General features: G+C 38.6%; 2 protein-coding genes, 3 long non-coding RNA genes and 1 pseudogene across 10 annotated transcripts; 4 read left to right on the top strand and 2 right to left on the bottom strand.

Moving 5' to 3' along the window:
• The first annotated feature begins 3524 nt into the window (after positions 1–3524).
• On the top strand, positions 3525–7260 carry LOC133737872 (fumarylacetoacetase-like). Its single transcript, XM_062165351.1, has 14 exons — positions 3525–3960; positions 4038–4116; positions 4202–4260; positions 4361–4488; positions 4576–4692; positions 5027–5090; positions 5179–5278; positions 5362–5421; positions 5552–5622; positions 5739–5801; positions 5917–5981; positions 6192–6288; positions 6381–6500; positions 6947–7260. The coding sequence occupies exons 1-14, from the start codon at positions 3595–3597 to the stop codon at positions 7004–7006; spliced, it is 1449 nt and encodes a 482-aa protein (XP_062021335.1). The 5' UTR covers positions 3525–3594; the 3' UTR covers positions 7007–7260.
• An 11464-nt stretch (positions 7261–18724) lies between these two features.
• LOC133737862 (uncharacterized) lies at positions 18725–22627 on the top strand. 2 transcript variants are annotated; one of them, XM_062165342.1, is made up of 5 exons: positions 18725–19172; positions 20200–20417; positions 20631–20759; positions 22086–22217; positions 22331–22627. In XM_062165342.1, exons 1-5 carry the CDS (start codon positions 18845–18847, stop codon positions 22442–22444), a joined length of 921 nt encoding a protein of 306 aa, XP_062021326.1. In that variant the 5' UTR covers positions 18725–18844; the 3' UTR covers positions 22445–22627. The 2 variants fall into 2 exon arrangements, with proteins under 2 accessions (XP_062021326.1, XP_062021329.1); XM_062165345.1 differs by having other exon boundaries at positions 18977–19172; positions 20217–20417.
• Positions 22628–27569: 4942 nt separating this feature from the next.
• LOC133728413 (protein SRG1-like) lies at positions 27570–36110 on the top strand (annotated as a pseudogene).
• Positions 30550–31393, top strand: LOC133719425 (uncharacterized). The gene is made up of 3 exons (XR_009851147.1): positions 30550–30646; positions 30728–30885; positions 31025–31393. It is a non-coding gene; the product is annotated as an uncharacterized LOC133719425 (long non-coding RNA).
• On the bottom strand, positions 32417–34672 carry LOC133737855 (uncharacterized). The gene is made up of 3 exons (XR_009859898.1): positions 34305–34672; positions 33554–33632; positions 32417–32591 (listed from the first exon to the last, which is right to left on the bottom strand). It is a non-coding gene; the product is annotated as an uncharacterized LOC133737855 (long non-coding RNA).
• Positions 36111–41518: 5408 nt separating the features above from the next.
• LOC133737844 (uncharacterized) lies at positions 41519–49243 on the bottom strand. 5 transcript variants are annotated; one of them, XR_009859896.1, is made up of 7 exons: positions 48786–49243; positions 48501–48582; positions 44984–45055; positions 44434–44549; positions 42904–42989; positions 42497–42562; positions 41519–41865 (listed from the first exon to the last, which is right to left on the bottom strand). It is a non-coding gene; the product is annotated as an uncharacterized LOC133737844 (long non-coding RNA). The 5 variants fall into 5 exon arrangements; XR_009859893.1 differs by lacking the exon at positions 44984–45055 and adding an exon at positions 42040–42135; XR_009859894.1 differs by having other exon boundaries at positions 44434–45055.
• Positions 49244–63688: the final 14445 nt, after the last annotated feature.

The raw sequence follows: 63688 nt of genomic DNA, 5'->3' as shown, positions 1-63688 counted from the left end.
CAAATACAAGGGTGCATGCATGCATCTACTGGGGAGGACATGAGCTTGTGTGGAAAATTCCTTTTCATCTATACATTATATGATTGCATATGGTTTGAATAATGTTGGCAGAACTGAGGGGGGAGGACTTCACACATGCCAATCCATCTTTGCCTGGCAAGAGTTCTTGAACTTCCTTTATCTAATTGGTCCCTTCAATTGCATAAGATACCACTAGTTTGTCTCTATTTCTCTATCTTTTCCTAATTCTAATTATTAGTTATCTTAGATTATAAATGGTTAAATAACGGGAATAGTTTCTTGAGAACCCCTTTGCTCCTGTATTGTCCCCAAAGCCATCATCATTTTATATTTGGTGAATTTTTTTTTTTTTTTGGCTCAAAAAGAGGGATAAGAGAGGCAAAGAAACCTCCTTACCACCCCATGTTAATAAAGAAAAAAAAGATACAAAAAGAGGGGGACGAAGCCAAGACCTCCATAGCAGAACACACCAAACATTAAAGAACAACTAGCTAATGAAAACGAAATTGTGGAAGACCTAAACAGTCACTATTGCAAGTCGAAACAATGAATGAAGGAGTCATGTCCCACCAAACTAAGCTTGTTAAAGTAGTACCATGATTTGCCAAGATGTCAGCAACTCTATTACCTTCACGAAAGATATGTGAGGACCGGAAATGCATCTGAGAAATGCGGTGCAAGCAATTCATCCACTCTACTCTAAGTTGCCATGACACCAAAAGAGGAGAGCGAAGAAAATTAAGAATAATGGAAGAATCCACTTCTAGCCATATATGCTTCCAATCACGGACCCATGCTAACTCAATGGCCTTAATAACTGCCATGACCTCAGCTGCAACCGAGCTAGGGAAATTTAAAATCCATATATATTTCCCCATAGAAGAAGCAATAGAGTGGCGTGGACGATACCCTAGAAAGGATAAACCCTAGTAGAGCCCAATCATATTTGGTGAATTTAAAATCCATATATATTTTTCTAATCCTGCTCATTTCATTTTACTAATTTTGCATGAAGTGACTCTTTGGAAGTATCCACAAAAGCTATGTCATCTACAAACAGCTATGTCATCAAATATATAACTAATGTTGTCCCTTTGAACACCCAATCCTAACCGCTCCACCAATAAACAACATGTACTTCAAGCCATAACTATTGTTGTATGGAGTATGGAACAGGACCCGAATATACCATTTCTGTTTTCAGATTGTTTTTCCTACCTTACACAGCCTTCACAACTACAGCATTCTTACCTTCCACTAGTGTAATGCAGGAGCCACAACTTGGTTAGAAAACAAATACCCTCTTTGAAATCCTAACACTAAGCCGGCCCTTTTTAGTCCAAAATAAAGTCTCCATGATAGTCTAAGGGTCTGATTCAGTTAAATTATAATACATAAATAAACCAAGATTCATTTTCAGTTTTATGAAGAGTATTTATATGAGTCTGGTGCTTTCAAGAGCCTATTTAAGTCTCAGGGTGAGTACGGTCTCTGTTTTTAATGAGTCTTCTGGTATTCTAGGAGTCTAAGAGCTAGTGATATATTTTAAGCCTGTAAATATAGACCTATTGTAAATTTGTAATCACAAATCAGTTTGGAATTAATAAAAGTTGAGTTTTAGTAGTGCCTCAGTTCTCTCCCCTAACCTCCTTTCCCTTCTGCAGCCTTAAAATCTCTCTTTCTTCTAAAACTCTTCTGTTTTCTTAATCTTCTACATTCCCTAGCCCACCCTAACCAAATTCTCACCTGCCCTTATTAACAAAATCATAAATTATGTATATTTATCAGAAAGGCAATAAGTAACCCAGAACGAGCCCTTGACAACAATAGCAGTTCAGAACTTTGGGTAAGCATATGTGACTCCAAACTTACAAAATGGGAAAACAAAAAGCAATAGCAACTTATTTAAGGGGAAAAAACAGTTTAAACAATCTGTTAGGCAAAGAAATATGCATGCAACCAGATAATAAAGGAACTGATCCACCAACCACTCTTGAAGAAATACCTAGCGCTCTTTTGGAAGTATCATACCTAGCGCTCCTCTTCAAGCTCCCTCCTGAAAAAATCATCACCATGTTTCAGTGACAATCAGCTGTAAATGCTACCAATCACAGTAACTAAAGTTTGCATTTTACCACAAAATGTTAATTTCATATAATTTTGAATCCCAAAATTGGTGTCCCTATTTATCAAGTTGATTCATTTAGTTCCACTCAGCATAGTGTCCATACAATCAAAACAATGCTTAGGCATTTTGGACCTTCCAACTAACAATGTATGCTACACAAGCAACTTTTTAAATAATGGTACAAAAAGACATATATGTCAAGTCAAATATTGAATCATAATGGTAAGTATAGTGTTGTGCTATCTCCTCAGTTTGTATACAGATATCAACTTATAATTACTAATATCAAAGTAAGCTTATTCTAAATTCAACAACCTAACAATCGGCATGGCCGTTTACGTACAGCAGCATTGAGAAGAAAACATACGAGTGGAAATGGAACTGATAAATGATATGGAACTGCGATGGTTGAATAGGAAAGTAAAAGTAAAGAGAACTAGCGAATTGCATGTCTGCTAGGATTTCATGATGAAGAACAGACTGAATCCTTGATGCTTATTTACTTTCCATGTTTCTAAGTCTTTTATTTTGGTATACGGTAAGTTAGGTAATATCATTAGTAAATCACGTGCGCAACAAGCTACCTAAAGACTCATGTTAGTTGTCTAGCTGGTTTACTTTCACAGTGTCACAGTCTCGCATATTCACACTTCACCGACATTGTTTAACAATGAAATCCCCAACCATCCTACATTACCCAAAGGCAGATCGATTAACCAACGCAAGGCCTACGAGGCTACTAGGACGACACTATAACTAAATTGGTCAGGATCTGTCTTCCATACAATTAAATGTAGCATCAAATAAAAGCTTATAGAGAGCAATGGATGTAAAAGCTACTACAACCAGAGCAACGAAGCTAGTTACCGGGCAGTGATAAGAGACGAATCGTCGGCGGATATATGTCCAGCACTGGAGATGTCCCACAAGCCGGCCCAAGAATCCTTGAAGTCAGCACGTTTCTGGATAAGCAGTTCTTGCGTGCTTTCGGCGAAAATCCAGACATGAACAGCTCGATGGTAATCCCCGTCTCGATGAACATCTCCCCTACACGAGCAGCAATAACATTCATCAAACAAAACAAGAGCATCAAACTTTTTCAATCAAATTTACCGTTTACATGTCCTCTTAAGAGAGAAGGAAACTCGTAGAAACAATTCTGCATAGTGAAATCCACACTCATCCTCAGGCGATCAAACTCAGTAGAATTACTTTGCCTAGAGAGAGAGAGAGAGAGAGAGGTTTGCCTGGGCTTGGAAACTTGCTCATCCTGCTCCCATTTCCCGAAATGTGCTCATTTGCCACTTTCGGGGGACGCACATTCTCCCATATCGAAAGCGGGTAAATCTCCAATCCCAAAGTAGGCTATATAAGACGCCTCCTCCTCCATATCAAGTGACTACTATCTCTCCCCCCTAAACCCTAAATATATAAGCCTCTTAAAAATGAAGCGCCCTCGAAGCCTTGCACAACCGAGCAACAACTTGTACGGCCTTTTTCGTTCCTTCCGAGAAAACAACCCGATTGATCACATCCCCTTACCGAACCTCCCCAGCTCTAACTTCGTTCATGGAAGTCGTCGACATCGGAAAAACGCCGCGTCCGACGCAGCTCTCACTTCCTTCATCGAAGTCGACCCGAGCTCTCACTTCCCCATACAGAACCTCCCGTTCGGAGTGTTCAAGCCAAAACCGGCTTCAAAGGCTCGACCGGGCGTGGCCATCGGCGATTATGTGTTGGACTTGTCAGCAATCGCCGCCGCCGGTCTCTTCAACGGTCCGATCCTCAGAAACTCCGATTGCTTTTTTCAGGTCCGTTGGTTCAGTAATCATGATTATTATATGCTGATTAATCCTGTAAAATTGATTGCTCTGTTTTTGCTTCTTAGCCTAATTTGAACAAGTTCTTGGCCTTGGGACGACCTGCTTGGAAGGAAGCACGTGCTACACTTCAGAAGCTACTTTCATGTATGTATGCTGCAATCTTATCCTCGCTTAAGTTTGACCTCACTAAATTGATGATTAAGTTTAGTTTGGTTGACTAATGATGCAGCTACTGAGCCAACATTGCGTGACAATCAAAGTTTAAAGCAGGAATCACTTATTCCATTGGTATGAGAAATCTATAATCCAGAAAATTATTACCATATGTTTATTGCAACTTCCGCGTTTTGAATGCTACTTTTCTGTGTGTGTCCTTATGAATATGTAGAGCGAGGTGGAAATGCTGCTTCCTGTGGCGATTGGGGACTTCACAGACTTCTATTCATCGATGGATCACGTACACGACTGCAGGGCCAAGATTAGTTATAAGGCAGGTCAGGCAATTCCACTGAACTGGTACGTGGGTTTAGGTTCTCACAACACAGAAATTTATTCCTGTATCTTTGATCGTTTACAAATTGAACAAGTTTTATTTCGTGTTAGGTTGGACCTACCAATTGCATATCATGGACGAGCTTCGTCGATTGTTATCTCTGGAACTGACATTACTCGACCCAGGTCAATCAGAGAGGTGTCTCTTGAGACATTTTTACGTCCAAGGTGGGGTGTTGAACATTGCTCACTTGGTGGTAATGGTTCATTTCTGAAGAATTGGTAGTATATTAGTATTTTGACGCTATATTTCTTGTGTACGATATTTGGTTTATAAGGAGGGTGATGGGAAAGTTAATTGTAAAGCTTAACGATCGGTTGTGCCTCCAATCACCTGTCGCATTTTTTAAATAACTTTTGAGTTTGGTGCTCACTCTTTTCCTGAAAGAGTGTGTATTTGAACCATGATTAGGCTGGACTTCCCATCCATGTAGAAATTTCGTTCTGTCATCACTTACGAGTATTTTAGTCTTATATTTTACTCTTTCATGTGTTTTATCAGAAAACCTCCAGGCGGTTTGCTATATTTTGGTCCTGCAACGAAACTAGATTTTGAGCTTAAAATGGTTAGCCTTATGCTATTACATTACTCTTTGATGCTGTCGAACTCATAAATTTGGTTATTCTCATCGTTCATTATCATGTTGCTTGTAGGCTGCTGTAGTTGGTCCTGGAAATGAATTAGGGAATCCGGTGGATGTGAATGAGGCAGCAGATCACATTTTTGGACTTGTCTTGATGAATGGCTGGATTGGTATGCTTGCTTCATGTTTCTTTCAGTTCTTGTCCTTCATGTTCTGCAGTTGGTTGTATTTGATAAGAAGTTGGTTTTCACAGCTAGAGATATCCAGGCAAAGGAATTTATTCCCAGTGTGCCTTTCCTTGGAAAAAGTTTTGGTAAGCACTGAAAACTATCACGCTCCATTCTTAAATTCCATTGATAAAGATACACTACGTGATTGGAGCACTGTGCTCAATCAAATGATTGCATGACTTTAATTTTATGTGTAAATTTGTGAATATTTAGGAACTACAATATCCCCTTGGATAGTGACACTTGACGCTCTAGAACCATTTTCCTGTGATCCTCCCAAAAAGGTACGTGTTTCTCATATCTATTTGTTTTGGTGCATATCACCCTAATTTTGGTTTTGTGTTGTAATTATTGAAGCTGTATTTCATGGTTCTTATATGATGTGTGCTCTGAAGTGCAGCACCCCCATCTATTGCCCTATGTCGCTGAAAATATCTCCGAAAGCTATGACATAACATTAGAGGTACCCTCCCTGCCTATTTCTTTCAGTCTTGGGAAGTACGTTCGCAGTTTCTACTTTGCTTTTCCTATGCCATTGCATTGTTGAGATGATGATCAAACTGCCTTTTAACTGCAAGGTTCGAATTAAACCAGCTGGAGAGAGGCGCTCATCTGTGGTCACAAAGAGTAATTTCAACCACTTGTAAGGATTTCCTCTCTATTTACATCTTCAATAGTGTTTAGTCTTACATGATACAAATCGTACAACTCCTCTGGAGTAGTTTTGTTACTCATGTACAAGTGTAGGGTATTTTCACTATTTTGTACGCACTACCAATCTTTCGGCCATCATAACACTTAGAACGGTGTTCCTTTTGTAAATATATGTTAATTATCTGCAACTCATCTACAGAATTTGGACATTGCCTCAGCAGCTAGCACACCTTACTATCAATGGTTGCAACTTAAGGCCTGGAGATCTCTTTGGAACTGGGACCATCAGTGGACCTGTATGATTTCAGTTCATTTTCTGATATTATGAATTTAACATATCCCTATATTGCTTGAGTGAAGTTAATATTTATCTTGTATCTGCTAATAGGAACCAGAATCTTATGGAAGCTTGCTAGAGCTGACATGGGATAAGCCGTTGTCATTAAACGGCGTTACTCGTGAATTTCTTGAAGATGGAGATGAAGTCATCATTACTGGTTTTAGCAAGGTTCTTGACCTTACATGCCCTTTTATTACCCTTGATATTTCTAATCGTCTTCAATATTAATAAAACGAAGGATGATATTTTAGAAAAAACAAAAGTAAAATGAACATTAGTGAAGTTATTAATATGTTCGAAAACATTTTTGAAACCTGTTTTGCTCTTTAAACTTCTTATCCTGCTATAATGATTGTTTTTGCTCTTCATAATTTTTTTTCAAAAGGCACTTGATTTTCAGCACGTTTCTAATCTTTCTATCATGATTCATTGAGCTATATATGATGTTGTAGTATTTGCTTTTGTTCTCCTGAAGCAATTTATATTTCACATAATTACCGACTATCCTACTAGGTTAAGGAACATTCTGATACTAGTAGAGTAGTAGGTCTAGAGCTGCTAATACTAGTTGCAAAGATCCAACTATTGACATCTAATTATTGTTATCCTTGCAGGGAAATGGCTACAAAGTTGGGTTCGGGAAATGCTCCGGAAAGATTTTACCCCCTCCTTGAGCACTTTCTTCATCGATCTTTGAATGGCAAGATCAAATATAAACTTCATTGGAGCTCTCGCGCCCATTCATTGCACGCTGTATTTCCTTCCTATGCATAATTCCTTTCTCATTGTTGTCTAAAATTGTACTATTTACTTTCTTGCACTCCATAATTCCCTTGTCATTTTTAAGTAGTTCTACTCATACTCTTGCTGAATGCTTATGCTGTTTAGTAAACAGTACATTTCATGATGGAATCTAAAGATCTTCTAAAAATGATTTCCATGACCATACTGAAATTTGTTTTGGGCACAAATATAGGCTTTTCCCCCAAAACAAATATAGGCTTTTGATTTCCTGCTTTGTATGTGGGTCACCTAAATTAACAATCATGGAAAGACGGTGATTATGAGTCGTGACGCCACCCAGGCTGCGGTTCGAGTAATGAGGAGTTGGAAGGCGTTGTGCAACAGTTCAGCGGGTTAAGAGATGAGCTTGACCGTCTTGTCATTCGACTCGCCGAGTATCAAATCATGGTTGGCCGCTTGACTCCCTTGGCGAGTGAATTGGAGGCCGAGGTGCATTGGCTCGACCTCTCAGTGTCAATCACTTGAGGGGCGTCGAGGTTGAGTGACTTAGCGCAGGGTTGGCGAGTACGAGGGCGCAATTGAAGGACTCGGAGAAGAATAGGCAAAACCCTGTTCTACAGTTGCATGGAGCTGAGGAGAGAGCGTACTCTAGACAATAATGTGTTGCTTCGTGTCAGGAGGGAGGGTGGGGATCGATGGGCGAGTAACATATGAACGAGGTCCTGCCTCTGCTGCGAAGATGAAGCAGGCCTTTTGATCGAGGGTGTACGCATTGGACCAAGGTGGCTATCGCGAGGGGGTGGGTGGACAAAGAGAAGATAACTCAGGACCTGCGAGCAGACCTAGCTGCTGAGGGTGAGGCCAAGGCTCATGAGGAGGCCGCGGGTCGCGAAGCTGTAACACGACTTGGTGAATCCGCCCCCTCGCAGGGTTGCCGCTCAGATGGTTAGGGGCCAAGGGCAATAGTGTCGAGGGTACCAAGGTGGAGGCAAGCGATCCCGGGGGTCATGGTCCTAGTGCCGGGCAACGAGGGATTCGCTCTTTGAGATGTTTAGGGGATGTGTAGTTTTATTTATTTTCTTATTTGTGGTCTGTGTTGCTGATGTGGATGTTGCTTGAGACGATCCGTTCTTGATATGTGAATTTATTTTGGAGATTTGGAGTTGTTGTGGTATCCTTGTAACTGCCTGCCCCTTTTACCTTGTTTTTGTTGTGCTTTTAATGCGCTTTGAATATTTTCAAGTCTTCAAAAAACGCGTGTGTTTTTATGGCAATAAGTGTCGCTCTACTCGAGCCAATGGGTGACGACCTAGTTGGTGGGATTTACCCTATAAATAGAAGTACCGGGGTGAGGGGGAGTATCACAAACGTCTGTGGCTTTGCTTTTCCTCGTATACCTTTTGCTTCTGAAATCTGGGCTTTTAGTGATAGGCAATGATAATGGTGTTCTGAGTCTGGTGGCAAAATCTCAAGCCTGGATTGAGTCTGATGACGAAATCTCAGGCACCCTCATCTTCAGTATCCCACTAGGGTTGGGCCCATGGCGCTTATGGGTTGAAGTTCTTGAGCTGTACTACAAAAGGTGGAGCTGAAGAGGGTCCAATTGCGAGCATGGTTCCCCAGTACCGCTGCGATGGCGCGATGGTGTTTGGTGGTTATAGCGGAGGTGGTGACGCACGTTACCATCATTTTGGGCGATGTGTATATGTCTTTGTCCTCCGCGGTGGTGTTAAAGGCAGAATGGTACCAACCTGGCAACCTTCCTGTCAGGGCCGGTCCTAAGTTTTTCAAGGCCCTGGGCGAAAAATATATATATACATACATCAATAAAATGAAATGAAAAAAAGAAGTCTTCAATAATTGAGATCTTTAAAGAGAAGCCAAACATTAGTCTACTAAACTTTGAATATAAATACTTGAGCATAGAACAATAAAACGTGGAATCAACTTTGCTCCTTCTTGTTTTTCCTTTTCTGCTCGAGATCGACTTGGAACTCCACCTTCCAATTGCACCTAATATTGAAAATTGAAAATGAATTAGCAATCAATAGAACCCAGAAATCAAGTAACCCAAAATCAAAATTGAAAAACACCTAATACGTATTTTGATTTGTACCTCAGCCTATATTGATGGAAACCCGAAGAATTCGTATGAACACCGTAGAAGAACATAAGCATAGAGAGGAGAAATAGTGGTGATGATAAATGATGAGAAGAAATTGAAGGATTGAACAACCATTGAAACCAATTTAAAAAAAAAATTTGCTTGATTTCAAGGTTTGGGAGAGAGTAAGAGACGCTGGAATAACGGCGTTGTGCGTGCAATTGGAAAAAGAAAAAGAAAAGATGTTGGAATAATTACGTCTAGAAATCTGCAATTTTTTTTTAACGTTTATATATAATTATATATATATATATATATATATATATATATATATATATATATTAAATCTTATTTTAAAAATTTGGTGCCCCTCTCTTTGTTGTGCCCTGTGCAGTCGCCAATGCTGCCCAGCAGCAAGGCCGGCCCTGCTTCCTGTACCTCAGTGTCCAACCGTCGGCGGTCGAGTTGAATGTTCTCGAGTTTGGATGGTGGTGTGCTACATGTGCCTCGGGACCAGTCTGGTGTGGTGTACCATTCTACCATTGTGTCTGGATTGCTAAAGGTGGTAGGATTCTTCGAGATCGAATGTGTTGTTCGTAATTTTGTAATATTATAGCTGTACCCTTTAATTGGGACAATGTATCTCCAATTGTATAGATAGTGAAATGAGAAATTGAAATTTTTATGAGATTTGGCTGTTTTGTACGTCTACATTTAGCCTCATTTTTGGTTTCTTGTGTGTCTTCCTCAGAGCCAATTATCAGCTGTCTTTTGCCCAAATGATACGGTCGGTTTGTTTGCTCGACACAGAGAGAAAAGAGTGAAGAATCAAATCGAAACATGCGCACAAACTTTTCACTTTTAAAATCGCAACTGAGGCGAATAGAAGAAAGAAGAACAAGAATAAAGGAGCTTAAAAACTGCTTCTTTTACCGTGAAATTGCTCTCCACAGTAGCCCTCAGAGTCCACACACAGTCCACAGTTTCAGGCATAGTTCGTTGCCTGAGAGAGAGCCATGGGCTATTGGAGATTCTTCTTCACCATTATAGTGACCTTCTCCGTAGCTCTAATCATATGCAACATAATCATCTCAACCAATTCTAGGCCTGGGCAGGGTGCGGTTTTAGGCCCAAACCGCAACCAATCAGCTTCTCTCGGTTGGGCCATATTTCAAACTGCAGCCGCATTTTAAATGGGTTGGACTGTTTAATTAGGTTGCACCATTTTTTAGTGCGGTTTCGGGTTGGGTCCGGTTTATTTATTTTCAACCTGATATTGAGAGGGGAGCAGGGTTTGATCGGAGAAGGATTGAGAGGTCGAGAGAGAGTGGAGCAGGGTTTGATCAAAGAAGAAGGTCGAGAGAGAAGTGTTTTTGAAGCGGTGAGAGAGAAGAGAGTTTCAGTCTTTCAGAAGAGAATGTGAAATGAGGTCATGGTGTTTAGGAATTAGGATTACTGGTGATCAGGTGCACTCAAACCTACATGAGCTTGGAATTGTAACCAATCAGAAAAAGAAGATATATTAAAATTTATACTGAAGTAAAATTTTAAAAAATGCGAGTTGATGAGGTGCAGGACCTTGCCCGAATTTGCACCGTATTCATGCAGGTCAAAATGTAACTCTTCTTTTCCGTTAGTTGTGTAAACAACATTAAAAAAATTTAAATAGATAGCAGGGCTGGGATTGGGCCCGGCCCGTGTAAAATTTATAGGGCCCGGACCCGGACCGAAATTTTCGGGCCGGGCCTAAATAACATTTTTTCAGTTTTGGGACCGAGTTGGGCCTGAACCGTTTTTTTGGGGCCGGGTTTTCGGGCTTTTCGGGCCCAAAAGGTTAAAAAAAAAAAAAAAAAAAAACAAGAACAATGAGCTGTTGTTCTCAGATCTGCTCCAAACCCTAACTAGAGAATAAGAGATCTAGTAGCCACACTCTAAGCAGAGAATAAGAGATCTAGTAGCCACACTCTAAGCCTTATTTAGGTCTCAAATCCCATACTGTAACACAGTGACATAAAATACCTATAAATCTCCTCCCCATTCTCTCTAAACCACCAATCTCTTCTCACTCTCACCCACCTCTCCACCAATCCAGTCAAACCCAGAAGACTCCTGACCACCCACTCCAAGGGTGACCACTCAGTCGACGCCCCCGACCGCCTAATCGCCGCCGTCTGTTATTTCTACCCCTTGTTCCACGGCATACAATACGGTAAATATGTGATCACTCAGTTCACTGCCATTCAAGCTCTGATTCAATTAATCTGATGGGAAGGAGGACTAGGAAGAGAAGGGAAAAGAAAAAGAAAAGAGAAAGGAGGCTGGAGGCGTATGGGAAGAAAAGAAGAAGAAGAAGATAAGAAGAGCTGAAGAGAGAAGAAAAAAATAAAATAAGGGGAGAAAAGAAACAAGAAGAGACAGGAGTATCTTGAAAGAAGAGAAAAAATAGGAGATCGTGTGAATGGAGAGAGAAAAGAATAGAATAGTTGTAACAGAAAAAAGAAGAAAAATAAAATAGTCTAAAGGAATTATACATGATTCGGGCCTTCGGGCTTTTTTTTTCTTCTAATTATAAGGCCCGAGCCCGGCCCGTTATATAATGATTTCGGGCCGGGTTTTATGAAACTGACAAATTTTTTTAAAGGGCCCGGACCGTTTGGGCCGGATCCGGGCCGGGTTTCGGGCCAAATGCCCAGCCCTAATAGATAGATGTCCATCCCTTACTGGCTGTAGTCAACTTAGGCTAACCAGACCTGGTTAGCGAAGTAATGTTCTTCTTTCTTTGTGTTTTTGATAAATAAAAAAAACTACAACAAAAAACTTAAATACCCCTCTAAAAGACATTCCATGATAGACAAGTCAAAATTAAACGCTTAAATAGCAGATAGAGGAAGGACGTGTTGCCAAATTTAATTATCTCTAAAAGAGTGACCATGATTTACCAATATATCCGCCGTAAAATTTGCTAGGTGATTAATGAAATCTCTGTTGTAGAGAAACTGAAATTGAGAGGAATTTGCTGTGTATTCTCATTGATAATTGGGGCCTCTTTATATAGAGGATTACAATGCATAGAATCTCAATCGTACAAGGAAAGTAATCATACATTGAATAGGAATCTAGATCCTTCTAATTTAACCCTATTACCACTAGGTCAAGTAACCTAGAGTTTGGGCCAAACACAAATAGAGATATCCTTAAACACTCCCCCTTGTGTTGTCCAAACGCGGTGCTTCTCTCGTTGCCTCGTTAAAAACCTTGCCGAGTAACAAAAACTCAGTGGGACAAAAATAACCTCGGTTGAAGGGGAAAAGAGCACAACACACCCTTCACGTTTCGAGACCATACATGTAGACATCTCCCCCTGATGTCTGCATCTCCCCCTGATGACTACGGTCATGGGAGTTCGGATAACTTCCGTAAACGATGCTACCAACATGTTTCTCGAAAGTGGAATTTAGACAATGACTTAGTGAGCAAGTCTGCCACACTGTCCTCAGATCGAACCTAGTTCACTTTGATCTTGAGGAGAGTCTGTTGTTGCTGATTAAGCTTGGTGTTGTCGCTTTGATGTAGCCTTGCTTCATTTGTTCAAAACAAGCTGCATTATCCTAAATGCTCGTAGGCTCATCTATGGTAGACTTCAAACCACAATTGTTCGAACATGCGTAATTATGGATCCAATCCATATACATTCACGAATCTCTTCGTGAAGAGCATTACTCTCTGCATGGTCCGAAGATATAGCGACTAGGGTCTATTCTGTAGACCTCCAAGATATCGCAGTCTTTACCCATGGTGAACACTTAACCAGTTTGGGAATGACCTTTGTGTGGGTCAGAGAGATACCCAGCATCAGCAAAACCTTCCAAAACGCTAACTTCGTTTTGGGATGGGGAGAGGGGACGCAGGCCAGTGTTGGCGGCGTTCCTGGTGTGTGATGGGTCCGAATCCATCATCTCTCTGTAGGGATAGAACAAGCCCATATCAATCGCACATCTCAAGTACTGAAAGATATCCTTTACACCAATCCTAATGGCGTCGCGTTGGCGCAAAGCTATATCTTAGTTAACAAGCTTACTGCAAATGAGATGTCCGGTGTTGTGCATTTAACTAAGTACAATAATGCGCCTATTGTACTCAAGTAAGGCACTTCTGCCTCTAGCACATCTTCGTCATCATCCTTTTGACGAAGAGGATCCTTTTCAGGATCAAGACTACGAACGATCATGGGGGTGCTTGAAGGCTAGACCTTGTCAAAATGCCTAAGCATCTATCAGCACGATGCTCAAGTTCCAAACCGAGACATAATCGTGTTCTCCCAAAATCCTTCATCTAAAACTCGGATTTCTAGTGTTCAGCAGTTTCCCTTAACTCTTTAAGGGCTTCCAATGAAGATCATGTCCAACATGAACCGCGATTGAATCCGAAACTTGTTATGTAAACGCGTTGGCATATCCCTTCCCAATCAAGCAGTCACTTTAGTGAGCGTTTCAACCTCTTTGTAAACGCGCTCCGTGGTCTAGAGCCACTTGACTTGGGTAAATGAAGTTCACCATGAACCTTCATGTATATTCCGTATCTAGATCCCCATAGAGATACGTAGTGACCACATTTGTAAGCTGCATGTTCAGTTATTCGGAAACTACCAAACTGACAAGGTAGTGGAGTGCAATGACATCCATTACGAGAGAATATGTCTCATCGTAGTCGATTCCAGAGCGTTTTGTGAGAAGCCTTGCGCCATAAGGCGAGATTGCCATCTCTTTTTCTCATCACGCTTTCTAACGAAGACCCATTAGTCAATAGGTTTTATGTCAGGAGGTGTTGGCATCACTAGCTCAGAAAACCTTCCTCTTCGTTAGAGAATCCATCTTAACCTGGATCGCATCTTTCCATTTGGGCCAAATCTCTCTATGTTGGCATTCATTCATCAACGGAGCATGGTTCGATATCATCAGACTCAACAAACTCATGCGCAACGAAATGCGCGACTACATCATCAATTATGATGGAGTTTCTATCCCACATCTCATGTACACTAGTGTAAGTTTTCATAGAGCTCTATATTCTCAGGAATAGGGTTCTAACGTTGAGGCGTCCCCCAACGATAACCATAACCCAGAAGATTCTCATGAGACGGATTTTGAGTGTCGATGATCAAAGGATTGGAATGTGCCAAAGTATCCTTCGAACCCACGGGCCTCCCATGCATCCTAGATGGGGCCATGGCCTGTAATGCCAGAGTGCCACTCTCTATGGCGTTGGCGTCATGCCTACCTCTGTGTAGGGTGGCGCTACGTCCTCTCGTAGGGACGTCCATCCTTGCAGGCATGTTTGCAGCATATTTGTGTGATCTCGTCACTTTAACAGGGATCGAGATGAGACATAGTGGGGACAGACTACGACAATTCCTGTCGTTCCTGTTGAACATTCGTGTTCGTATCTCCCCCTAACGACGGGAAGACTGTCTCATCAAAGTGACATCCGCAAATCTAGCGGTAAGGAGATCGCCTAGCAAGGGCATTAAGTGGCGGACGATTGTTGGAGTCTCAAATCCAACTGAGTTGCTCATTCGTTTGTAAGGACCCATTATAGAGCGCTGTGGCGGCGCAATTGGCACATAAATGGCTCACTCAAATGTGCGTAAGTACAAAATACTTGTACCCAGTCACTAGCTGTAACGCAGAGAGACATTGAGTCGTAGGTCGTAGACGAATTAGCATAGCTGCATGCGATATTGCATCACCCCAGGCGGATATTGGTGCGCATTACCAATGTCCGGACTACCATCGTAGTCGTTTCCGCGAGACCATTTGGGTGTGCTCATGGGAATATGATGTCCAACATCAGTCCCAAATGCAATAACTATCGAAAGTCTTCGATGTAAACTCACTAGCATAGTCAAATCCAATTGATTGAATAGGATGATTCGGGGAGTGAGCCCGTTGTCATATGATGTGTGCTAGGAGTGTTTCATAAGCAGCATTACAAGTGGACAATGGCACAACACGTGACCAGCGTGTTTGCATATCAACCAACATCATGAGATATTTAAACGTCCGCAAGTTGGTGGAATCAGTCCACAGAATCCCTACGGATTCTATGTAAGAACATAATGAGTATTTTCATATCCTTTGCATAGGACGGTCTCAGTCCTAATTTTCTTAAGGAAATGGCTTCGTAAAATGAGCGAGAGGCCTTAGAAGCAACCAAGGAGAGTTTTGGTTGGGCCTGAGCGTTTGAAACGCATATTGAAGCAAAGTTTGTGACTACATCACCCATCATGGTGTCATGACCATGGGAAGTGGCATCCATGGCGTTATAACCATGGGGATTGACATCCATGGTGTCATGGCCATGGGTAGCGCCATATATGGCGTTGTCACAAGGGACTTGGGCGGCCATATGGCGCTCCAAGACAGCTGCAGCGCCAGATGCTGCAATTGTTACGGTCTTGCTAAGTCCAGGAACCAATTTTTGATTCTTGCTTCATTTCGCTCGAGGGTGTCCATGTGAAGTCTTTAGTAGACGGATCACCATATCATGACCAGGGTGACTTATCCTGTCGAGACAAAGCCAATATGTGTCTAAATCCAAGAGATCTTCTCTCATAACTTTATTGGATTTAATAGCTCGAATAGTGACATAGAGTCCACTAGAGAGACACATAAACTTCTCTAAGATGCGCCATCGTTCGCAATCATTAGAGGCATTGCAAAGGAACTCATTTCTGTTCTCTACATGCGTTTTCGCATGGAATCCGTTGGCTATCCATATGTGCGAGTTGCCCTAGGAGCGTAGAGAGTTTCTGTGACATTAATCAAGGTGCCATTTGGCAAAGAGAACTTGGGCTATTCCATGTCCTTGAATTAATACTGATGGCCCAGCCATCGTAGTCACAAAGTAACATGCTCATGAATCAAAATGGAGTCATAATGAAAAAAACTCAAAATTTTATTCATAAGCCAACGGAGTACATCATTGTCTCTTAACCATTAGGAGAATCTAATCCAAATGCTTAGCGAATGCAAAACAATGGTAGTCGTCTAACTTCTTTCGGTAATTCCAACGCAAATGTGACCAGGTGATCGAGTAGGGAGATGTCGGTGGAGCAAAGCTCGCTTAATTACCACTTATCTCAAAACCTTCCTAGACATCACATTTACATTGAGTACGCCTCTTTGAAGAAAGACTAAACCATAGACATCTACTACAAAAATAATATGGCAATTGCCTACATCTCTTGGAAAATAAAGACTTAAACAGAATTGGCGATCTATTGATCCCAGCCAGATTCGTAGTCTTCAACCCTTCACTCTAGATCATCTTCTTGATCTTCTTGTTCTACATAGTGAGCTTCTCTTGCTTCACAATATGTTTTGTAGGCGGTGACAATTTCTTCACGAGCTCTGCAAATGTGTGCCCAATGATCAGACACTCCACATTGAGATCATACATCTCTTTTCTCAAACTCCATTGATTGAGGCACTTTGAAAGCGTCATTAGGATGGCTCTTAGTGTTGGTGGAGCCACCAACATGGCCAGAGGCGTTGCCTCCCTCTCTCTTTCCACGTTGACCTCTTCGGTTCCGTGTTCGCCTATTTTGGCGATTACGTTCCCAAGTAGAGCGATTATATGGACCAGAAAGTCCAGAAGTATCCCTAATGTTAGGGTTTTGCTCTTGGCGCCTTCTCTTAGGGGCACAACTATAATTGAATTCCGGAATATGCTCTATTTCCACGGATCTCGAATTATAGTTCTTCACAAGGATGTTGTCATACTTTTCAGTGACATTCATAGCTCCAATGAGCTCATGAAACCTTATGATCCGTCCTGCAGTAACATCAATTCGATAGTTCTTAGCAACCATCAATGCAGAAACGGGGAAGGTAGAGAGAGTCTTCTCAATCAACATCGCATTTGTGATCTCTTTACCACAGAATTCCATTAAGGATTTAATGCGAAGTGCTTCTGAGTTGTAGTCAAGAACTGACTTGAAATCATAGGAGCGGAGGCTATGCCATCTCACTTCTAGGTCAGGAAGCAAAGAAGGAGTCACGGACGTTGCCAAATCTTTCTTCGAGTGAGGCCCACAGCTTTCTGGGGTCTTCTTCATTCATACACTCGTACTGGAGCGAATCATCCATATGAGGAGTCATTAGGATGATGGCTTTCGCCTTATTTGCCTCTAAGGCTGCTCTATTTGCTTCCAAAGCTTGAGCTTGCTCAACAGTTAGCACGTCCTAGCTAGGCTCGAGAATCGTATCCAGGATTCCATCGGCCTTGAGATGCTGGCGGACATCACGAACCCACCTGTGATATTCAGAGCCAGTTGTTCCCAATGGAGCAAAGTCCAATTTATTCAGGTTACTCATCCTGAAAGAGAACAAGAAATTAGGGTTAGTTTCGGAGCGTGAAAGGCTACTACGAAAACATATAAAATTTCTGAGCGTAGTCACTTCCAAGAAATTAGGGATTTTCTGAGCGTAGTCGCTTCCAAGAAAATCCGATTCCAAGAGGGATTTTGGATTAGATCGAAACAATGATGCAAGTGGTCGATCATAAATTCTCTACAAACTCTAAGTTTGGAGGACTCTACAAGCTCCAAGCTTGGAGTGAGCACGAACCCCCACAGTTCGGCTTAATTCGGTCTCCCCTATGAAGAAGAAAGGGAGGTAGAAGAGGGGAGGTTGCAAGTCCCCGAGAAAAGAAGAAAAGAATGAAAAACTTCAAAAACAGGAACTTTTAGAAAAGTTTACCTCTTAGGATTGCAAAACACATATGGTCCTTGTCGTAGGATTGGAGACGAGCTTCAGTCCTAGTGCAAGTATGCAGACTTGTAGGATTGCAGCGTGGTAGCGAAGACGCGAGGGTCGCGGAATCGCGGAGTCGCGAGGGCACGAGGTCGCGGTGTCGCGGGGGTCGCGGTATCGTGGGCGTGTCGCGGGGTTGCGAATGTGGACTGTGTCGCAGGGTCGCGGTGTTGCGAGAATGCAGGGCCGCGAGGATGCTGCAGGGATGCCGCGAGGACGCTGCGGGGATGCCGCGAGGTCGCTGGTGAGTCGCGGTCGCTAGGGCAGGCGAGCGCGCGAGGGCAGAAGGCAAGCAGGGCTTGCGGGCGCTGCATGGGCAGCGAGGCTAACCTGGTAGGGTTAGCGTTGAGTTGCGACGCGGGGGCTGCGGGGGCAGTAGTAGCGCAGGCAAGGCTAATCCGGTGGAGCTTGATCAATTTCTGGGGTTTTGGTTTCTAAAGCTAGGGTTAGGGCTCGTGCTGATAACGTGTTGTAGAGAAACTGAAATTGAGAGAAATTTGCTGTGTATTCTCATTGATAATTGGGGCCTCTTTATATAGAGGATTACAATGCATAGAATCTCAATCGTACAAGGAAAGTAATCATACATTGAATAGGAATCTAGATCCTTCTAATTTAACCCTATTACCACTAGGTCAAGTAACCTAGAGTTTGGGCCAAACACAAATAGAGATATCCTTAAACAATCTCTTAATTTAACCTGATTTATCTTCGCAGACGCTATCGTTTATGGCAAAACGAGTGGCCCATCTCTCTCACCTCTCCTCTTGTTTGTGGGCGACGTGAAACAAACCTCATTGAAAGCCCAAGGAGAGTCACCATGACATCTATCCTCTCCGACACTCCCACCAATGGCCAACATGACACTAACACTCTCTAGTTCCACTCTCTTCCACCTCACGACAAAACCCAGTTCGAGGCTCGCTCTAAGAATCAGAGCCAAAGCCTCCAGAGCCACTGCCATGGCCTCCATATCCACCAAAACCAAGGTGGTGCCTGCAGTCATAGTCGGCGCCGGAAGGGTTGGGAAGGCCTTAAATGACATGGGTAATTGTGATGACTTGCTGGTCAAAAGAGGAGAGCCTGTGCCTCTTGACTTTGAAGGCCCAATAATGGTTTGTACTAGAAATGATGATCTCGAGGCTGTTCTTGAGTCCACTCCAAGGCCCAGATGGAACGGTAAGACAATCTCTATAGACTGGATTGATTGGTTAGCTGTTTGATTGAAATTCAGGTGTTTGCAAATGAATTTCTGATTGATTATCAATAACCTGGTGTTTGTTAATGAACACTTAACAGTTTGGTTTACTTTTATCGCAGTTTTTACCTGATTCTTTGCTATACATGAATCCTTTTGGCTTTAAGACCTGTCTGTGGTGAAGGTCTGAAGTACTCTCAGTCGAAACAGCAGATTATAGCTTTTTTGCTGACAGACATTGTTTGCTTAGGATTGGCTTGATTGATAGACTCAAAAGTTAAAACACCAAGTATGATAGTAAAGGAAGTCTAGATTTTTCTTTTGTGTGCTTTCCTAATATATAGGTATTGTACTTTAAGTTTACCTCTGCGGTCAGCTTAGTAAACACCAGTTTTGTTTCCCTATGGTTCTGGATTGTTTCTTTGGTCTTCCTTATCAGATACGCAGAAGGTTTTGTAGCTTACCTTGCTCAAGTGTTTGTTCTTGCCATAATTTTGTGAATGTAACTATTGTGGTATTACCACAATCATGTGGGTTCAAATTCTGAGACTAAATTTTGAACCTGGCTTCTATGTTCTTGTTATTGACATAGAATGCAGTGTAGCTGAGCATTTGTCCTCTGACTTCTTTTATGTTTCTTTTAGATTGGTCCATTCGTTTATCATTATTTGTTGCCTTTACTCGATACTGTTTTTATTTTGGTTAAAATTTTGGAGTTCATGACAACACTTTCCTACCATTTGCTTTTGGCACCCCTTTACCATTTGCTTAGTTGTTATTTTATTGCTGGCTGACACCAAATTTGCTTATTTTCACAACATATTCAGTTAAATTATAAAACACATGTTTAGCTGTTGTATCTTGGTCTTTGTCATTGTGAAGTTTTATTGCTTAACCAGAAAAAGAAGAACTACATATCTTGTGAATCATCTTCTTCATTTGCAAAATTTCTTTTGGGTTTTTCCTTATGGGTTTGCATGTGACACAATGGACTTGACACTTTGGCAGATTTGGTTTTTTTCCAGAATGGAATGCTGGAACCATGGCTTGAAAGTAAAGGTCTTGGTGATGCGAACCAAGTGTTAGCATATTTTGCTGTCTCCAAGCTGGGAGAACCTCCAGTTGATGGAATAACCGATACCAATCCTGAAGGACTGACAGCATCATATGGGAAGTGGGCATCTGCAGTAGCTGACAGATTACATGCTGGAGGCCTCACTTGCAAGGTTAACAAAGAAAAAAAAAAAAACTTTTATATAACCTCTTTTCCTTTTTTCTTCACCCATTGTTGTTTTGTGGGAAGTGGGGTTGTTTAGTCATTTCTTGGTAATGAGGAAGTCACAGTAATGGGTTTGCCAAGTTCTAGCTTTTAACCTTTGGTATGGGGTCAAAGTTAATAATTCTGAAGCATTGTATTAATGAACCAAAATTTGAAGCAGGTTCTTGACAAGGAAGCATTTCAGAAGCAGATGTTGGAAAAGTTGATATGGATTTCAGCATTTATGCTTGTTGGAGCTCGTCATCCAGGAACAACTGTAGGTGGTGTAGAGAAAGACTACTGCTCTGAGGTAGGCATTCTTTACTCTATCACTTTCCTTTGAGATGGAAAAAAGAGAATAAAATCAACCTTCTTCCTTCAGCAAGATGATGGTGAAAATTGGCTCCATGACTAACAAATAACTTTGACTTCTTTATGCAATATGTAAGCATTTATCAATTGGGAAATGCCATTTGAAGAGAATGGATATTTCCTGTTGTCCATCTCTTTTGTCTATCCTGAATTGACTGTCGATAGTAAGTTTATGAAATTACAAAGATATTAGTGAACAGAACAGAGCTACATATTTCTGAATTGTGAAGAGAGATTGATCTTTTTTATGGCATGACTGAAATCAAATAGGGTAACACTTAGTGATTGAGCGCCTTTTTTTTTGGTAATGTTTGCTTTTCATAACACTGTCCTTTTGTAAGCATGCATGGTTTTATGTCTATATTCCTAGTCTACAACTGAATCAAATGATCATTTAGATGGCCTGAAAATGTGACAATCACCTGCTTCAATGCTTTCCTCAAGTACCAAAGGAATGTAATTTCATTTTAGCATATACTTGGGTAGAGTAGAAGTCTTCTTAATCAGATTTACAAAATAGGTTACAATTCCTTGAGTATTACTTCCTTGATTACAGGGATATCAGATTGTTGATTTTCAACAAGTACAATTGAAAGGTTGCTTCCTTTGCTGTGATTGTTACTTTATCAATATGCGTGACTTTCCTGTTAACAACTCACAAGAATTAGAGGTTTTGTTGCATTAAAATGTGATTTGAACAATATAAAATGAAATACTAGTATATTTGCATTTATTGTTCTCATCATTATCATGATTTTTTTTTTTTTTTTTTAAATTTTAACATGCCTTAGAGGTTTAGTTCCAGTAATATGGTTTTGTTATAGGATGCTGGTGGTCATTAGCTGGGTCTGGTAGTGTTACCTTCGAATAAGTTTGGATTTGTGTCGTAGTTCTATTTCTTTAAGAGTTGAGCCAGCTTTTGTGGGTTTGGTTAGGTGATCAAAATTATATTCTATCAGGGTTTGGGTTTGTTTTTCTTGGGTTACATCCAGCTAAATGACTTCTATATGATTTAGGTTGGCTAGTAATTGTCTCTTTCAATGATAAATTGTTATCGGTTAATATCATGGCGAACAAGAATAACTAGGTTACTTTTAATATGACTGAATTTTTAAAAACTGCGTAAGACTTGATATGTATTTTATTTCAATAGGAATCGCTACATAATGAGGTACGGTGACATGGAGCCACTTTTAGTTTAGCACAGAATTGAGTCGATATGAAGTTCCAGGAGTATAAAGCTTGACGGATATTATGCTTTCAGGTTTCCAGCCTCATTGCAGAGCTTGCCACTGCAGCAGCAGCTGAGAAGGGATTGGTATTTGAAGGAGCCATGGAGGATAGATTATGTGCATACTCACGAGCTGTTGCCCACTTTCCTACTGCAGTCAAAGAGGTCAGAGATGCGCTCAAGTCATAAATATTAGTTTTGAAAGGCATAAATCTGTGTCTATCTCAATGAGTTTATTTAAATTTTGCTTACTGTGGAGATTGTCTAATGGCTTGCAGTTTAAATGGAGAAATGGTTGGTTCTATTCCCTTTCTGAAAGGGCAATTGCGGAAGGAAAGCCTGATCCATGTCCCCTACATACGGCATGGCTCAAAGAATTGAAAATTGTTTAGAGAAAACCCGACTTTAGTATATGAATGATTTGGATCTCTCTCTGTTGGAGATACGAGGAGTTATGGGATCTTGCTTCTCCTCTATTAATTATGGAATTTTCATCGATTTAGATCTTTCATCTTTGTGACTGTCATACCGCATCCTTAATATAAATAAAAAGACCTTTGATTTTCCCCCGTTTCCTTTCCCTCACTTGTATTTACTGCCAAACTAGAGTTTTAAAAATTTTAAAGACAGAAATTTGTGCACGTGGTTGATAACTTGATATGCATGATAGCTATGTAGAAATTTTTCTTTCTTGATATGCCAAAGTTCCGTAGAAAGTTATCAAAAGTGTCATATCTATAAATTCGGGAGTTGGTGAATCATCCATTCCGCACAAGTTTGCAATTATTTTCATCATCCATGACGGTTTCACTGTATTGACTTTAGAATGTTCCCCAATCTTGATGCTACTCTTGCAACTTTAGATAACAATTGGAAAAAATAAAAAACAGAAAAGAAAAACGTGGTTCATTAAGTAACATGGACATGATGGTGTTTTAAAAAATAAAAATAAAAAAATAAAATAAAATAACATGGACATGATAGGGAATGACATTGATATATAACGAAATGGAATTTGAACACTATATGAATTAAGCACGTTTTGTTCACTATGATATATAAAACGCGATTCACTATTTGTCCAGATTATGAACTAAGCTTATATAATCACGTGCATAATATAGCCGTAAATAATTGTTAGAAAAGTTTAGGGTAGCTGATATTCTATTATATTTATCTGCTTTTTCTGGAACTAGGGATTCTACAGCGTCATTGCTGATTCAAATGTTGCTGCAACTCATAACTTGAGTACTCATAAAGATATTGGTTGTTACCTTTTAATACTTAAACAAATGAAAAGAAAATCAGATAGAGCTAGTACATGAATTGATCTTCCAGCAGTTACACTAATTGAATCGGATATAATTCAACTGTGCTATGAATTGTTCATAGATAGTTTTAGGGCAGGTTTGCTTCTTGAGCTGTTCATCAAATCTCCCCCACCCGGAGCATAAGTATCACCCTCTGACCCTCTCGAGCCAAAACGCAGTTACGCAACGGACCAAAGCGTAGGTTATGTTGAATGATCAGCTGCAAGTATTTCACCATAATTCTGCAGTTTACTTGTGAAAAGCATCTTTAGACTTTAGCCAACTGAAATCATAGCTAATAATTCATTAAAGAAGACGAAAAAGTCAGAGGTTGCTTCATTATTCGTTTACTTGGTAACACACATATGCATGCATAAATCAGATATGTGCTAGCTCCTTAAACTATAAAGGTTCAAGTGCCAGAATCCAGATCAAGGTACAGTGACCCTCTGTCCCTCTTCCGTCAGTAAATGATCAACATTGGACATCAGAGCATGTCGCTAATTACATACCCCTCTTCCGTCTACATTAAGTGTCTGGTAATCTAACTAAAAAATCTAGGACTCTTTTTCGATCGAACTTAGCTATATGATGGACAATACTGTCCACGCCTCCTGGCAAACCAGGTCTATGAAGTTGAACTGAACTATGTTATGCGACATGCAAGCAGTAAATTTACTTGCCAGACATGGATCGATGATAGTCTGTGATTGGGTATATATCTTCCTTTCTTACATGGTTTGTGTAACAAAATTATTAGTCGAAATCTTCAATTGACAGAACCCGACCCAAGTTTCACCCCAAAACCCGGATACGAGCCTGTGGGACCCACTTTAAGTGAAATCCTGCCGAAAAATCGGCAGAACCTCCCCTAAAATGGCTACCCAACAATTCACAAAACCTGGACATGCTTAAAACTAAACTCACACTCATAGATACATTCCAATATTTACATTCCAAGTGTATATATTACATTCCGAAAGCACGAATGTCACCTTAACTTCAATACGATAACAGATTCTCAAGCATTAACATTCACCAAATTTAATATGGTTATCAGAGCAGTCATACATAACTAAGCCGATATCATACAAGGTAGGTTAAGTATTAACCTACAGTCAAAACGGAAGCGCTGTTCCCTATGCCCCAAGTTCCTGGACGCGATCTCGGCAAATCTGAAATCTGGGCATTTGAAACCGAAGGGCCCAGGGGAAAACATTTAAAAACCGTTAGAGTGAGTGGACGAAACTAAAATAAACTATGAAACCAATGCTTGAATGCTTTCCCATTTTCTCGTTAATAAAAATCCAACATGCAGCGGGATTTATAAAACAATTCCAACTCATTCCTTTGAAAACCATCCTTTCATGAAACATCGCTCGATGACTAGAGAGGACTGCTGCCTAGCCACCTCATGCCATCTGGAGGGGACTGCCGCCCAGATGACGCATCGGAGGGGACTGCCGACCGGAATTTAGGAGGCAGTGGTTAGAGGGGACTGCCGACTAACTACCTCATCTGGAGGGGAATGCCGACCAGATGACTCACCGGAGGGGACTGCCGACAGGGATATAGTCTAGAGGGGACTGCCGACCAGACTATTACCTAGAGGGGACTGCCGACTAGGTAATGTACGCATGCACCGAGAATAGCCTCCTTGCCAACTCCTTTCCTTAAATTCTTTTCTTTCCATGAAAACCACATTTACTCAAATAACATTCCATTATAAATTTAATACCATGTTGCATGCATTATTTAAATAAAATAAAAGTGCACTCACAAGTGAGTCTCGCAGCTAATCCTGCTGCCTGCCCGTGTCCTCCTCGCTCGAGGGTTCAGTATGTCCTGTAATAATTGGCAGGATATAATTAACCTCAATAAGAAAATAATCTAAGAATCAAAACTCATTCCCTCAAAAAGTAATGCTTGTTATTCACAAAATTTCCTCTAACAACCAATTCTTCAATTTAGGATTCAACTCTCGAATTTCGGAATTCCTTACAATTTCAATTTCTTAACTAAAACTAACCACCAAATTATAAATAATTCTCTTTCCAAAATCTCCAAATTCTCTCTTAATGTTTCCTTTTCAAATCACAATCTCCTCTCTAATTCCCAACAAAATAATTCAACAATAGCCTTTTACCAAGAGACTTAACCCATAAAATTATAAACCATAACAATCAAAACAACCTTAACCAACATCAATTTTCCAAGAAATCTCAAACCAAACAACCTCAAGCCTAAAACAAGTTCAAAATCATCTCAACAACACACCCATCAACTTCTATACCTGCAACAACAACCAAAATCAAGCCGAAATGGCTGGGGAAATCAAACAAAAACCAAGAACTCGACAGTTACTGTTCACACGCTCAAACACATTCAAATCTTCTTCCACAGATCAAAACAAGCTGCAACAAGGTTAGGAACACGTTCAACACCTCCCCAACAACCAAAACCCTCAAAGAATCCGGCCGGAAACCGCCGGAAACCGAAGATCAAAGAAAAATCCGATTTTCCCCTTTCTTGAAATCCCTCACCGATTTCTTCTCAAATCAAGGTTACCCAAGTCAGAAATCTTACCTTAGATGCAAGAGGAGGAAGAGAAGATCCTCTAATTGCCGGTAGTGCGGCCGGTGGCGGTGATTTAGTCGGAAATGGGTTCCGGTTTTGCAGAAAAGAGAAAGAAAGAAAGAAGAGAAAAAGAAAGAAGGAAGAAGGAAGAAGGAAAAAGGGGGGGGGGGGGGACCTTTTTTAAAAAAAAACCATGCTAGGAATAGTAACTTCCCCTTTTTACCACAACTTCCCCAATACAACTCCGATTTAAACAAACTACGTGTCCACGAACTCGATTTTTCATATACTACGATATTCTCAAATAAATTTCCTAATTTACCGGACTAAAGAAAAAGTCACTCTTCGGTCAATCACGGTAAAATGTAACTAGTAAAAACTGTAAGGTACGGGGCATTACAATGGTGGTTCAATAATCTCGGTAAGGGTTGATGAATTTCAATGCAAATTTTACGAACGTGCAACGACAATTTAACCGTGTGAATAAAAAAGTAATTTTACTTTGCTGTAATGAGTGCATGAGCAAGTTTAGTTTTTTGAATATGAGCAAGGATTGTATCTACATATATATATCAGAACTTTGAAAAATAGAGATATCAGAAATATCGGGGATATAGGAGAAAATATATCGTTTTTGAAAGAGTCAATTTATTGGAATTACATATAAATACATATGAATGTCAACTTCTTCTACATCCAAAAAGAGACTCTAGGTAGTTGAAAAGTCTCTCACTGGTGTATAAAAAAGCAATAATCAGACCAAGACATATGATCCATATAATACGAATTGTAGTAATGAACATGATAGTTATAGATCTCTTTAGAGTTGCCGACTGTTTCCCCTATAAGAGGATAATAACCCAATAGTATGTTCTCTTTGTCTGAAGCTTTAATATAATTGAGGTCAATCCCATATAATTGAGAAAGATGAAGTGAATGAGTTACTTTTTGAAATTTCTTCATCATGAATTCTCCTTGTCTAGAATCGTCTTCAGAGAATTTCTCATCACTTGAATTCCACTCCTCACTCGGATTTTCCTTGAAGGGAATACTTCTCATCCAAATTCGCTTTGAGGAGATTTCTCCTCACCCATATTCTCTTTGAGGAGATCTCTCCTTATACAGATTTGCATTTACAGAATTACTTCTCACACAGAATCACGCCTTAAGGGTATTTCTCCTCACTTAGATTCACCTTGAGGGGATTTCTCCTCACCCAGATTTTCCTTGAAGGTGAAACATATTATAAAAATATGAAAAACTTAACGAGCTGGTTTTAAAAATATGAAGTACGAAAGTATTTTTAAAAAACACGCATTGACGTGTTTTATTTGCACGAAAAATTACTAATTATGATTATCAGTATCCCTCCAAGGCTTTAGTGAGGATTCCACTGCTTTGTAAGTTCTCAATTAATGTGTTCAAGAGATCTCAAGTCGGATACACCTACCCCCAAAATAGGATAAGTTTTCTTTAAGGTAACTAATACAATTGCCAAATATAAAAACGTACATACAGACTGGGAGAGAGAGAGAGAGAGAGAGAGAGGAAGAAGGATCTGGCTATAAATACCCCAGCCTTGCTTTGTGTCATCATCACCAACCTAGCTATACCCTCCATCACTAGACAAATGGTATCATCAAAACCAGGAAGCAGCTTTGGCCCCTCACATCATGACTCAGGAGTCAATAGTATTGAGAAACTCATCACCGATGATTCAGTGATCGAAGTCCCCCAAAACTATGTTATCTCAGATCAGGAGTCTCCGGTCTCTGATGGGACTATCCTTGCCACAATCCCCACCATTGACATGAGACAGTTGGTCCTAATCAATCAGTCTGAAAACAAAGATGAACTTGAAAAGTTGCACTCAACTTGCGAAGAATGGGGAATTTTTCAGGTTATTTCTGTCCACCTTTTTCCTACCAAAATAATATAATTGGTGATCTCTTTTCAACTATATAATATTCTTGTGTAACCCTTATGCAGCTACTTTGTTTTTATATTCATCCATAAATATAATACCGAGAGATCAGAAAGAGATTTTAAAGCGGGACTCCGTCAAATTTAAAGTTTTTATTTTTATCAAATACAATAACTAATCTATTGTGAGTCGAACTCACGATTTTCCACTTACGAATGGGAGACTTATGTCACTAGACCAAATGGTGCTGGACACAAATTTCTTTACTCTTTTATTTCCAACATTTAATTCAATAACAGGAAGCATAATTCTCTAGTTCCCAATCTTATAAAAAATTATCAAAATTAAAAATCGTTAGCCATTTACCATCATCTTCATTTCAATTTTATGACAAAGTGCGTTAGTTTTTATTAAGATGATCTATTATTATTATAGATTACTTGGTTAAGTTATTTTGAATAGATGATTCTTCCACAGAAAGATAAAGAATAAACAATCTAATCGTTGAACTAAGTTGCGTAGTTGCAGGAAATCACAATTTTCGAGTTGAAGGTCCTGTTTGCATTGCATACATTAAATTTAATTTTTATTTGCAGTTGGTTAACCATGGAGTTAACTCTGCACTACTGGACAAAGTGAAGCAAGATTTAGAGGCATTTTTCAAGCTTCCCTTGGAAGAGAAAATGAGATACAAAGTAAGGCCAGGTGATGTTGAAGGGTATGGAACTGTTGTCAAATCCCAAGATCAAAAACTCGACTGGGGTAACAGGTTGTACATGTTTACCAACCCTAGAAGGAAACCCCATCTTTTCCCAGAGCTCCCTACATCCCTGAGGTTCTCTCTCTACCTTAAAAATTTAGGGTTTAATGCTTTGGCTAATTAGATTAATATTAATGTATGACATGATATATTTCAAATTCTGTTTGGATCACAAACTTGAAACAAATTTTTTTATTGATTAGCTGTCTTTGTACTGTCGAATTTGATCTATAAGTGCAGGAATACCTTGGAGACCTACATGTTGGAATTACAAAGGATTGCCCGGACCCTTTTAGGGTTCATGGGAAAACTTCTAAAGATGAAGATGGAGGAGATGGAAGACACTACTACAAAATGGGCTATAGGACACCAATTTTGGGCACTATTCTGAATTGGTGTGTATATTGAACAGTTTTGCACCGTGTAATTTGATCGGTGAGTTGTTATGGAGATGCCACCAACATTCGGTGGCCCAATGCTCATATTTGATTAAATTATTCATAATTGGTACGCTGGGGATTGGTTGGTTACAAATATTTACGGGTTTTACCCCCAAATTACATCTCTTGTTCAGCAAAAGCATCGGTCCTCGTCTTTGGTCAGATGAAAAGAATGGGTGATGACAGGAAAACCAAAATTTGTTCCAAAATTATACTTTGTTTATTGTATTTGAAAGTTGAAACCCACCCAATATCCACAATACGCACTCTGGATCACTTTACCAAAATATGACCTAGCTCTTTTGAAACGAGATTGAAGGCTGAATCTTCTCAGAGACGTCGTCCATGTTTGGCCTCTGTAACCTCGCTCACCTTGGATCGCTTCATCTTCTCCTCTATAACTATATCTAGCCTTCAAGGAGAAGATCAAGGAATTCGGGATCCGATGCTCTCTACCGGGGGTTTCGACAACGATCGATCATCAGATGCTGTTGGGGCTTCGATTTGGTGGATTCAACACCCTTCTCTGACTTCTAGTTTTTGGATTGTGCAGGACGCCCCACACGCACCACCTTAAACGATTTCTCATCTCAAGACTATGTGAGAATTTCACCTTTTCTTTTTTATTCTTCTAGCTAGCAGTAGCTTCTTCGAATTTCTCCACAAGTCTCATTTATCAATGCTCAAGTATGTGTGTCGATCTAGGAATGATTTATGCATGTTTGATGCTTCTGTATATTTCATGCTATCTAATTTACTCTGTTGACCCCCATGTCATGAATATCACTAGCATCAGCATATGCATTGTCTAAAGTGGGGAAGATAAGGGCAAACTTGAAAGTAACTTTGTTTTCCCAGGTTGTCAATTATAAAATGTTTCTCGTTTGGATATTGGAGTTCAGTGGTTGCAATAATTTGTTTATTATGTTGGCTGCAACTAGTGGAGGAACCAATCAAAGAGAAGATAAGCAATTGCCTTCTTTTGAAGGTGGTACTCCTCCCATTTTTTTCTTTTGCAGAGAATCGAGGCTTTTTTATATGCTCAGCTTGCAGTATTTTGTTCTTTCCTAGAGAGTCAAGGCTTTTTTAGCTGCACAGCTTGAGGTTAATGTCTATCATTTTATTGTTTTATAGTTTTTGCATTGCTAGTTATACTAATTAGGACATTCGTCAACCTACCTTATGTTTTTGCAGGGGAATCAGATTATCAAATTGGGTCATGTAATTGAAAGTGTTAAAAGTGCTATAGCTGGAGTGTCATGGCAAGTCACTGAAGGTACATACGCCATAAATAATCTATTGCAAACATTTGGTTTATCTCTTGCTTTGAGTAGTGAAACTGATTACTTTCATTTTTCTATTGTATTGGTAAGGGCTCTATTCTCCATTATGAGAATTCATATCATTTTCTCATGGTAAAGCATTTAAGTTTGATCGCCTAGTTTAAGCACATTACTTAATATGTGTCACTGTTTTGTAGGTCCTCTACAGATTTTTGGATTACTTAAGCAAATTTGATTGGGAGAAATACTGTGTAAGTTTAAATGGACCAGTTTACAAATCCTCTCTACCTAATATTGTGGGTAAGAGATATCTCTTGTGCCTGTAATGTTGGATGGCTCTTTTGTATTGTCCTGGTCTCTGAGTTTCTTCTCTCTCTGAAGCTGAAGTACCAGATAATAGAGGGGATGATGTACTGCTAGGTGAAGAGTTTATTAGAAACTGTGTACCATCAAAGGGGTGTGAGACAAACTTACGAGTTTGTTCCTTATAATTGATCCACTAAAAGAGAACAACCACCTTGGCCGTAGTGTCAATAGAGGTATTCCCCTGTTCTCTCTCTCTCTCTCTCTCTCTCTCTCTGTGTTGTTGTCATGGAATTTTACTGGAGTACTATAACTACTAGCTGCTCGTTCACTCTGTGTGCTGTCACATGGTAATGATTCATGTGTTTTCTACAGGTAGCTTCTATCGAAAATGTAGTGCTTTTTAAATATGGAGCTCGCAAGCTAGGCTGGATTCTCTTGTTACCAGCAGAGAGAATATCAGATGAACTTAACAAGTTTTTAGCAACACTTTGGATAGGCATGAAAGTAAATGTCAGACTACTGTGCAAAATAATGCCTTGTTGGAGCTGGGTGAAGATTTGGAGTTGATACCAGTAAATGAAACATCAACTATGTCTCTTTTTGGTAGGTTTAAGCTTTGTAAGTTGCAATAAGTTTCTTTATTCTCGGATAAGCTAGTGCAATAAGTTGTATTTACATATCTATTACGACTTTAGATTTTGATCGAAAGTGATGATGTATATGAATACATTTGTAGACATAATTGATCTATTCCACTACTTAATGGTTTTAGTTTAATATATGTATATATATATATATACTTTTTTTTTTAATAATGTGGCATTTGAAGACACTGTTCTAACAGTTGGCTATTAACACTATAATTGGTGTATGGTAGCTGACATGACAGCTGACATGACAACATTCTTTTGAGTTGAAAACCAGGCACCGTTTCAATTTTGGTGCTCTATGCTACAAAAGAAACTGGGGTAATCACCACTGTCATGGATTCAGTGGCTGCATAGTGGCTAATGAAGACATTTGTGGCCTTTGTGAACAATAGACACCCTTATAGGAGGGTGTCCTATAAGCAAAATTCTAGTAGTGAGAGTTGTTTCAAGATGGTCTGCAGTCACTGAGGATGACTCACTATCCTCCATGCCAACAACCAGGGCTAATTGGTGGCCTCAGGCCTCATTCTGATGGTAGTGGCATCACTATTCTCCACCAGGTTAATGGAGTTCAAGGCCTTCAAATTAAAAAAGATGGGGCTTGGTTCCCTGTGATCTTTGACCATGGTGCCTTTGTTGTCAATGTTGGAGACATTCTAGAGGTTTGTGAGGTTTGTTGTCAAACACACACACACAGAGAAACGAAGAAATTACATATAAAAACCCTAGCTAGCTAAATAGCATTACAACCTTGCCCTCTAGCTGCCATTGGGTGATGTGGCTTGATGGCAACCCGGAACCGCACATCTGTCCTGTTTTCCTTCTAAAGACCAAACCGCAAACTGGTAGCACTAGAACACCGCCGGCTGGCTCAGCCCTCCTTGCCCACGTCTGACCACATGGACGTCCTCCAATAATTTCTTTGTTATTTTTGTTCTTTCTCTCTAATACAATCTCAAATCTTTGGCACCGGAAAGAGCAAATTAAAGAAAGAGGAGAGAGTTTGTCACGCCCTGAATTTTGAATAACTAATTCAAATCCGAAACATGAATAAACAATTAATACAAATAACGTTCTGAATTTTTTTCTCACAAACAAACACACCACTCACCACTCAACACAAAAACTCGAAACCCTCGAGTTAATTATTACAATTCACTCTTACAAAGTAAAATTGCAAAGCTCTAAATGAGCATAACAAACCTCACAATATAATGCTGTAATTCACATAACACTACTCTAAGCAGCCCGATCACCGTCCTGGTTCTCCTGACCTGTAGGATTTCCCGCTACACAATTTGAATAGTGTACCGGGAGTTGCAACAACACAAAACCCGGTAAGCTTTTTACAGCCAGTATGAGTAAACAAGAAAGAACTGTTGATTTTAAATTACAATTCTTATAACTCAACAATACAACCAACAATCTCAACATCCACGACGCAAACGTCAAACCCATTCAATATCACCACTTTGGTCTTATCACACAACACTATCACCATTTTTGGTCCTATCTCACAACACTATCACCACTTTGGTCCCATCCCATAACACGTTAGAGCTCTAACTGCCTCGTTACCTCTGACACCTTGGCCTAGGGTCAAGCAACGGCAAAAATACTTCGGTTAACACTATAACCGTCGCGCTTTGGACATCCCCGTCCTCAGCACCATATACTTCGGTTAATAATAAACCGTCGCGCTTTGGACATCCCCGTCCTCAGCACACAACTTCGGTTAATAATAAACCGTCGCACCTTGGACATCCCCGTCCTCAGTACACAAACACTCCGGTTATCCTTAACCGTCGAACTTCGGACACTTCATCCTCAGAACCCTACATTCTCTAACTCTATACATCCTCCAATGTAAATCATGAATATTAACAAGAACTCATCAATCATGTTCATCACATATAAATATGGTAAGTCACATGTCAATTCATAATAATTTAATCATCCCAATTCCACACTCTTCAATGTCACACCATTCACATATAATCACGTAAATATATATATACGTAATTATCCGCTCAGGGATAATCACTAATACCAACTATAGTTCACATGCAATAAAACCGAGAAATTCATTTGTATAGTAAAAATCATTTTACTTACCCATGGACCGTAGTTGATCAAGTCCATATGATTTTAAAACAAATATTTATTTCATAAATATTTTCACGCAATTACGACAAAATAAGGTAATTAAATTTATTCGGTTCGTAATATGAACCACGTGAGGTTTACTCACCTCTAAATTCCCGCTGCGTCTTCTTAACAGCTCAAAATACACTTTCACGAATCGTCCGCCAAATCAAACCGTCGATCACCTAATCAGACATGACCTTAACTTAGCCAATAACTCAAAAACATAATCAAACGACAATCCAACGGTCGGATCGAAATTAAATGATGATCCAACGTTCGGATCCTCACAGATCGCCTTTAGGATCATCCTCCAAAAATCATCACGAAGATCCAACGGTCAGATCTTCCTGAATCGTCCTTACTAACATCTCCGCTAATTTATACGAAAATTCAACGGACGGATTCTCACGAATCGCCTCCTAGTCACTGTTTAGCAATTATACGAAGATCCAACGGTCGGATCTTCGCCCATGACCACACAAAGCCACTGGGACAGTCATAAGATCAACATATCAAAACTACAAGTCCATCGGACGGTCCGATCTTCACATATCACAAATCGAACGATCGAAATCGATCGAAATCGTAAAATTCATAACTTAATCATATGATATCCAAAAATTGTGTATAATATATCAAAATGATCGTATTGAAATATAGAATCTGAAAATGTACAGAAACCATATTTTTGATCCCCGGAGGTGGCCGGAAAGGGCCGCCGGAGTTAGTGGCAGAGCCGCCGCCGACCACCACCAATGGTGTCGGGGCCGGGCTGCTCTTCTTCCTCTCATCATGCTTGACAACTTTCATAACTAGCACGAAGTCTGAAAATGACCGGAAGGAATAGAAATTACCTCAAACCAGTCGGTTGGCCGGAAAAACCCAGAAACCGGCGAGCTCCTAGTTCGACGTAAAAACTGCAACTTCAGGCCTCGATACCTTCTGGAAAGTTGTTCAGATCCTCACTCTGAGTTCACCAGTTCAAGAAACACTCAAAACAACGTCCTGTAGCGCGAGATATATTGCTCGAAGCTTCGGTTTTCGATTTGATCGGGTCTGGCTTCCAGCCGCCACCACGAGTAGCGCCGCCGTGCAAGGCCACTTCTGGGAGCTTCAGGACGTTGAGGCGAGCTTGTGGATGGAGTTTGGTGAGGAGTGGTGACTGGTAGCTTGAGATATCAAGCTTGAAATCAAAACGGGGGTAAACCGGCCTTGTGCTCCACCGCCGTGTACGGCCCACAAGACGGCGAAAGGCTGTTACCGGCAGCTGCGAAAGGAGGAGGCGAAGGCGTGGGACGTGGTCTGGGGTCGATCGATGGCCTGTGGAGCGAGAAAAATCTTGGAGAAATTTGCTCTGTTCTTTGGGTTGTTTTCGGACGTGAGAACGGGAGAGAGTGGAATTTCTTTTCCTCTTTTTTTTTTCTCTTCTGTGCTTGCTTACCACCTTCCAACAATCGCATACAATACTACAAAAGAACTAAAGCAGAAGCACTGTGCTGCCTACCGCCTTCCACCAATTCTCATTCAATATACAAAAGAAGTAAAGCAGAAGCACTGCTTCACTGTTGCTCAACACGCCTCACAGATTTCTTTTCTTTTTTTTTTTAAAAAAGAAATCATCACTACTCTAGTGCCAAAACCAGAAAATTCAATAATTAAGGTAATGGAAAATGAGGTTATTACAGAGTTTTCGATACCAATATATAAAATGAAAAATAAAAGGATATAGGTGTCAAACCCTAATTGGGCCATACAACTATCCATCGTGTGCAGCCAATTAAGTATCGTCATGAAAGAAGCAAACGAAATCAGACCAAAAGAAAAACCAAACCAAATGTTAGAGATTTAGGATCAGGTCCTTCGCCTTTTCCAAATCAAGTCAATTGATATTGATTCGATCTGAAATCTTGCACACCATTGCCTAAATCAAGTCTATCTCCTTCCCCAAATCAAGTCAACTGATCTTGATTTCGGCAATGAGATAATCTCTCTAACAGCAAACCATGTGCAGATTTTAACAAAGAAAAATACACATTCTGACCGAAATATAACAGTTAGTTAGGAGCAACAATTGAAACACGCTGGTGTTTGCTTAATTCATACAATGTAATCGTCCTAATTTGGTTCATTTTTTTGCAGATTCTGAGTGATGGGCTTTATAAAAGTATTGAGCACAGAGTAATTGTGAACCCAGAGAAAGAAAGGATTTCAATTGCTATGTTCTTCATGCCCAAACTTGAGTCAGAAATTGGACCTGTGACCGCCCTGAGAGATCCTCAGAAGCCACCATCTCCTGGGAAAATAGGAATGGAAAAATTTGTCGAGAATTACTTCGCTCATAATCTTAATGGAAAAACACCGGCCCTTGGAGCGAATCAGAACAAAAGATGGTGAAGAGAATACTACTGCATGATGAAAATAATCAACCTCGAGCAAACTAAATTGCCAGTGTCTTATAGATATTGGCAAAAAAGTTTACTATTATTTGCTTTGGTGTGCTTTTGATTCCCAAATAATTAAGTGTGCCTTCTAAGTGCTGGACTTTCCAAGTCCTATCTTAGCAGTTAGCACCAAGACAATGATCATATTACATACAGCTGTATCGGATAAACTATGTGAACTCCTACCAAAAGAATAAAAATAGTCCAAAGTTGGTATAAGACGTGCGTTTTGTATCCAATTGTGCTAGTGAAGAAAATTACATTAGTTACGACTTTTAACTTTCTGTAATTTGGGTAATGAACGATCATTTTTGAGGTAATTTGTTATAATCACAATACCAATGTTATGGACAGTCACTTCTCTACAATGTTGAACTATTTAAAAAAGAAAAAAAAGTAAATTTGTTGTAAATATTATAAATATGTGGCTGTCCACGTAAATCTCATCTTTTTTGTCGTGATGATATAAACCCAACTCCTATATAAAGAGGACCATGAGAATGAATAATACACACTTCTACCTCCTCCAATATTCTACCTCTCAATTCTGTCTCTCTGATTCTCTAGTTTGTAACACATTATCACCACACTTTTGCTCTTATTTTTTTCTCTCCTTAAATTCCATAATGATCTGCAAGCCTATGGTGCAACATAATTGCCTATGATTAATGCTATTGATCTATGAGTTTTTATCTCATTCTTAACAAATTACTTTATATATAACATATATATCTTAAATTATTGCATAACAACTATATGTGATTCATCTTTGAGTGTTTCTATTGGGACTTCCAAATCTACTCACTTGACCTCACTCTATTATGAATTATTAAATGACATATATAACCTACTATAAAATAACTATTAAGGACAATAATTATACCAAAAAAAATTATTTTTATTTTATGTAGACTTTCCAATTCAATAATATTAGATTGTATTCTTTATTATTTTCCTTATCTATTTTCACTTTTTAATTTCACTACATACTCATTAAAGCATTCATATATATTTAATAAGAATTAAAAATAATATTTTTAAGATCATGTGACATAAAAATGTATGATATATATGTTGAACGTATATTGGTGAGGAAAACAAAATAATTTCTATTATAATTTATGACCTAAATCTAAGTCTGTCCATTATATTTGAAAAAAAAAACTAGTAGTTAAAAAAAACTAAAAAATATTTAAATAATTAATCATGAGGTACAAAAAGTAGAGAAACTAAATAAACATTAAGAAAAAATGATTTGTTCATTTTTTTAACAGCTAAAATAGAAAAAAAAAAGTAAAAAAAAAAGCCACAGAATAGTTCATGTTATTTTCTTATTGATTAGAAATTAATTTTCGAAACTCAATACCTTGTGTTTGATTTTTTTTTTATTGGAAAAGAGATTTATGCATGTTGTTTGATTAAGGCATGTATATATAGTTAAGATTTATAGAGTAACTAAATCTTGAAATGACTAAGTTTTTTATTTAAAAGATAATAATTTGTTTATAAGTGAGGTTATTTGAGGAATTTTAGTGAGGTTTAGTGAGTAAATTTAATATTTGAAAATTTAATAGGAAGTGTAAAAAGCATAGAGGTCAAGTGAGTAAATTTGAAGGTTCCAATAGAAAAACTCTTCATCTTTATCATCTTTGTTCCTATTACATATGAACATCATTTTTTTTTTTATGCAATCAAACAATTTACATATTTGACTTTGAGAACCATTATTCCAATAGTCAAGACTCGAGTCAGCTGACCGAGTGGTCTTAGACCTATGACTCTACAGATATCACACGAATGTTTTTCTCGTGTTTTTCCTATGGGATCCATTGTTCATATTTATGAACACTTCGAAACCTCTGTTTCGTATATGAATTTTCTATCATTGTTCATAGAACATACTGTTCTAATACTTATGGATCCTGATATATCTCATCTTTTCTCTTTGTAGAAAGATGACGCATCTGACAAAATTGGACTTTGAACCTCTTGAATTTTTTGGCAAGAACTATTTTAGTTGAGTTCTTAATGGCTAACAATCTTGGAGATGCCATCAAAGTTGACAATAAGTCATCTATACAAGATCGTGCCAAGGTTATGATTTTCTTGCGTCATCATCTTGACAAGAGACCCGCTTGAGCTTTTTCAAGATTGGCTCATCGATTTGCTCACTAATATCATTGTTCTTCCTAGAGCACAATATGAATGGACGCATTTGCGCCTTCAGAACTATAACTCTGCTATTGATTTCAATTCCGCTATATATCGGAATACCTCCCAGCTAAAATTATGTGGAAGACCTGTCAGTGAAGATAGAAAGCTCACGTCTCTAACTCTTTTTTTTTTTTTTTTTTTTTTTTTTTGTGGACAAAATGGACAACATGGTGACGACATGATTAGCGGTAGTGTTCCTTGGCACTGATTAAATTTTCAACCTATGTTTCGGCATTGTTTTCAATGTTCCTTAGTTTTGTTTCGTTCATTTCCTTTTCTCATCTGGTTTTTTCTTAGTTATGTTTTCTCAATTTAGAGTTGAATAAAGGAATATTTTTTATGCTCATATAGTCATATTAATTACATTGATTACCTTATATAATTATGTTTGACTACACTACTTTTTTTTTTGGATAATGGAATTCATTAAATTCAATAGTGATTACAATCACTTAGAATGGCATCCCGAATACATACGGGAGCAATCACAAACCAAACTTGACTTTCTACAGAGACCAAAGCATGCTTTGTAAGATTATGAGCTACTCTATTCGCTTCTCGGGGTACGTACTGCACCTTGAAAGCTGGGTGTTGCCGCAAGACTTCCCTTACGTCCTCCAAAATCAGCCCCAAACTAGAGAGGTCTATGTCTTCTCTATGTAAAGCTTGTACAAGCATTAAACAATCAGTCTCGAAAATGACCTGCGCCAAATTCAGAGTCTGGGCAAACTTCATGCCTTCCAACAAGGCTAAAAGCTCAGCATGGAAGGGAGAGGTAACCTGTCTCAATGGGGTGGCGGCAGCAGCAGCAAAGTCACCATTCTCTCGTCGGAGCACCACTCCAGAAGCTGCAGACCTATTTGTAGCCACAAAGGCTCCGTCTGTATTACATTTCACCCAACCCCGAGCCGGTGCAGACCACTTTGGTTTTTGCCGGATATTAGGCTGCCGCTGTTCATGATTAGCCTTCTGAAATTCTTCCAACCAACTTAAGCTCAGCATCACCCACAGCTGCAGATTACGATTCTTCCATTAAGAGAGGCGATCAGGGAGTTCTTTGTCTCGGATAGGTGCATGAAGATGGTGAACAGGACTTTTGTGGCTTTAATTCCTAAGGTTGACGTTCCTCAGTCTATGTCTCAGCTTAGGCCAATTAGCCTGTGTATCGTGGTGCCCAACGCCGGCGACCGGTGACAGGTGACAGGAATCCGGCAACCAATGACAAGAATCCGGCGATCGGTCACCGGAATCCGGCTACCGGACTGGTGACCGGATTCTGGCGTCTGAATTTATTGCCCCCTAATAATACCTAGTAACCATATTATTGCCCCCCAGTAATCATATTATTGCCCCTCAATACTCATATTATTGCCTCCCAATAATCATATTACTGCCCTCCAGTGAATTGCATAAACTCCTAAAACCAAAATGAATACACTACAGGCACAATTGATCAATTTATATGCATATTATTGCCCCTCAATACTCATATTATTGCCTCCAATAATCATATTATTGGCCCGCAATAGACATGTATAACTACTCAATAAAACTTTTTTTTTCATTCTTCTTTCTTTTCAGCAAGAAAACACTACAAAAATTGCATCCAACTGCAATGTTAACCTGCTTCTATTAACAAGATATTACCCAACTATTGTACTTGCAAATCATACAGAACCAACGGGGAAAGCAAGCTCTAGAACAACTTGTGCTGAATATTATGAGGCTACAGTACTGCAATGCACTTTCTCTCATTCTTTGGCCAGTTCGCAGACCAACCCCCTGCAAACAATCAATGGCAGAAGACGAGACCGCCACAACAACACCACCACAGATGGAAGAAGAACAAGAGGCAACAACCGTGCAACCACCGGGGAAAGAAGAAGAGGAGGATGCATCCTTGATCCGACCAGAATCCGGAGAAGAAAACGCATTCCGAACCGAATCCGACACAGCAACTATCCAAGCTGTATCGGAAGAAGAGGAACCATAGATCGGAGAAGAAGAGGAACCACCGGTGGCTGAAGAAGACGACGCAGCCACGACCAGATCCAAATTCGGTGAAGAGAACGCAGTCGGTCCAACCTCAACACCGCATCCATCGCCGCCACCACCATCGCAGCCCCTCGCCGGAGTCGCGGAAGCGTGAGCGGCGCGAGTCGACGGTTGAGGACGAGAAGGACCGGAAGAAGGTGGTTCGGAGAGAGAGAGGGCAATACTGTCAATAGATATTAGATTGGGTAAATGGGGTTAAAAAACTCTTAGTGGAGCAAGTGAGCAATTTTTAGACTAAAATTGGGTAAGTGGTCACGACCCCTAAAGAAAAAGACCTTTGATTTTCCCTCGTTTTCTTGCCCTCACTTGTATTTACCGCCATTTGTGCACGTGCATGGTTGATATGCATGATAGCTATATAGATTATAAAAAATGGATCCGGCTCCTCTAAAATGAGGAGCCTGTGAATTTACTTCAATTTCATAAAATCTAGACTCTCTGTCTAATTTAAGGGTCTTGAAACTCGACACATAAGTCTTCCAACAATTTTTTATTTTTCATTTAAATCCCGTTAACTTGGCTGTTAACTATTGTTAACTATACGGAAAAAAAAAAAAAGAGTTAAACTCGTATTGTCTTTCTCTATGTGTTGTATCAACCCCAAATTGACTTGTTGCATTGCTCTTTCTTTGAGCTTCCATGGAAACTCGTCCATGATTCGATTTATTCAAACACGTAATTTCAGATTATGGGGAACTCATCAGACTCAAAGATCGTTGTAGAACTCCGATATTGGCGATATGGTCTTGAATTGACAAACTGAAATTTTTTGTATTGAAATTAAATTTGATGCGAGCATGGAGTATGGTCTTGACCAATCTATAGGGGAAACTATAATGCAAGGTGCACGAGAAAAGGGGTATGCACTACTACAAAAAAAGCATTTAAGGACGTTCGAAAAACGTCTTTAAAAACTTTAGATGACACGCAAAAAAAACGTCATCTATCAAGGAGTCATTGTAAGTCATTTTTTAGGACGTTTAAAAAACGTTATAAAATGTCTATTAGGACACTTAAAAAACGTCCTTGTAGCTCTAAAAGAATGTCATCTAATGTCTACTAAGACGTCACAAAAGTGTCCTTAAAACTCAAAAAAACGTCATGTAAAGTTTACTAGGACACATTTTAAGTGTCCTTAAATCTTCAAAAAAATGTCCTCAAATATTTACTAGGACATTTTGGAAATGTCCTCTTAGCTAAAAAAAATGTCATTGTACATATTGGAGGACTAGCAAAAGATGTCTTTATAAGGTAAAAAACTGTCATATATTACATACGAGGACACGCAGTGTGTGTCCTTAAATTAAAAAAAAAAAACGTCATTATAGACATTATATGACTTAAAAAAAAAGGGCAAATTAATGTCTTCCATTAACTATTAGGACGCACTATTTTTGTCATGGAGATTCCAAGCAATGTGTACAAATTATCCCAAGACTCGTGGCATCCAAAATACACATTGCCAACTGCGAGTCTTGGTGAGATTAGATTACATGTACTTCTAGTGCTTACAAAAAGCTATAGCTGATCTAAAACTTTACATGGGCATACACAAAAACTCAGCTTAATATATACTTTGCAAAATATACCAATTACCAAACTATTCTACATCATCTTGGAGTAATGTTTCAACAAGGTCAGCCCACTCTACTCGCTCTACTCGAACATCATCTATCTCTTCTTGATTGTAACTTTGGTTGTTGAACTGCAACAACAATCAATATAAAGCAATAAATTTCCTTTTATTATTTGTTTCCACAAGTAATACCAGCAAGCATGTACAATATATAGTCTTGGTATTTTTACCAAAACCAGCATAGAAACAATTTTTAATTACAATAGGAATTATGCGAGCTATTCTGATCATTTAAGAGCTAACCTTGCTTCTTGTTAATATGGTTGGATCCTCAATGATTGCTTTCATGAACTTCATTACATAATATCCACATTCCACTTTTCCAGGTTGAGTAGGACACTACAAAGTTTAGTTAAGTAAATCGTAATAAGTAAGCATATCATTAGTGGAACCTCTCCTGTCAATTGATCATTCCACATATAAGCAACAAACTATATCAATCAATTATATAACATGGTCCTTGCATATTTTCGCATTTATTATCCATCTGATCACATTTGCATTTGCTATAACAATAACAATAATAGATTCAACAGTCAAGTGCTATAACAACACATCTAAAACTGAAAGAAACAAGCACTTGAAAAGAGAGAGAGACAGAGACAGAGACAGAGGGGTGTATTAGTCTAAGGCACTTTAGCTTAAAAACTGAACTGAAACTGCAACAGTCAATATAGAGGTCATAATTTTAACAGAGTACCTGATGATTTTCCAAATGACATTTTTTCGATTCCTTCCTTTTTGGGCATTAAACATCCTTAGAGCGCTGCACACATGTATATGAACACATTATACACTAAGCATATTGTGTCAAAACCAAATGAAATCTCACACGAAAAAGTAAGAGAATCACGTACACGTCTATAACACCCTTTAATCCATGGTCTATGTCAACAGGATTAAGAGAGGCAAGTTTTGAATGATTATAATATATTACATATATATGAGAAAACAACATAAATGAAATGGCAGAAAGTACATTCAAGGAAGGCAAAAATAAGGGATGACATATCAACTATGTACAATCATTTATCAAATTCCTCTAATATTAAAGCCTATTTAAGCCAATCAGGTAAACTATATATATAGTATATTGAATTAGCATACCTTTCCAATCCAATCAAAGTTTGCTCCAGAAAAATTTATGGAAAGATTCTCGTAATCTAAATCAAGCGTCTCTCAATGCCACCGACCTGTTATCATAAGCAGCAATACTAATCATAATCTTACTGTATGGAGGAAAGTTACAAGAATTTATCTTCAAAAATAGTTACTTTCTTTTTTGGGCAAAAGAAACTCAAAACCTTCTCTATATTAATGTCATGTGTTCTAGATACTTGATGATTCAAGGGTAGTTACATGTTGCAATTAATTGACAAAAGACTTGCTTCCTCTCTTCTTCTTTATTTTTGGCCAAAAGCCAGCTCAAATTTTCAGTATCCTAGCATGAAATTTTGACTTAAAAACACAACAAGGCCTGAGACTGCATTCTTATTTCCCATATTTTCATGAACCCTACTTCTTTAGTCATATACAACGAACTTTTGTTGGGGCATTCATAGAGAAAACAGATAATAACAAATCCCATACTCCATAAGAAATATAAGAGCCAGCAGCTTAGCCAATCTTACAACAATAAAAAGAAAAGCATGAAGAAAACATTCCTATCTCTGCCAACATACTATTTGGGCTGTCTCGCAGGAGATGCACAATATATAAAATTTAGCTACTTCCTGAGTATGTATCCGTGGTACGGTTGGTTGGCTATGTTTATCATGCTCCAAGGCTTCATATAGTTGCCTTTTGCTTAGGGAAAATGACAGCTAGCTAAGTAATAATGAGGTTCTAATCGAGGTGCGTCTACTGCTGGTTACCGTACCCCTCAACGGCCTCAGCTTTAAGCCTAGTACCCTTGAGAATTTGGAAGGGCACGCTCCCTTTCAGATAAGGCCCTACAAATCTAATTGCAAAACTATGATTGTTATGAGTTCATGACAAACTTGTTATATCTGCTCACTGCTTGCATATTATGGTTTCTAGAAAGATCATTATATATGCAGCTGTTATGAACTAATTAGACAGCTAGTGAGGAATTTGATCTGGTAAAGAATATAAGAATCAAAATAAACAATCAGCTAATAGCTAAACTATCAATTACAAAGAAGAATTGGGTGCTTTGTTAAATTTCTCATTAACCAAAACAAACTATATATCCTTCTTTGACAAAGACAAAAAGAAATTATCTTTCTCTTCAACACAAGAATAATTGTTGTTCTGATTTCATTACATTTTCACTCAAAATCCTTTCGACTTTAAAACCTTAACTTAGCATTGATTATCCTTTTCTCCGATTGATGCAGAATACAGTATGAAAGTTAGTTACTCATGCATTGTTAGTTGTCACACATAGTTCTCGTTCACCTACCTGCACATCTTCCCCCTTTCTGGAAACTCACACCATGAGTATGCTAAATAAATTCTTTTTCTTACCCTTGATTAAGAAACATGTACAGTACATATATACTTTCTCTGCTATTGTGGTCTAGTCCACTTAATAAAAGACCCTATCTACAAACCAATGCCTCTTAATGATATTTGTGAATATAATAGAGCTAGCTCAGTTGGTTCTTGACTTACATGCAATTAGAAATTCAGTTTACCCCTCACTCTTGTTCAGGTCATGCTTTTCCACAGGCTTTCTTGAACTTCTGTTCCTTGTCTTAAGCAATCTCTCAGGGGGACATATTGATGATCTGCATGGAAGTACAAGAAAGTTTTGGAATAACATGGCCAGCCAAGACTTATTATGTGAATTTTTTTTTATTTCATGTTGGGGCTTTCGTCATAATGTTCATTAACAACTCATGAGTAGAACTCAATACTATCGAATTATACTCGTCGATATTTCACATTGAATTCTTAATTTTTTTCTGTTATATATGTTGGTTTCATAGACTATAGGCTATGTTAATGGTACTGTTTTTTATGAATTTGCAGACCAGGACAATTGAACAAGCATGAGAATTACTACTAGTCTGCACACAAGGTATGTTGCCTGCCCAAGTGCCGATTATGCCTAAACTCCATGTTTCAAAGTTAATATGGAACCCTCAGTTCCTGATATCAGTATCGTAACGACACATGCAACTTAAAACCACCATAATAATTTATGGTTAATGCAGAATACCTTCTCTGATAACTGAACGTTCGTACCTAGGATCAATGCCTTATACAATGCAGCTTTGCTCTGAAATTAGATCTGAAGAGTTTCTAATGCATTAGCCAATCTATCAACATATTTACCTTAGTAAAGAGATATAGAGAGACAATAATAACCTAATGCTAATATACATTTGGGTTCTGTTTGTGTCTGTGTGGACTTTACAAAATTTTGGATTAATATTTAGCTACTGTTGAAATTGATTTGGCATCCTATCAATGGAGTTGGAATGCATATATATTTCTATTTGGTTTATGTTAAGAAGTGAACCAAACCTATTGCTGATAAAGATTGACTACCACTGCATGCATTTCAAAAAAAAAAAAAGATCGACTACCACTGAAACATTCAAAAGCCTTTTATCTGAACTGGTATTTCTGTCAAAAGAAGAGATGCTTATTTCAGTGGGACTCTGAAAAGTTTGTTGATGAGATGTGGGATTCATCAATCACAAAAAGTAAATGAACATGCATGACTTTTTGTAGTTTGTTTCTGATCAATAATTCATTTTGATGAAATCGCTTTAGAATGTCCGTATTGTCTCTGGCCGTTTTGTTTGATTTTAGATCTCAATTAAATTCCATGAAAGGAACCTATGTAACAAAATTGAAACCTTACACAAAACCCCATGCTAAATGTGTCTACTTTAAATCAAGGAACCACATTAGTGTCACGCCCCGAATTTTGAATAATAAATTCAAATCCGAAACATGAATAATTACAATTACAAAATCCAAATCTCGAAACTTCGAGTTCATTATTACAATTCACTCTCACAAGCAATATTGTAAAGCTCAAATGAGCATAACACACCTCACAACTTACAATTGCTGTAAAACTCTAACAATTGCTCTAACCGCACGATCACCGTCCTGGTTCTCCTGTCCTGTAGGATTACCCGCTACACAATTTGAATAGTGTACCGGGAGTTGCAACAACACAAAACCCGGTAAGCTTTTGACAGCTAGTATGAGTAAACAAGAAAGAACTGTTGATTTATTAAATTACAAGACCACCACAAACCCACGTTACTTTCTCACTCTCATATATATATATATAGACACTTATGAATTACTCTCAATTTCCCTCATAAGGTCACTCACTCTCATATATATATAGATATAGACACTTATGAGTTACTCTCAAATTCGCTCATAAGATTTCCCAACATTTGACAGACAGACTCATATATATATATAGACCCTTATGAGTTACTCTCAATTTCCCTCATAAGGTTACCACATATATATATACACTTATGAGTTACTCTCAAATTCACTCATAAGGTCACTCCACATTTGGCAGACAGACTAGAGCTCTAACTGAACGTAACCACTCGTCCGGCCACAGACGTGATTACGATTTAATACTATTAATAACCACCAGCCCGGTACGAGAGCGTGATTCACTAATAGATGCCATGGTCACCTCGTGACCTAGTGATCTCCACAGATCACAACAATTTATTGTTCCTCAACAATAAAACTCAACACCTCTCACAATATATTGTTTCTCAACAATAAAACTCAATACCTCTCACAATATATTGTTTCTCAACAATAACTCAACACAACTCCAACAATACATATTATTTCACGTAATAATATATATACAGACATTCACACAGGAATGTCTAGTAACACCAACAATAGTTCATATGATTGCAACAAAATAAAGCAATTAATTGTATTGGGTTCGTAATATGAACCACGTGAGGTTTACTCACCTCTAATCCAGCTGCGTCTTCTTAACAGCTCCATTAACAATCTCACGAATCGTCCGCCAAATAAATCCATCGATCACCTAATCCAATAATGATCTTAACTTAGCCAACAACTCAAAAGCACACATATACGGAAATCCACGGTCGGATTCTAATTTAATGATGATCCAACGGTCAGATCGAAATTATACGATGATCCAACGGTCGGATCCTCACGGATCGCCCTTAGGATCATCCTCCAAAATTATCATAAAGATCCAACGGTCAGATCTTCTTGAATCACTCTAACAAACATCTCCATAAAATTATACGAAAATCTGACGGTCGGATTCTCACTAATCGCCTTCCGAATCACTGTTTTACATTTATACGAAGATCCAACGGTCGGATCTTCGCCCATGACCTCACAAGGTCACCGGGACAGTCATACGATCAACATATTAAAATTTGAAGTAAAACCGATGGTCTGATCTTCGCAGATCGTAAACCGAAGATAAAACGTAAAAACCGTAAATAGTAACGTCAAAACGTAAATCCACTATTTACCAACTTTTTCTAACCTGACCAAGTTATATATCAAAACGCTCGTATGGATGCATAGATCATCGCCTAGATAATGAAAACTCGAAATATGGTCTGATGCGCCGCCACAAGCGGTGGTCAGTGGGCGGTCAACGCCGGTCAACCACCTCAAATGGCAAAGTGACCAACTACAAACTGGTTCAAAATGAAAGGGTGATCGACTTCCATACCTGGAGCTAAGCCTGGTTCGGCCTAGATCGTCCTAGATCAAGCGTTGAAGTTGGATTAATCTCGTGCGTCTGATCAGATTCCAGATCGAATCAGGGACGTTGAAATCTTCAAACCTTGATCTACAGATCTTCACTCCAAATCGTCAAGCAAGGAGGATATGAGGATGATCAGCAAGAGGAGGAGATCACGAAAATGGGAAGGATCGGCCCGTGCAACGCCGGCACGGCCACGATCCGCTCGGGTCGGTTACTCCACCTGGGGTCGCTTCGATCCAGGTCTGGGGGGAACGGCGGTGCAAGGCAGCGGCACCAGGCGACTGGGCGGCTTGCGGCGATCACAAGGAGGGCCGGGTCGTGGCCGGAGAACGCCGGAGGAGAGAGATGGGGCCGGGTCGGGTCGAGCGGGTCGGCCGCGTGGGAGAGGAGAGAGAACGGAGGGTTTCGGGGACTGTTTAGCAAAAATTAGATTTTTTCGTCCTTAATGAAAAAATCAGATATTTTTCCTATTTATAGAAAATTCCCAATTTTCAAATATTCATAACTTATTCATACGAACTCCAAATATTGCGTTCCACATATGCACGAGATCGTATCGACGAGATCTACAACTTTCATGAGGAAAGTTTTCCCAAATTCCGTATGTATAAAAAGTCAATTTCCACGAGCCCCTAAATAACGTTCGTTTTCGAAAATAAAATCGTTCGAACTAATTCCACAACTTCTCCAAGCTTCGTACTCGCTCCTACTATCGTGAAATCATTTCTAAAAATCCACGGAATTTAATTTGGATTTTCCGGGGTATTACAATTAGGACTGCACAAAATAACAAATCCCTAAACTCTATTCCATAAGATTGCTATCTTATAACTGACATTGAAACTGAAATGGTGACCAGAAGCTGTGAAATTTAACACCATGATTATAAATTTTCTAAATGGAACATCTCAGAATAGAAGAAGAAAAGAACATGTCTTTAGCTACCATATATCCATGAGAAGAGAAGACTTACCAAGATGCAAGTTCAAAATTGATCTCACAAACTACTTCATCTTTCCAAGCTTGGTCACCAATTCTCAACAATCAAGTCATCTCTAGATATTAATTGTAAAGTCAATATCAATTCCCAAACAAAAAGAACAGTAATGAAATATAACAAAACCTAAAACGAAGATGGAGAAAAGTAAACACGAAATCAAAATACCCAATCCAAATCATGAATAAAGATATAAACAACCCAGAAAGAGATTCAAAGCAATTACTTAAACAATAGAGAATTGGGAACTCGGAACCTTACGAGAACTTTGCGTACTCAAAGCGGCAGTAACTCGGAGGCTTGGCAATAGCAGAACCACTTAAGAGCAGCGGAAGAAGACTATGGAAAAGATGACGATATCAGTGATGGATGGACAATGGGTGTTCGTATGATTAGAGAGGAACACAGGTTTTTTTCCTTTCTGCCGACTAATACGAATATTAGGTTTGATGGAGTGAATAGGATTAGAGGGAATGTGAATTTGGTATATTGCCATATCGGTATAAATCTCGACTGTTGCAGAGAGAAGATTTGGGGATACTCAAAAATTGTAGAGGGAAACTTTAGGGATACTCAAAAATTGTAGAGGGAAACTTTACATGAACAGGGAGGATTTGGCGCTTTGGGGCTGACAGAAGTTTTTGTTTCAACTTTCAAGTGATTTGGGGATAGAACTAAAAAGTATTCAAATTTCCCAGTTCTTTTGGATATGTAGGGAATCGAACTCTAGTCCTCAAGACTAGTTTAATGTCAGCGTGTTCTGCTCATTTTAAATGTTTCAAGACTATATCACTGCTTTGTCCTTATACATGTATAAGGACGTTGATTTTGGTTCAAGGAGTGGGGGCCTTTGCTTTAATTAAAAGGCAAACAGCCTATCATGTCATAGTAGATAAATAAAGACAGTTTTTAAATTATGTGTCATTGTAAAAATTAAGTGGGTGTCCCGAATCAAGGTTTATGTAGTAGTGATGGTCTTGACTCTTGACCAACTCGTTAGTGTGATGAGCCGTGTTCATGATCCTTGTTAATTATCTGTAAATAAATCAAATCATGATTGTTAGTATCTATACAAGAAAATTGGGTATTTGAAAATCCGTTGCTTCGTAATTAATGTGATTGAAATCAACACTTGGTTGTTCTTATACCGTCACTATGACTCTACCTACAATCTTTTGCAAATCATTGTGTGACCAATTCAGGCACGGATGTAGGGGTGGGCTGAGGTGTGCTGCAGCACACCCCAACATTTTGGGGGGAAAAAAATTATTATATATATGTATGATGAAGATATGTTGTAGTCTGCAAATAACAAGTAGACAACTAGACAAGTAAAACTTTTCTCCTCTTTCTCTCCTCTTTTTCAGTTTTCTGTCTCCTCCTCTCTCTACCCGGTTTTGCATTTCTCATACTCAACTCTCAGTTCTCTAATTCTCTTTGTACATCATTATTATAGGGGTCGGTCTCTCTTCTTTCTTGCACTCATTCTCATTCTCTTAACCTTGCGAAGGTATTACACTTTAACTTCTCTTCTATAATGAAATTTTTGATGAAATTAGAATGTAATTTATGTTAGAATTTGAGTAATTCATGTTAGAATTTGAGTATTTATGGATTTCTTGATGTAAGTAATTAAATCTATTGATCCCTAAAAATTTAGCACACCTCAAATTTAATTCCTGGTTCCATGCCTGGACCAATTGATATAATTTCCTCTCAATTTTGAGCACACGGTTTGTAGAAGTCAATTTGGGGTTGTTACTATGTACAGGAGAAAGACAATAAGAGTTTAGCGCTCTCTTTTTTGTTTTTTTTTTTCCTTTGCTTTGAGTTAACAGCCATACTGTATAGTACATGCTATAGACTAAGGCGTGAGACTCTCTCTCTCTCCTCGAAAACCCTAAGGCCTACGCCGTTCAATTTCTCGATCTCGTCCGGCGGCGCCCGACTGTTGGGATAGCCTCTGGCCTCCCGCCATCATGGGGTTGCTGCCGGACGGGAGAACTACTGCCCATGGTGACTTCGTCGGAGGAGGAATGAGCTCTGGGTTTTTTCAGTTTGGTTCGGCTGGGATGGTTTGATGGTGGTAGTCGGACTGTACGGGCCGGTATTACGATCCCTACTGATGGGTTTCCTGGATCGCCGACATTAGGGATCTCGATCGATGGCGGTGGGGTTTGGGCAGCCTGGATCGGGGATTTGTTTGGTCCGTAGTGATGCAGGTCGTGGCGGCAGAGCTTGGGCGACGTGGTGCTGCAGGTCGTAGCAGCGACGTGGATCAAGAGGTCGTGGCTGCGATGTGGATCAGGCGACGGGGGTCGGACGGATCTTGCCGGACGGTGCAGTTCGGCGGGGATGGGAGGAGCAGGGTGACTGGCCCGAACCGGTTGATGGGCCGGGGCGAATTTCCTTGAAGACTACCATGTTGGGCTGCCAATTGTTGGGCTAGGTTTCTGCCCTAGTTCAATGTTTTGTTAGGCTAGGGTTTGGGGCCTAGGCCCAATCCTATGTTTTTTTAGTTTTATCTAAATTACAATAATTCCTTGTATTAGGAAACTAAGCACCGCTGTGAACTCTATGTCTCTTTAGCGTCTCTGGAGTAGTACTGAAGGAGGATATCCGCTATCTCTACGATCTGAAATGTATAATGAGTGGGTCTATTTCTACGTACCATTGTGGGTACTACCACTACCTTCTTGTCGATCTGTCTATGTCCTTAAATGACAGCGGAAGGGTATGTAATGGCCTATTCTGGCTTGTGATGAATATACTATTTCGCCCTGTGGGCTTGATTCAAAAACGATAGTTAACAGCCAAGTTAACGGAGTTTAAATGAAAAATCAAAAATTGGTGGAAGATTGATGTGTCGAGTTTCAAAACCCTTAGATTAGACAAAGAGTCTAGATTTTATGAAATTGAAGTAAATTCACAGGCTTCTCACTTTAGAGGAGCCGAATCCATAAAAAATGTTTTTTTTTTCTTTCTTTTCTTTCTTTTTTCTTTTTTTCTTAATATGCTTAATTTAAGTTCCATAGAAAGTTTCTTAAGGTGTCACTTCTTTTTTTTTTTTTTTTTGAGAATAGGTGTCACTTCGATAGATTCTCATACATATAACCATCGATTTGGTGAATCATCCCTTCCGCACAAGTTTGCAACTATTTTCATCATCCATGACGATTTCATTGTATTGACTTTAGAATGTTCCCCAATCTTAATGCTACTCTTGCAAATTTAATAGATAACAATTGGAAAAAAAAAGGTGGTTCATTTGGTTTTATTTTAATAGAACAGTGAATGAATATTGATATATTTGCTTAATTTCCGACATGGACATGATAGTTAATGACATTAATATATTACGAAATGGAATTTAAACTCTATGAATTAAGCACGTTTTGTTCACTATGATATATAAAACGATTCAATATTAGTCCAGATTATGAACTAAGCATATATCATCACGCGCATAATATAGCCGTAAATAATTGTTAAAAAGTTTAGGGTAGCTGATACACGAATTGATCTTCCAGCAGTTACAATTATTGAATTGGATATAATATAACTGTGCTATGGATTGTTCATCGATTCGGTTTCGATCAGGTTTGCTTCTTGAGCTGCTCATCAAATCTCCCCACCCGGAGCCCAAGTATCACCCTCTGACCCTCTCGAGCCAAAACGTAGTTACCCAACGAGGGAGACCAAAGGGTAGGTTATGTTGATCAGCTGCAAGTATTTCATCATAATCCCGCAATACTTTACTTGGTAAAAGCATGTTTACCCAACGGAAATCATAGCTAATAATTGATTAAGAAGACGAAAAAGTCAGAGGTTGCTTTATACGTTTAGTTGGTAACACATATATGCATGCATAAATCAGTTATGTGCTAGCTTCTTAAACTATAAAGGTTCAAGTGCCAGAATCCAGATCAAGTTGCATTGACCCTCTGTCTCTCTTCCGTCAGTTACTGATCGACATTGGGCATCAGAGCAAGTTGCTAGCTAATTACATACCCTCTCTTCTGTCGTCAGTAAATGTCTGGTAATCTAACTAAAAATCTAAGACTCTTTTTCGATGGAACTTAGCTATGTGATGGACAATATTGTCCACGCCTCCTGACAAACCAGGCCTATGAAGTTGAACTAACACTTTTCATTTTGGCAACCAAGTTAATAGGCGACATGCAAGCAGTAAAGTTACTTGCTATACATAGATCGATGATATTCTGTTATTGGGTACGTATGTATCTTCTTTTCTTACAGGTTTTCTTTTTTCTTAAATGGTTTGTGATACATGAGCTAATTATTAGTCAAAATCTTCAATGGTTCAATAATCTCGGTAAGGGTTGATGAATTGCAATGCAAATATTTTAACTGTGTGAATAAAAAATTAATTTTACTTTGGTGTAATGACTGCATGAGCAAGTTTTGTTTTTTGAAAATGAGCAAGTACCTGTCGAACTATGCTAGCTCCAGCTAGACTATATAAAATTCAAGAGTGATGGCGTCCGAGTGATTGTTTAAAAAGGGTATTTCTAAATGTACCCAGTAAATATCTAAGTATACCCAGTAATTTTTTCACACCTAGCAAATTTATAAAATATTAACTACACCTAACAAATTTTCCTATAATACCATTTTCTTTAGTTCAACCCAACAAACTCGTACACCCAGCAAAATTCATACAAAATACAGACGTCTTTTGCAGTATACTATGTAGTTCATCATCCCCCTTGCATAATCCAACATATTTGAGTCACTTTTTTTTTTTTTGGTCAAATTTGAGTCACTTTGACTTCTCAAAAAAAAAAAAAAAAAAAAAAAAAAAACAAAGAAAAGTAGAGGAAGAAAAGACAACCTTTTCGTTTTTGTTTTCCTTCGATTCTTTTATGTTTTTTACAAACATGGGTTCCCTATTCCACCTCATGTGTGTGTTTTCTAAATCAATTGAGATTGCAGCTGTTTGGAGCCTCGAACAGATCATCAAACCCTATCGTCCCCCTCATTGTCAAAATTGAACAAGAACCAAGAACCAAAATCCCTCTCCCCCCCAATCCCAGTCTTTTTCTTCATCAAATGACAAAAAATAAAGGCCATATTGGGTTTGTGGGGTTTCTTGATTGTAATTGGTGACATGCACCATGTGCTTACCACTTTCACGTAAGTAGAGTGCTTTGTTCTCAGTGGGATTTGGAAGACGATAATGATGACGACTAGCAGCAACCTGCACTGGTTGTGAAAGTTAAGAGGGAGAATTTTTTTTTTTTTTTTTGTCAAAATAACTTCATTCATGGAAACCGAAGGATACAAGAGAGAAGAACAGAACTTGAGGCATGCATGACATGCCGCATATGCAATGAGCTATTCAGAGAAGCCACAAGTCCCACAGCTATTTATGAATGTCTTCATACATGTAAGTCTTTATCACTTTTCATCTATTCTTTTGGCATCTGATTTTCATCGTCAGACACTTTTGTGAGGTTTATTTTCAATTTGTTCCATGGAAAACTGTTGGGTGTTTGGTATTCTTCGTCAGAATGAAGAGTTTTGTACCCAACAAGTTTGCTCGGTTTAATTAAATAAAAGGGTATTATAGGAAAACTGGCTGGGTGTGGTTAGAGATTTTATAAATTTACTGGATGTAAAAATTTTGCTGGGTGCACTTAGATATTTGTTGGGAACATTTAGAAAGACTCTTTAAAAATTTATTAAGATTTTTTTTTTTTTTGAAATGGGAGGTAGAAGCAGTGGCGGAGCCATAAATTAATCTCAAGTGGGGCACTTGAAAGTCAAAAAAAAAAAAAAAATCAAAACTTAAAAAAATATATATCAAAATTTTAATAAAAATAAAATTTTTAATAAAATTAAGGAAATATAACATAAATAATTTTTTTTTTTTTTGGTTTGACAAAGTAAATAAAATTTTATTAATCAAACTTATAGTTTTTAAATTTTGGACAATATTTCATAATGGAAATATGATTTATCTTTGAATTTTAAAGTCATAAAAAGAATAGTATTAATGGTTTTTTGTTGAAAAGAAAGAATAGTATTACTGTTAAAAAAAAATTTACAGAAAAAAAAGTGCATTGTTGGTAACATAGCTCGAACCTGAGACCAAGTTGGACCAAGTTAACATGGAGAAAAGCCTCTACCACTGCGACAAGACAGCTACCATTGCTATTATGAAACTAGCAAACTTTTATACTTAAATTTTACTGGGGCATGGGACCAACTGTGGCTCCGCCCTTGGGTAGAAGTTACATATTACATACTTCAGCTGCTACTGCAGCTAGGAGAAAAAGAGTAGAAAAGTAAAAGCTATTAGGGTTTGAGGTTTAATTTGTAATGAACAAACCACAATCAATAACACAACTTGGATATTTGACTGAAAACTGCAGTAGCAATTTGAAGCACGAACTAATGAACAACACAACTTGGATGTTTGATTGAAAACTGCTACTGTAGTTTGAAGCACGAACTAATGAACAAAAATTCAGCAAACTTGTGTGCTTGAATTCTTGATCTGTTTCACGCCTATTACATTAACCATCTCTACTCGTTATGTAGGGTACAAAGTTTAACCTACATGTACTTACATGAGCATTTGCCAAGCATAATTAGCTATAATGAGCCACGCTCATGCTACCGCCAGCGGTACCAACTCCCACCAACGGAGTGACCTACGGAAACACAACCAAGCAGGCTACCGCCTGAGCCCCGGCTCACCCCCAGATCACCGCCGATTCGCCGTGCCAAGATAGCATCAAAAGCTCCAGAAGCTAGGAACTGAAGCATATCAGCCCCACATCGAAAACATGGAAGAGGTCAGCCTCTTCCCCACCCATAAAAGGTTCTCTCATCTTTCCTCATTAATTACGCATTTACTACTTACCTACTGTTATTCGGTCAACATAAATACATTGACTAACTTAGGCATCAGAAAAGAGAAGACCGCCCAGCGCGGTCTCCCTTTGACGCCCAGTGTATTTTACTTGACAGGTAGTGGAAGTATTGATTACATCACAAGTAGCGGTCCACCCATCGGACCAGCGTTAACCAAGATTTAGACACCGCTAAATCTTAGACATTAACACTACAAAATATCTAGAAGAAAGCATATTAAACTAGATTAAACAAGCATACAAAATATCTAGCTTAATTTGAGTGGAGAAAACAGTGCATCAAGTGGCATAAAAATATCTTTCACTGTAACTACGTATTATGCAGTAAACTCACTGTTGCAATTTCCTAGTTGGAGTAGGAAAGCATTAATTCCAACACTCCCTCTTAATCACTCCCTCTTAATGCTTTGCTTCTTCATTCCAAGTAGGTCTTTAAGGTATTCAAACCTCTCTCTTGGTAGAGCTTTGGTGAAGATATCTGCAACTTGGTCTTCAGTATTGCAGTAGACCAAATCAACCTCATTCTCTTCAACTGCATCCCTGATGTAGTGAAACTTCAAGGCAATATGTTTTGCCCTACTGTGATACACAGGATTCTTGCTCATGGCAATTGCAGATTTGTACGTTATCATAGGGAATAGTTGTTGCAAATTCTTGTTTCTCACCAAAATCTTCAATGACTCTTCTGAGCCAAATTTCTTGAGAAGTAGCAATAGATGCAGACACATATTCAGCTTCAGCTATAGATAAGGCCACTGATTTTTGCTTCTTTGAAGCCCAGGAGAATACACCAGTTCCAAGTGTGAAATTGTAACCAGATGTACTTTCAAATCATCAACACTGCCTCCCCAATCACTATCACACACTATGCCAAAAACCTTATCATTTGGAGTGCCACCGTTGTAGACCGAGCAGTTGTCTGTTGAAAATTCAGACAACGGTGGAACACAGTTGTCTGAGAAACACACAGGCGACAGGTATGTGTTATAAGTGTTGTGCTATAGCTCGACAGATGGCTCGGCAGATGCTAAGCGCTGCTGCGCAGCAGTTGAAGCGCTGCTTTCAGACAACAGAACTTGTTTAAATCCTTTGTTTATTAAGCTTGTCAGACAACGCAGTTCTAGTGTTTTCTGTTGTGTGAGAGTAAATTAGAAGACTTATTTTTTGAAAAAACCATTGTCTGATATATGAGAAATTTGTTGTATGATCATTTAAACATCCATTTTACCTAATGAACAAAAGTAATCAAATGGAAATAAAATTTGACACAAACAATCAAATGAACTAATAGTACTCCAACCAATATTTTAAACTTCAAAATACATTGGATCCACCAAGATACAATTTGTATTGGTCATTGTTCCAAAAAATCATGAATCGGTAACAATTTATTGTTTAACATTGCATCAGGGACAAAAACATTAGTGTGCTAGAAATGGATCAATGATTATTGGACTATTTATGATTTCTTGCCCACTTTGGCCACGACTAATTAATGTTTGCTCCTGCTGCTCCTCTTTTTTTCTTCTGCTTCTGCCACCACATCAACTTGTTTCAAGAAGCGGCATACAATACTCCCACATCAAAAGCCACACTACCCATGAGCAACATGACAAAATGACACATGCAAGAAGCTACAGAGAAAGACAAAATAAAAAGACTTGCATTTACATCTGGTAATGCAAACCCCAGTTTGGAAGACATGTGATCTTTCAAAACAGAAAATGTGGGAGCAAAATGAGCAATCCAATTAACAGAACCAAAGAGAATAATTTCAGTTTATAAATATATGAAATAGAACCAAAGAGAATAATTTCAGGAAACAAATACAGACTTAAAGTAGATAACAAATCCAAGACACATATATCAGTTGTCCGCCACCAAGGTTCAGTCCTCCCACCTCTTATCCAAGCATATTTTGGTTCACAAGACAACTCCTTGGACTGTACAGAAGTTCCTGCATGTTCTCACCATATTCAACGTCTACATCTTGCTTCTGCTCCAAGGTTGTATACTCAAACTTACACAAATGACAACAAAGTAAATAGCTAAATAAAAATAAACTTAGGAAGTGGTGGATGTGTGCATGACTCAAGTGCACACACATAGAAACATAGAGAGATAGTTATTAAAGTAGTAGTTGCACTCCTTGAATGCACACTTGGCCTGAATGCACACATGGAGTTTAAGTTTGCACCACAAAAAAAATTTCAGAGAGAAAGAGAGAGATGTATGGCCTCAGATGCCAAAGCCAAGGATCATCCTATAGCTCCATTTTTCTTGCACTCTCTGTTGCATACTGGAGACTCAAAGGAAATCTTCTGTTCCTCTTCATCTTCACTTCTACCATCAGCATCTTGCTACTCTCTCTATCAAAGATCTTGCATGTGTTGTCACCAAAGTGTAGGTGATATGAGTGCTCAATGAGTTGACCAACACTTAGCAAATTTGAATCAAGATCTAGGACTAACATTATATCTCTGGTGAACATTTTGCCCTTCTTGGTTTTCCACAACAATGCTTCATTTGTCTTTTATGTCAACCAACATTCCATTTTCCATCTTCACTTTAGTGATGCTGTTGTATTCAAAATCATATAGACGATTTGCATTCGCAGTCATGTGATTATTGCAAGCACTATCAACAAGCCACACATTCTCATTCACTTGTGTACTTGTAGCATGACTAACACAAAACATGTTGGTATCACACTGTTCTTCAATGCAGTTAGCTTGTTGATTGCCTTTGTAGTTACAATCCTTCTTGACAGGACCAAACCTGTTACAATTTGTACACTTTGATTTTCCTTTAAACCAACATTCACCAGTATGAAGTTTTGAACAAATTAATAGAACACTTTGAATAACTTGAACTGCTACTTGCTTTATTGTTTTTCTTCACTAACTGATATGATTTGTCATCCCACTTCTTGCCTTTATTTTTCTAGTTCTTCTTCATCGTTTGGTTTCCCTTATTTGAATTAGAACTAGATGGCTCACAATTCTTTTGATTTGAGCTCACAATTCTTCTGATTTGAGCTAAAACTCAATGAAAAGTTTTTCAGTTGGTTCATCATGACTCATTAACCTCTGATCACATCTTGAACACCAAGAGTTTCCATATCCCTAGTCTTCTCTATAATACAGATTATAGCATCATATTTTGTATTTAGACTCATAAGGATCTTTTGTACTACTCTTTTCTTTGAAAAAGGTTCACCATAGGTTTTCATCTAGTTTATTATATCAGTCAATCTAGTACTGTAACCATTTAGCAGCTCAGTTTCATTCATTCTAATATACTCAAAATCTCATCTCAATTTCATTCTAGTATATTCGAATTTGTAACAAATGTGGCTTAGATAATTTTTTTTTAATTATTATTATTTTTTTTTTGTACAAATGGAATCCGGCTTAGGTAAGCTTTAACAGTACCTAGAGTAACGGCATCGCCCTTCTTATTAGCATAGTTAGTAAAATACTGGATGCATATAATATGTTAAAAGTACGTACATGTATTATTCGGGTATTTCATCAAATATTTCGTTGAAGATTTTGGCAAAATATTTTTAATTAACTATTTTTTAATTTTAAAATATTAACTTATATTCATTTTTATTTAATAATATATATAAAATAAGGAAAAAATCGTAAAAATCGTGTATAGTAAGTGAAAAATACTTTTAAAAATATGAATATGTTGTAAATATTATATATGTATGGCTGTCCAGTGTAAATACTCATTAGTTATGTCCTTATGATGTAAACACTACTCCTATATAAAAGGCTTTAATGAGAATGAAATACACACTTCTACCTGCTCTTATATTCTGTCTCTCTATTTTATTTCTCTCTTATTCTCTAGCTTATAACACGTTATCAGCACACATTTGCTCTTTTTTTTTTCTTCTTCTTCTTTGAAGTCTGTGATGATCCACAAGCCTTCTAGTATGAGTTTTTTCTCTCTCCTAGATGAACATCAATTTTTTTTTTATACGATCATACAATTTACATATATTTGTATGTATCTATAATGTACTTGTTGAATTTTATGTTTCATATACGATTTTGAGAACTACATGTTCCAATAGTCAAGACTCAAGTCCGCTGACCGAGTAGTCTTAGAACCTATGGCTCTATAGACATCACACGAATGTTTTTCTCGTATTTTCCCTATGGGATCCATTGTCCATATATATGAACACTTCGAAACCTCTGTTTCGTATATGATTTTTCTATGATTTTTCATAGAACATACAGTTCTAATACTTATGGATCCTCATATGGCTGTAGATGTGGCTACGGTAATCATCTTTTTGCGCATTTGTTGCATGCCCAAACATTTAGTGGCACTTTACCAAGCCCTCTCTCAAAGGCAATAAAGCCTGAATCAATTGTATTGATCAATCAGATCCCTTGGATTCATTTGTGCCATTGGACATCACTCCACTTAAAATTGACGATTTTCTTTGTCGATAATGGAAAATATGTTGGTAACATGATCAACGGTGGTGTTCTTGACACTGATTAATTTTAAGCCTATGTTTAGGCATTTTTCTTGTCACGCCCCGAATTTTGAATGATAAATTCAAATCCGAAACATGAATTAAACCACTTAATCAAATAAACGTTCTGAATTTTTTTCTCAATATAACCTCACCACACGGTACACAAACTCCAAATCTCGAAACCTCGAGTTCATTATTACAATTCACTCTCACAAGCAATATTGTAAAGCTCTAAATGAGCATAACACACCTCACAACTTACAATTGCTGTACCGCACGATCATCGTCCTGGTTCTCCTGTCCTGTAGGATTACCCGCTACACAATTTGAATAGTGTACCGGGAGTTGCAACAACACAAAACCCGGTAAGCTTTTGACAGCTAGTATGAGTAAACAAGAAAGAACTGTTGATTTATTAAATTACAAGACCACCACAAACCCACGTTACTTTCTCACTCTCATATATATATATATAGACACTTATGAGTTACTCTCAATTTAGCTCATAAGATTTCCCAACATTTGACAGACAGACTCATATATATATATAGACCCTTATGAGTTACTCTCAATTTCCCTCATAAGGTTACCACATATATATAGACACTTATGAGTTACTCTCAATTTCACTCATAAGGTCACTCCACATTTGGCAGACAGACTAGAGCTCTAACTGAACGTAACCACTCGTCCGGCCACAGACGTGATTACGATTTAATACTATTAATAACCACCAGCCCGGTACGAGAGCGTGATTCACTAATAGATGCCATGGTCACCTCGTGACCTAGTGATCTCCACAGATCACAACAATTTATTGTTCCTCAACAATAAAACTCAACACCTCTCACAATATATTGTTTCTCAACAATAAACTCAATACCTCTCACAATATATTGTTTCTCAACAATAACTCAACACAACTCCAACAATACATATTATTTCACGTAATAATATATATACAGACATTCACACAGGAATGTCTAGTAACACCAACAATAGTTCATATGATTGCAACAAAATAAAGCAATTAATTGTATTGGGTTCGTAATATGAACCACGTGAGGTTTACTCACCTCGATATTCCCGCTGCGTCTTCAATTCAACACAATACACACCGAAATCTTTCACCCAAGGGAGACCGTCAATCACCTAATCACACATGACCTTATTTTAGCCAATAACTCAAAAACATACTCAAACGACAATCCAACGGTCGGATCGAAATTAAATGATGATCCAACGGTCGGATCCTCACAGCTCGCCTTTAGGATCACCCTCCAAAAATCATCACGAAGATCCAACGGTCGGATCTTCCTGAATCGTCCTTACTAACATCTTCACAAATTTATACAAAAATCCGACGGACGGATTCTCACGAATCGCCTTCCGAATCACCATTTCTCAATTATACGAAGATCCAACGGTCGGATCTTCGCCCATGACCACACAAAGCCACTGGGACAGTCATAAGATCATCATATCAAAACTACAAGTCCATCTGACGGTCCTAACTTCACATATCACGAATCAAACGATCGAAATCGATCGAAACGTAAAAATTCATAACTTAATCATATGATATCCAAAAATTGCGTATAATATATCAAAATGATCGTATTGAAATATAGAATCTGAAAATGTACAGAAACCAAATTTTTGATCCCCGGAGGTGGCCGGAAAGGGCCGCCGGAGTTAGTGGCAGAGCCGCCGCCGACCACCACCAATGGTGTCGGGGCCGGGCTGCTCTTCTTCCTCTCATCATGCTTAACAACTTTCATAACTAGCACGAAGTCTGAAAATGACCGGAAGGGGTCGAAAATTACCTTGAACAGTATGAAGGTGGCCGGAATTTTCCAGAAACCGGCGAGAAACTGCAGAAAACGGCGAGCTCCAATTCGACGTAAAAACGTCAATTTAAGGCTTCTATTCCTTCTTAAGAGTTGTTAAGAAACTCAAGAAGAACTCATTGGTTCAATAATCACAGAAAAATATGGTCTGCAGCTCGAGATATACCGATCGAAAGCTTCGGTGGTCGGAAAAATTCCAGAATTTTGCAGAATCCGGCAAGGCTTGATTTCGACGTCAAAACGTCAATTTCAGGCTTCGATTCCTTCTAGAGAGTTGTTAATAAACTCAAGAAGAACTCATTGGTTCAAGAATCACAGAAAAATATGGTCTGTAGCTCGAGATATACCGATCGAAAGCTTCGGTGGTCGGAAAATTTGCAGAATTTTGCAGAATCCGGCGAGGGCTCCGATCGACGTAAAAACTTCAATTTCAGGCTTCGATTCCTTCTGAAGAGTTGTTAAGAAACTCAAGAAGAACTCACTGGTTCAAGAATCACTCAAAACGACGTCCTGTAGCTCAAGATATTGAGATCGAACCAAAACGAGCTCAAAACGGAACCGTGTCCTCCGCCGCTGCTGCCGGCCGTGTTGTGGTGCAAGGCTGCCACTGGCGGCTACGGAAGGACGAGGCGAAGGCGTGGGATGTGGTCTGGTGCTTTGAGGTGGGAGAGGTGAGTTGATGATGATTTGCTTGGTTCGGTTCGGCCGAGAGAGAGAAAGAAGAAAAAAAAAGAGAAAAAGAAAAAGAAGGAAGGAGACCCGGGGGAAAGGAAAAGGAAAAGAAAAAGGAAGAAAAAGAAAAGAAAAAAAAGAGAATCCGAGGAAAAGAGATTATAAAAAAGAATCTCATATTTTCAAAATTCGTAACATAATCGTACGAACTCCAAAAATTTCGTTCGACATATGCACGCGATCGTATCGCCGAGCTCTACAACTTTCACGAAGGAAGTTTTCCCAAATTTTGAACGTATAAAAAGTCAACTTTCGCGAGCCCCTACATAACGTTCGTTTTCGAAAATTAATCGTTCGAACTAATTCCACAACTTCTCCGAGCCTCGTACTCGCTCCCACTATCGTGAAATCATTTCTAAAAATCCACGGAATTTAATTTGGATTTTTTTCGGCGTATTACATTTCTATTTCTCTTTGTTTGTTTAGTCATTTTGAGCATATGTTTTGGCACCAATTAAACGTAATTAAGTTTCATTATTTTATTATGTTCAATCTCCTTTATTGCGTTTAAATTACCTTTATTATAACTATTACATAACTGATTTAGTAATAAATATTTGTTGCATATATCATGATAATGTGAATGTTACCATTTCTATTATCATTATTTGGTAGTTATCATGGTTATTTATTTGATGTGATCATAACAGCCTGACATATTATTAATGCATATGATTATTTTATTATAATAGTATATCAATGCACATGCATGATTAATATTTATTTTCTTCCCTAAAACAAATCATATTTGTACATTGATATTTGCTATCTTCCATGATTACATCTCTAAGCTTTAATTATACTTATAAAGTTATAATATATGTTTCGAGCGATGTATACATTTACTACTTGTTGCTTTAATTATCTATAGTATTAGCAATATATTTATATGGATTAAATACTTGTTACTCCTCAAACTTTTGCCTGAAAAACAGTTTAGTCTCTCGCCTTTCAAATTTAAACTGGATAGTCCTTATTCTCTCTAATTATCACACAACAGGTCCAAAACATGTCTAAAATGACTATTCTACCCCCAAGATCCTTTTTTTATTTTTTTCTCTTTTTTTTTTTAATTTCTCTCTCTTTTTTTATTTATTTTTTCTGCTTTTCTCTCTCTCCCTTTCCACATATCGATCTTGTCCTCTTCATCTTCTTCTTCAACTCTCCAGAACC

Source organism: Rosa rugosa, chromosome 1 (assembly GCF_958449725.1).
Source record: "Rosa rugosa chromosome 1, drRosRugo1.1, whole genome shotgun sequence".
NCBI lineage: Eukaryota > Viridiplantae > Streptophyta > Magnoliopsida > Rosales > Rosaceae > Rosa > Rosa rugosa.
Note: the sequence above shows the minus strand (reverse complement) of the source record. Positions and strands in the feature narration are given on the sequence as shown.

Bases quoted from the DNA above. Each gene is read 5' to 3' on its own strand.
- LOC133737872 (XM_062165351.1), top strand. From the start codon at position 3,595: ATGAAGCGCCCTCGAAGCCTTGCACAACCGAGCAACAACTTGTACGGC. The intron at 5,091-5,178 runs GTTAGCCTTATG...TGTTGCTTGTAG, and splicing joins TAGATTTTGAGCTTAAAATG to GCTGCTGTAGTTGGTCCTGG. The intron at 5,279-5,361 runs GTATGCTTGCTT...TGGTTTTCACAG, and splicing joins CTTGATGAATGGCTGGATTG to CTAGAGATATCCAGGCAAAG.
- LOC133737862 (XM_062165342.1), top strand. From the start codon at position 18,845: ATGGCCAACATGACACTAACACTCTCTAGTTCCACTCTCTTCCACCTC. The intron at 20,418-20,630 runs GTTAACAAAGAA...AATTTGAAGCAG, and splicing joins CTGGAGGCCTCACTTGCAAG to GTTCTTGACAAGGAAGCATT. The intron at 20,760-22,085 runs GTAGGCATTCTT...TTATGCTTTCAG, and splicing joins AGAAAGACTACTGCTCTGAG to GTTTCCAGCCTCATTGCAGA.